The sequence below is a fragment of the Strongylocentrotus purpuratus genome, unplaced genomic scaffold, assembly GCF_000002235.5.
Source record: "Strongylocentrotus purpuratus isolate Spur 01 unplaced genomic scaffold, Spur_5.0 spur5_scaffold_17, whole genome shotgun sequence".
Taxonomy (NCBI): Eukaryota; Metazoa; Echinodermata; class Echinoidea; order Camarodonta; family Strongylocentrotidae; genus Strongylocentrotus; species Strongylocentrotus purpuratus.
In genome coordinates this window covers 13,032,583-13,104,671 of record NW_022145602.1, presented here as the reverse complement: position 1 = coordinate 13,104,671, position 72,089 = coordinate 13,032,583, and the positions used below count along the sequence as shown (strand labels likewise).

The 72,089-nt window shown below is 39.9% G+C and overlaps 6 protein-coding genes across 6 annotated transcripts in view; 2 read left to right on the top strand and 4 right to left on the bottom strand.

Moving 5' to 3' along the window:
• The window catches only part of LOC115925053 (E3 ubiquitin-protein ligase Midline-1-like), a 3,585-nt gene extending 1,022 nt beyond the window's left edge, over window positions 1–2,563 (bottom strand). The window contains exons 1-2 of the mRNA XM_030988207.1: window positions 1,683–2,563; window positions 1–209 (exon numbers count right to left, since the gene is read on the bottom strand). The exon at window positions 1–209 is cut by the window's left edge and continues 1,022 nt beyond it. Of these exons, the coding sequence (XP_030844067.1) occupies window positions 1–209; window positions 1,683–2,318 (845 nt within the window). The 5' untranslated portion in view covers window positions 2,319–2,563. The remainder of the gene's footprint in view (window positions 210–1,682) is intronic.
• Window positions 2,564–10,375: 7,812 nt separating this feature from the next.
• LOC115925069 (arp2/3 complex-activating protein rickA-like) lies at window positions 10,376–18,969 on the bottom strand. The gene is made up of 7 exons (XM_030988220.1): window positions 18,334–18,969; window positions 12,673–13,146; window positions 12,055–12,184; window positions 11,374–11,567; window positions 11,047–11,109; window positions 10,591–10,650; window positions 10,376–10,510 (listed from the first exon to the last, which is right to left on the bottom strand). The coding sequence occupies exons 1-7, from the start codon at window positions 18,967–18,969 to the stop codon at window positions 10,376–10,378; spliced, it is 1,692 nt and encodes a 563-aa protein (XP_030844080.1).
• Window positions 18,970–28,539: 9,570 nt separating this feature from the next.
• Window positions 28,540–35,314, bottom strand: LOC115925052 (E3 ubiquitin-protein ligase Midline-1-like). The gene is made up of 2 exons (XM_030988206.1): window positions 34,453–35,314; window positions 28,540–29,646 (listed from the first exon to the last, which is right to left on the bottom strand). The coding sequence occupies exons 1-2, from the start codon at window positions 35,083–35,085 to the stop codon at window positions 29,092–29,094; spliced, it is 1,188 nt and encodes a 395-aa protein (XP_030844066.1). The 5' UTR covers window positions 35,086–35,314; the 3' UTR covers window positions 28,540–29,091.
• Window positions 35,315–39,574: 4,260 nt separating this feature from the next.
• On the top strand, window positions 39,575–47,931 carry LOC586050 (E3 ubiquitin-protein ligase Midline-1-like). Its single transcript, XM_030988219.1, has 2 exons — window positions 39,575–40,210; window positions 47,428–47,931. The coding sequence occupies exons 1-2, from the start codon at window positions 39,575–39,577 to the stop codon at window positions 47,929–47,931; spliced, it is 1,140 nt and encodes a 379-aa protein (XP_030844079.1).
• Window positions 47,932–53,637: 5,706 nt separating this feature from the next.
• On the top strand, window positions 53,638–56,958 carry LOC115925037 (E3 ubiquitin-protein ligase Midline-1-like). The gene is made up of 3 exons (XM_030988188.1): window positions 53,638–54,273; window positions 55,255–55,850; window positions 56,850–56,958. Exons 1-3 carry the CDS (start codon window positions 53,638–53,640, stop codon window positions 56,956–56,958), a joined length of 1,341 nt encoding a protein of 446 aa, XP_030844048.1.
• Window positions 56,959–64,850: 7,892 nt separating this feature from the next.
• LOC115925036 (E3 ubiquitin-protein ligase Midline-1-like) lies at window positions 64,851–71,834 on the bottom strand. The gene is made up of 2 exons (XM_030988187.1): window positions 70,954–71,834; window positions 64,851–65,480 (listed from the first exon to the last, which is right to left on the bottom strand). The coding sequence occupies exons 1-2, from the start codon at window positions 71,587–71,589 to the stop codon at window positions 64,851–64,853; spliced, it is 1,266 nt and encodes a 421-aa protein (XP_030844047.1). The 5' UTR covers window positions 71,590–71,834.
• Window positions 71,835–72,089: the final 255 nt, after the last annotated feature.

The window sequence follows — 72,089 nt, the reverse complement described above, 5'->3', positions numbered from 1 at the left end:
TCAAAACTACGCTCCAGAACATCGATCTTCTCAACGAGTACACCTCTGTTGTCTTCTAGTTGTTTGACTTTGGTACGACAGGCTTGACTGACATCATCACGTAATAGCTGAAGAACACTGTGTGCTTCATGACGATGTGTCTCCACAGTCTGAATGTTCTTCTCCAGTTCTGATTTCTTGGCTTTACAACGATGGAGAAGATCGCTCACCTGAAGAACGGAAGTTGAAGGGAAGCAAAAAGAATGATTCTCACTTGAATGTGAAATTCTGATCACATTCTTTAATCACCATAGTAAATTAAGGATCGTTAAGATATGGCGTGCAAAACCTCGGCGTATTTTTTTTTGTTAATGATGAAGTAAAGTGTAATAAGCTACACGTTTCTGTTTCTTATAACACAGTACTTGGTGATTACGCGCAAGTCCATTGTCGCGCGCATTTGCCATTCATTTACATGTTAAAGGAACCCCGTAGCAGCATGTTTGCGGCAAATCTGACAAGGCCTTTAATATTCCCGATTGGAGGTTTTCCGGATCACAATTTGGTAGCCCTACTGCAAAAATCTGTCAAATAATTAAAATGCTTCTGTCAAAAATGTGGCTTAAAATTGTTTAAAGGAATTTATGAAAGATGTACAGAAAAAAGAAAAAAGAAAGAAAGTGGTAATAGTTGAATTAAGTTGTTTTTTAATCAAGTGAAATGGCATGACTTTCATTCATTTACCGAAAACCTGCAAGTAACATAATCAACCATCTACGATTTATTAATATATTGCTTTATTGGATTATTTCATCTATTTCTTTAAACTGAACATGCTTGATCCGTCAGCAATGAAACTAGCACTTGGTATGCTTGGTGAATTACAAAATAGAGGGAGACAAATCAACAAAGATGACGATTAGGATCCCAACAGAATAAACCTACTTATATATCTGTATAATAATGTGTGTTAATAAATTCACAGGATTATGTTCAATGTGCTAAGGATTAAAGAAGTGTACGAGCGTGTATATTACATCTAAAGATACTTTTTTTTTATATTAAAAAATATATCCAAAAAAAATCCTACAAAAATACATATATCCAAAAAGATATGTATATATTCTTTGGCAAGGCATTAATAAACATTTATTAAACCCGTCCCAGGTGTATAGTTAATAAGTACCTGGTAGGATTTATTCCGTGAAGGCACTGGCCGCTACGGTTGCTGGAGCTAAAGCCAGGGTAATGATATCCAAAATCCGTTGGAAGCGCAAAGAGACGTCATATCATATTTGTGAGATGCGCGCTTTACAAGTACAGATTATTTTCATTATTATTAAGGTTGGATACATTAGGGATCATGTTTTTTTAGACAGCATTCACTGTTGCCCATATAGTTGGAGTATTTATTCTAATCCTTTCCATATTATGATTGAGATGATATGATTAAAAAAAAATTATAGATAAATTTCATATCCCCCTAGACCCTTTTAAATCCATCTCTATGATCAAATACAGTTCTGAAAATATATAATATCTATCAAGAATATATCATATTGTCACGAAAAGAGGTAAGAAAAAAATATTATTTATTTATCTGGCAACGGTGTACATTTGGGTAATGTGCAAATGATAATTCATATTCGAGTGAACAAGATATTTTAGACCGTTCATGAATGACCTGCCATTGGACTACGTACCTTAACCTGCATTTCCTTTTCGAAGTCCTTGTGTGATTTTATCTTGTGATCTCGATGATCGATGACGACGCACTTGAAACAGACGCGCATCTTACAATCCTGACAGAACATATCTTTGTTCTCTAGTCTGTGGACGGAGCATTTCTCGGAGGGGCGACTAGGTGTAACATTTCCCTCAATGATATCCTGGATAGATACGATCTCATGACCTTCGAAGAACATCTGCAGCCGTTTGTGGCCAACGTGGCATTGGTCACACATGGATACATTGCATGTAGTGCAAAAAGCGATGGGCTCTACCTGGAGATTGCAGACAGTGCACTTTTGCCGCATCTTCAGGATGGCATTTGCCCCTCCAGAACTGGCATCATGGTAGTCGTCTACGAGTCCGTTGACCGTCACATTGGTGAGGAGATCGTCGACCCGGTTTGCGGACAACTTTGTCACTGTCCTGCAGAGAGGGCAGACCATGTGATCAAGATCCTGGTGGGATAGGTCGTATTTCCTGAGACAGGTTCGACAGAAGGTATGTCCGCAGGTCAAGAGGGTTGCATCGTCGAAGATATCAAGACACAGTGGACATGTCAAGCCTTGTGAAGAGACCGGAACGTCCTCTCCCTCCTGCTTCTCGGCCATGGATGTGATGTGCGAATCGAGTACAAATTAGAGAAAGCAATTAAGCCTGCACAGAATCCCGTTTAAATGATTTCAACAAGATCCACTTTCATGAAAAGTTTGCTGTAAACTTAAAATATATTATGTATATCTACGATGCTGAATAAACATGACATCTGCAGGCCAACTCAATATCTGCACTCATTAATAGAGAATACATGTACGTCACAATAACGAGTTCTCTTCCCAATGAAGCCTAAAGTATACACCGGTTATGATACCAACACTGCAAATAAGCGCCGCGTCCTGAATTTTTACTAGTACTGGTGGGTTTTCCCAGAGGTCAACACTTTCACCTTTGACGTCGATCGTATCCCGTTGAATTTCCGCTATAATGTGCATCTCATTAGTATACAGGAAACCAACTTTGGCTCTTAATTCTATGCATGTTATTGACAATGTGTTATTGATGAGCTGAGCTCTTCAATAGGTTCCTCACATTTCACCCTGTATAACCTACTATTCGATACAATTAATTTGGACGTCTTTCCCAAGAATTGATTATATAATGTGATACTTTTAGTATATTTCATATTGTGTTCTAATTTTGTCAATAATGTGAATTCTTTTTTGTGAAATGTGAAACAAAATAAACTTGGAATTTGAAATAGCGTACGTATCTGACCAACAGAGACACGATAAGCAACGCGTAATATTCAGATTATTCAGATATCCTTGCCTTATATAGGCTTATAGGAATGGGGATATCTGCAGGCTTAAAGATATTATTTCCCTTTTGCAGCCAACATCAAATTCTGTAGAACTAGGCAGGAATTATGAATATGCCATTTATGTCATATCTGTGAAGTTTAAACGTTAGCAGTGTCCTAATATTCAAATTATGCAAGGAAACCCGTTTACTTGCTACACTTCACTGTCAGACACTATTGAGTGACTGACTGGCCTTTTTTCTTCTTTGGTAATTAACATACATAAAAAGTGTGAAAAGGGTATATGAGTATATATCTACATCATTAACCCACTTCTTGTAATGGCCTAAAAATAAACTGATTTAATCTTTGCACAGCATAAAACGTACGACCGTTTGGTACAATGGTCTGAAAATTAGACTATTAGTTATATAAAGGGCAGAAAATGAACTTTCTAGAAATGTGATTTTTTTTCTTTCTTTGAAATTCAGATACCGCCCTAAAAATTACTTTTTAGTTTCCTCTCTACGAAATGTTTTAAATCACTCATGCATGAAATATGCATCATATGAGTTGCATCACATGAAAGAGGGGGATCTAAGCTTTACAAATGTGTGTCATTTATTAATTATGTGATTAAGTTATGATAAAACATCGATAATTCTCGGTTTCGTTTTTTTCTGGGACGCACTGTATAAAGACCAGGATAATCAGAGCCATCAATATTTAGAACTTGTTGAAATATAGCGAACATTGTTTTGTGATACACGTACCTCAGTCTCACCGCCAAATCGACTCCAAATCGACTGACTTTTTAAAAAATAAGCGGTAATGTGTTTGTTGTTCATCTGGGGTTTGTTGCTTCCATATGACTTGGGTATGCATGCAGGGGCGGATCCAGCCGGCGGCAGGGGAGGGGCCCAATCCGTAAGAGGACATTTTTTTTGTTTTGGTCCCAACAATTTCGCAACGACTCAGCCAGCCGATGAATAAGCGGGGGGGGGGGGGGGGGGGGGGGGGGGGGGGGGGGGGAGGGGACATATTTTTTTTGTTTTGGTCCCGAAATTTGAAAAATTTGACCGATCGACATTTCGTTCCGTTGGGTGGGGGGGGGGGGGGAGGTAAGGTCATCTTTTTTAGGTCATCTATTGGTTTTTTATTTATTTTTTTTATTTATTAATATTAAAAATCAAATCAAAATCAAAAATCAAAAGGGGGGGGGGGGGGTTCACCTGAAAATCATACACATAACAAAAACTCAAGGGGGGTTAACCCCACCCCCCCCCTCCCCTGCGTACGCGCCTGCATGGGCCTCATTATGATATTATATCATATCTATCGACAGAATTACTTCGTGTTAATTAGAAAATACTTGTGCCTCCAGTTAGCAAAACAAATTTTTAGTCTGAAATGCAGCACCGGAAAACGGTTAATGGCGAATGAAATGAGAAGGGACATTCGTTTTGTTCATGGACAGAAATGCATATATACCATCAATTTCTTTATCTATACCATTTTGTACTCATGTATATTGTGTGTTGTATTTATTCCTGATTTTGTATTTTGTATAAATTGATAGTGTATGTTAGTTGATGTTATATAGATTGAAGAAACAGCCGGAAAACGAATTTTATGCCTTGTAACTATGCATGATCAATAACATTGAACTTGAACTTGAACTTGAACTAAGTGAATGTTTGTTTCGATGTAGTTAAAATAAATTGGTTAATCCAGGATCGCAGCGTGTTTGTCCTTAAGACTCTTGTCTTCTGCCCGATATATCTTTATTGTGCTGTTTCTCTCTCTCTCTCTCTGTTTTATCTTCGATGTATTGGTAATGACGTACATGTGTCTCTTTCTCCTTGTATATTAACAATGTGTTTGGACCAAGTTTCCATCTCTCTCTTCTTTCTCCCTCGATCCCACCCCCCTCTCTCTCTCTCTCTCTCTCTCTCTCTCTCTCTCTCTCTCTCTCTCTCTTTATCTTTACAAATATCCTCTACAGAAAATAATTACCAAACGAGTTTCGTGCAGTGTCATAAAATCAATAACGTCCCATGATCAGGAATAGTATGATAAATCATCAAATAAAAATTAGTGTATACTCCTCCCCATGAAAAGAGGCGCTGATACTTCCCTACTTCTATTTTCCTCCGTCTTCCAGTATCTCTCCCCCTCCCGCCCGCGCATATTTTTTTTACACAACTGTTTAGCCATTTTCGCGAAAAAATTCCAAGAAGTGCTCTGGTGAAAGAGTCTAAGTCGTCAGCGCACTATATTATGTGCAAGCACTACACCCAGGGAAGGGAAGATGACAGAAAGGGGGAAAACAAGGATAGTGGAGACGATATGGAGAAGGAAAAACAAGGAAATACATAAGGAAAGAGAAGAGGATAAGTCAAAGGAAGAACATATAGAAATATATAATTGAAGAGCTAAGAGGATCATAGATCTAGACCAGGGATATGTGACTCACATATCCCTGTCTAGACTAAGGAAAAACAGGGAAATACATAAAGTATATATAGGAGAAAGGGAATCTATCAGATTAAAACAAAGAAATAGATGACGAAGGAGAAAAGGATAGATTGAAGGAGAAACAAAGAAATACATAAAACAAAAGAGAAGAGGTTAGAATAAATGAGAACAAAAGAAATACATAACGAAACTGGGGGATAGAAGGAAAAACAAAGAAATATATAACGAAGGAGAAATAGATTGAAGAAAAAAAGAAAGAAATACATGACAAAAGAGAAGAGGATAGATTGAAGGAGAACAAAAGAAATACACAATGAAAGAGAAGAGGGGATATATTTAACCCGAAACAAATAACGAGTATGTACATGTACAGCTCCAGCAATGCAACAAAACTGCTAAGGGTAATGCTAGACTCTGTCTCTAGTCGTTTGCACAGTATATTTGACTGAAGTGGCTAAACAGTTGTGTGTAAAAAAAAATGCGCCTCCCGCCCACCCTCATGCTCCTGTCTTTCTTCCAACTCCAAATCTCCTCCACTCTATCTCTTTATTTCTTTCTCCATCCCCTTTACCAGTATATCTCCTTTTATTTCTCTCTTCCCTCGTCTTCTTTATATATTTGTTCCCTTTCTCTTCATCTCCCTCCTTCTCACCCTCTCTTTTCAACATTTCTATCTCCCCTGTCTCTCTCTCTCTTCACTTTTTATTAAAGGGAAAACAAAGTTCTGGTATGGGGTCATGAATTTGGTTCAAATGAACATACTAGAAGCATATACGATCCTACAATATTCAGTGATCGTTTTCGCGGTTGAAATCGAGTCTAAAGTTATGAAATTGTAAATAATACACTCTTTATGTTGTATAGCTCCCTCTCAAGGTCAATATATTAATTAAGACAATTAAAACAATATTTCTTGACTAAAATCGACCGATTGACTACTCCCATTTTCTGAGATTTTCATGGTTGCAGTTACCATTGTATGGCCGTAAGTGCTATTTGAAATTTATCAAAATTTACCGGGAGCACCGATAATTTTTATATTCAATTTTTCTCGAAAGCAGAAGTGTTTTAGGGGGTAAATTTTCTAGTGCTTATAACACATCCACAGGGGCATCCAAATATATCAAAATTGTAAAGAATCATTATCCAGCCAATTCTCAAAATTTCCCAAAACTTTGTATCACCTTTAATCTCCCTCCTTCATTCTGCTCTATTTTCTTCTCTTCCAATCTCTCCCCTCTTTCCCTATTTCTCTCTCTCTGCATCCCCTTACCAATTTCCTCTTCATCTGTCTTCTCTATCTCTGTGCACCCTTTCTCTTCATTATTCTTTCCCCCTTCCCTTCTCCCTCTTGTCTACTTGTTTATCACGCTCTCTCTCTGTGTCTTTCATTTCTCTTCCCCTCACTCCCCCTACCCTTCCTCGCTCTCCTCTCTCTCTCTCTCTCCCAAATCACAATCTCTTCCTCCCTCTCTCTAATCTTTCTCTCCCCCTTTTTTCTCTCTTCATTCCCTTTTCCGAACAAACACGTACTCATCATCATCTTTACTATTTGAAGGATAGAGGCAAACAAACTAATCATGATTTTTGTGCAGTGTCATATCTATATAACTTCACATGAATTAGGCACAGTGTAATAGGTCACTTTGAACATACATTCATGTATACATATATCATTATATACCCCTCCCCTGAATGGATTTCTTGAGAGTCTTCGCTGCTATTTATCTGATTAGATGTAATGGTAATTAACTATTCAGGTAGACAAAGGAACATCCCTTCACTGCTATTATGTAACAAGTGAATATGCATGTGACACCTGTTCTACATATTTTTACATAATAGCAGTATATGTATATTGTATATTTTGTCCGCTTTCTTTGTCAGTCATGTTCATAGTGACTAGAGATCCAATTTCTTCAAGTGACTTCGCAAGGGTCTTAACGTTTTTAATCGTTTATATAACTTAATTTAAGATGACTAGTTCATGATCAAAACGAATCGAACACTTACTTTACCTGCACACACCTGGCATGCACACACTACCCCCCTCTCTCTCTCTCTCTCTCTCTCTCTCTCTCCTTCTCTCTCTCCAACTCCCTCTCTCTCTCTCTTGCTGCTATAATGCTTATGATAGTGGGTCTCTTCATTTATCTTGATTCTTTGATTTACTGCCATACTTTCAAGTTTTCATTTATATACATGCAGTTGTGTGTGTGCGTGTGTGTGTGTGTGTATTCCAGTTATCACGTTTATATAACTCAAGTATAATTTAATTATACTATCATTGTTATTTGAATATTTTTGTATTTGATTTTTCGATAAATGCAGAATCATCTGTTCAAAAAAGATTATCACTTTGCATTATTTTCCCTCAGCAATTAAATTCAATATGTACATCGCAACCAGATGCATAGCATATTTCCTGTTCAGTATGAGTGCTGGTCCTATTATCTTACTTTTCTTTGCATTTTTTTTTGTGTTCCTCTGATCTTTTTGAAATGTTGCTTATCAAGAGGGAAGAGGAATATTCCCCATTCCACCGCATCTATGCCAGTGGTTACAAAGATAAAATAATCATCCTCCAAATCATTCTGCAATGTACACACTATGGATTAGCCAATTTATTTGGAGAAAATCAAAAACCATACAAAATTACAAAGTACCTTAATTCCAATACATATGCAACTACAGTTCAATATACAATCCACAATGGCGTAGCATTACATGTACATGCGAAATGGAAGGGCTCATGCAAATATACCCCTCCTCTTCCTTACCCATATTGAAAAGCTAAAAATGTGAGAAAAACGTGAGAAAATTAACAGTGAAAGATAGTAAAAGATAGAAAATAGAAGAGGGTCAGGCAACAGCATGCACATAATATGACACCCTCCCCTCGCTCCATTGTCTTGTAATTCTCCAACAGTTTATCTATATTGTAACACCAGTTCCAATCAACGGCTGGACCCAACCTATGCCACTTTACATGCACACTCATTTCTAAATAAAAAAACAAACAGAAGTTTTTATTATTCATCAATATCAAAGCCAAAGCCAAAGATGCATTTCACCAGTGTCATTTGGGGATTTCTTCCAAAGTACATGGAAGAACGAAATAAACATTTTGACCCATGATTTTGGTTCGTTCATCTTTTTTTTAACCTCTAATGATGCACATGTACTTCATGATAGTACATCAAATGTAAACAGGTACATCGCAATTTTTTATTCATGGGTTTTTATGACTCCAATATGAAAATTCTTTACTTGATAAAATTGAGAATTTTCTATAGAAGAAAAAATTAAAACAAAACAAAGTGCTTGTTTTATGATTGATGATCATAATTTAAAGAAAAATCTCCATGTTAATACATGAACTTTAATTTCAGGAAAAGAAAACCTACTATGACTATTATGATGGTTATAAAATACTGAGATGCACACATATTGAGTTCTTCGAAACAACAACATCTCACATTATATTTGGTCTTTTGAATGATCTTATAATCAAGTTCCGAAATGCTTCCTTTCTTTGTAAAGTGGAAGATAAGAGCATACTGAGACAATGTTTGCATGGTATATCCAAGCTTGTCACATTATGCAGGTAGTAAGTTAGCAAAACATCATAGTGATCGACACAGGATAACGTTTCTAAATGGTTTTCAAAGTGCTTTATGATATATTTATATAATCAGAACTACTTAAAAATGAAAGTTCATATGCCAATGAAAACTACATATAGCAGCAGATTTTATATATAACAGCTTCTTTTAAATTTTAGCATATTCAAATCATTTTTTTGAAGAATAATATATATAATAAAGTCCATTATAATAATAAGAATGACACTACATTATGATCCAAACTTTACATTTAAATTATATCATTCCAAAAAATTGTTACTCCTTTTCTTATTTAAAGTGCATTTAAAGAAAATTACGATGTCGTTTTCGTTGTCGGAACCCGATTATGTCGATTAATCCATGCTTTCCATTATGGATTCTGCACGTGTGCAATGCAGTGCAAAAAAAATAATAGCGAACGAGGCTGTGCAGCCCGAATGCTATCGCACACTATTGCGCGCGAAGTGAAATCTTTAACACACGCTGTAAATTGCAGACTTGTCAGTGAATCGATTGTACAATTTCGTAAGTTTCTTTTTAATTTTGAGTTCGGGAACAAGTGTGAATGTCGGCAATATGTCAAATTTGATTCTGTATATTATTTTACATGTAATTATTAGCATGCCAATGAAACGTGGTTGCATTTGCCGCCCCACGAAAATGTACAATTTCAGTAGTCTTCCCGTTGTCTATCGCGGGTAATAACCTCGGGGGTAACCTACTAGGAGGCGGAGGTGGGGAAGGTACGTCGGTAGCCCGTTCGGGCTTTTTTGTTCCAGCAAAACGTATTAGCAAAAGGAAGATATATTTGCAAACTAATTTGAGAACATAATAAATCAGGTTAATAACTTCTCTAAGAATAGTTTTGGGTACATGGAACATAGAAACATTGTCGTTCTTACCCCTTGAAGTAGATGTTAAAACTTCAAAAGCGTTTTTCTCGGTTCCCCCTTTTTTTAACCAGCGCCCACGCTACGCGACCTTTATCGGGCAACCAACGGTTGTCCTCGGGGGTAACCTACTAGGAGGGGAGGTGGGGGAGGATACTTGTCCTCGGGGGTAACCTACTGCAAGGGGGGGGGGGTGGGGGAGGGTACTTGTCCTCGGGGGTAACCTACTAGGAGCAGACTAGGAGGGAAGGTGGGGAGGGTACTTGTCCTCGAGGGTATGCTAATAGGAGGGGAGGTGGGGAGGATACTTGCATTCGGGGGTAACCTACTAGGAGGAGGGGTGGGGAAGGGTACTTGTCCTCGGGGGTAACCTACTAGGAGGGGAGGTGGGGGAGGATACTTGTCCTCGGGGGTAACCTACTAGGAGGGGAGTTGGGGTAGGGTACTTGTCCTCGGCGGTAACCTACTAGGAGGAGAGGTGGGGAAGGGTACTTGTCCTCGGGGGTAACCTACAAGGAGGGGTAGGTGGGGGAGGGTACTTGCCCTCGGGGGTAACCTACTAGGAGGGGAGGTGGGGGAGGGTACTTGCATTCGGGGGTAACCTGTTAGGAGGAAGTGGTGGGGGAGGGTACTTGTCCTCGGGGGTAACCTACAAGGAGGGGAGGTGGGGGAGGGTACTTGTCCTCGGGGGTAACCTACTAGGAGGGGAGGTGGGGGAGGGTACTTGTCCTCGGGGGTAACCTACTAGGAGGGGAGTTGGGGTAGGGTACTTGTCCTCGGGGGTAACCTGTTAGGAGGGGAGGTGGGGGAGGGTACTTGTCCTTGGGGGTAACCTATAAGGAGGGGAGGTGGGGGAGGGTACTTGTCCTCGGGGGTAAGCTACTAGGAGGAGGGGTGGGGAGGATACATGCCCTCGGGGATAAGCTACTAGGAGGGGAGGTGGGGGGGGGTACATGTCCTCGAGAGTAACCCACTAGGAGGGGAGGTGGGGGAGGGTTCTTGAATTCGGGGGTAACCTACTAGGAGGGGTAGGTGGGGAGGATACTTGCCCTCGGAGGTAACCTACTAGGAGGGGAGGTGGGGGAGGGTACTTGAATTCGGGGGTAACCTGTTAGGAGGAAGAGGTGGGGGAGGGTAATTGTCCACTGAGGTAACCTACTAGGAGGGGAGGTGGGGAGGATACTTGTCCTCGGGGGTAACCTACTAGGAGGGGAGTTGGGGTAGGGTACTTGTCCTCGACGGTAACCTATTAGGAGGGAAGGTGGGGAAGGGTACTTGTCCTCGGGTGTAACCTACAAGGAGGGGTAGGTGGAGAAGGGTACTTGTCCTCGGTGGTAACCTACTAGGAGGGGAGGTGGGGGAGGGTACTTGCATTCGGGGGTAACCTGTTAGGAGGGGGAGGACGGGGAGGGTACTTGTCCTCGGGGTAACCTACTGGGAGGGAGTTGGGGAGGGTGCTTGTCCCCGAGGGTAACCTGCTAGGAGGGGAGTTGGGGTAGGTTAATTGTCCCCAGGGGTAAGCTACTAGGAGGAGGGGTGGGTAGGGTACTTGTCCTCGGGGGTAACCTACTATGAGGGAGAGGCTGGGAAAATACTTGCCCTCGGGTGTAACCTACTAGGAGGGGAGGTGGGGGAGGGTACTTGTCCTCGGGGGTAACCTACTAGGAGGGGGAGGTGGGGGAGGGTACTTGTCCTCGGGGGTAACCTACTAGGAGGGGGAGGTGGGGAGGCTACTTGTCCTCGGGTGTAACGTACTAGGAAGGGGAGGTGGGGGAGGGTACTTGTCCTCGGGGTAACCTATTAGGAGGGGAGGTGGGGGATGGTACTTGTCCTCGGGGTGGGGAGGGTACTTGTCCTCGGGTGTAACGTACTAGGAGGGGAGGTGGGGGAGGGTACTTGTCCTCGGGGGTAACCTACTAGGAGGGGAGGTGGGGAGGGTACTTGTCCTCGGGGTAACCTACTAGGAGGGGAGGTGGGGAGGCTACTTGTCCTCGGGGGTAACCTACTAGGAGGGGGAGGTGGGGGAGGGTACTTGTCCTCGGGGGTAACCTACTAGGAGGGGGAGGTGGGAAGGGTACTTGTCCTCGGGTGTAACGTACTAGGAAGGGGAGGTGGGGGAGGGTCCTTGTCCTCGGGTGTAACCTACTGGGAGGTGGAGGAGGGTACTTGTCTTCGGGGGTTACCTACTAGGAGGGGGAGGTGGGGGAGGGTACTTGTCCTCGGTGGTAACCTACTATGAGGGGGAGGTGGGGGAGGGTACTTGTCTTCGGGGGTAACCTACTAGGAGGGAGGTGGGTGAGGGTACTTGTCCTCGGGGGTTACCTACTTGGAGGGGGAGGTGGGGGAGGGTACTTGTCCTCGGGGGTTACCTTATAGGAGGGGAGGTTTTTTTTTTGGTTGTAAGCCCCCCGTGCTCTTCCTGGATCCGTCACTGGGGAAGGGTATTCGGTAATTGTCCATATTCATGACATTTGTTGATCAGACTGGAAAGGGAGCTGAGGGGGGGTTTTCCAAGGGGGTATACCGGGAGAGAGACTTGGAGGGAGACTGGGAAGAGGGTACCTGTCCTCGGGGAGGTGGGTAATTGTCCTCCGGGACGGGGGCGGTTTACAAAACGTCCCGTTGGTAATTGGCCGGGGGGTGATTGTCCAGGAGGTAATTGTCCTAGAACTGTTTCTGAGATATTCCCGAGGTCAAGACTGGTGTCATCTGCAGGCTTGAACTTCTGCTTTTTTGCCTTCTCCTTTATGTTTGCTGCAGAGGTTTGATCAATAGCCTCCTTTAGCAAGCCATCGATCTCTTCGCAAAGGAATGTGTGAGCAGATAGACTGTCCGTCTCAAGGCAACCTAGTCTGTCATTATCCACCAAATCTACCGAACTACAAATGCTCTTGATCATCTGTCGGTCGTTCGACTTTAGAACGTTGAGGGCTTCATTAAAACTACGTTCCAGAGCATCGATCTTCTCAATGAGTACACGTCGGTTGTCTTCTAGTTGCTTGACCTTGGTACGACAGGCTAGGCCCACATTTTCACGTAGTAGCTGTAGCGCAGTATGTGCTTCATCACGATGTGTCTCCACATTCTGAATGTTCTTCTCCAGGTCTGACTTCTTTGCATTACAACGATGGAGAAGATCACTCACCTAAAGAACGGAAGTTGAAGGAAAGCAAAAAGAATGATTCTCACTTGAATGTGAAATTCTGATCACATTCTGAAATCAAGGCCCGGTTCAAGGGGGGGGGGGAGCGGGCCTTGTCCCCCTCCCTCTGACAAAACAATTTTTATTTTTTTTTTATTTTTATTGTGACCAGAAATGTATCTCTTTTTTTTTGCTGAAAGGGGGGGAGGGGGGAGGGTTGAGCGAAATATCGGCTGGCGCGATTTTCAAATTTCCGGGGACGCTACCCATCCTTTCGGCATAAGCCTTTGATATTCACAATTTTAGGCTTTCCGAAACACAACCTGGTAGCCTAACTGAAAAATCTGTAATAATAAATATTCCGTCAACAGGACCTGCTTAGTACTCATTTAGAGGAATTAACGAAGGGAACAGAAATGGAAAAAAAATGGAAAGTAATGATAATGGTATGAAGTTTTTTTAAATAAAGTTCAATGGAATAAATTGCATTCATTTACCGGATAACCGGAAAACCCCAATCGTAAATAGTGCACTCACCATGGCAGCTGACAAGAGAACCTCGCCCCCCCCCCCCCCACTCCGGGAACGGAGGGACCGCTTTCATGTTCCCCAAATCTCCGGTAATTTTCACGCAGCAAAGTCCGGCTCGTAATACACAAAAAATCGGCCCTTATTGACTTTACACACCGGACTAAGATGGGTTGCTTTCAAAGGGAGGGAACATGCATACGCGCAGGTGCAGATCCAGGATTTCTTGGGGGGGGGGGGAATTTAAAATTATGCGAGCCAAATATTGATACGTAATGGGCCAAATGAGCCAAAAACAAAACAAAAATCCGCATAACCCCCACAGAGCGGGCCTCCCTTGGGGAGGTCCCCTTTTACTTAGGAAAAGTGCCCCATAATTTTTTTTAAAGTGCCCCTTTTAACATTTTTACTTTGACAAGTACCCCTATTAATTTGTAAAAGTGCCTCTTCCCCTTTTCATCTCTGATAAGTGCCACTTTTATTTGGACACGTGCCCCTTTCCTTCGACAAGTACCCCTTTTTTCTTTGCAATAAGGGTCTATTTCCCATTCTCATTAGTGCCCTTTGCAATCTCTAGTAAGTGCCCCTAGTTAGGTACGAGAAGTGCCTATTTTCACTTTTGATAAGTGCCCCCTTCACCTCTGATAATTGTCTTATTGAAATCTGAGAGGTACGTGCCTCTTTTACTTTGACAAGGGCCCCTTTTCTTTGTAAGAAGTGCCCCTTCCCCTTTTATGACTACCCCCATTTTAACTCGGATAAGCGCACCTTATATTTTCACATGTGCCTTTTCCTTTCTAATAAGTGCTCCTTTTCTTAATGATAAGTTTCCCATTGAAAAGAGCCCCTTTATCTTCTCATAAGTGCCCCTTCTCTGTTCATTGCCTCTTTTCAGATGCGAGAAGTGCCTCTTTTCACCTCTGATAAGGATATCTTAAAAAAGCCCCTACCAAAATCTGATGGGGGCCCCTTTTCCGTCGACAAATACCCATTTCCTATTCTCATGACTGACTTTTTTCATCTCTGGTGAGTGCCTCTTTTTAAGGGTGTAAGAAGTAATGATGATAATTACTTTTTTTACTTTGGCGCATGCTTCTTTTCTTTCCTGATAAGTGTCCCCTTTTCATCTCATCATTAAAGGTATAGACCAGTTCTGGTCATGCGAGGCATTGTGAAAGAAACGTTGTGGAATCGATCAGAAAAGGTTGATCCTCTAGCATATAATGGTATATTTTCGCTTTGAGATTTCCTTTGTAGGTGCACTTCTGTATTGGTGCCCCCTCCCCCCCCCCCCCCCCCCCCCCCCCACTTCGGAAGTCGCTCGGCCGCCCATACTCTTATATGCAGGCCCTGCTGAACGTTTTACAAGGTGAGTGGGGGAGGCTAAGGTATTTACGATCAGGTAGAGCGTAGCGTAAATTGGCGTGGGGTCTAGGGCAAAGCCCCAGCGGGGGTCGAGGGACGGAGCCCCCTGAAGCTCAGGGGGTATAGGCATTTAGTTATGGTAAGATGAGAATATTTTGATACCTTATTCGTGACACTGGCAAGTCACAACTTGGCCTGGGGTCGAGAGGCGGAGCCCCCGGAAGCTCAGGGGTTGTGGGCATTTAATTACGGTCAGATGAGCATATTCTTGATACCTTATTTGTGGCATTGGCATTGGCGTGGGGTCCATGGGGTGGAGCCCCGAGAATCTCAGGGTTTCATGCCTTAAATTATCGTCAGATAAGCATCTAGGGGCTCGCCTTAGGGCCCTTCATAGAAGATCTTTTCCCTCCCCCTTCTCTTTTCTTCTTCCTCTTCTTTCTTTCCCTTTCTCTCCTCTTTCCCTCTCCTTCTTTTCTTCTCTCTCTCTCTCTTTTTTCTTTTGTTTGCGGGGGGGGGGGGCAAGGCCCGCTCGGTCCCCTGGATCCGCGCCTGCATACGCGTACCCTTAATAACATTGAGTGGGGTGGAGGGGGGGGGGGGTGCGCAGAGAACATTATCAATATGTCAAACTACACTTTAAGAAGTACAGGTAGCATAATTAATATCTGCAAGTTATGGATTTATTTCATTTTTCTGAACAGGGTTTCTCTGGAGAAAGAGACGACGACGAGGATCCAAACTGAATAAACCAACTTATATCTGTTTGTAAAATAACACTGAACAGTGAAAGTTCCAACAAAAAACTTTATTTTCGAATGTCCTCATATCATTTATAAGATAGTATTATGCCAACTACATGTGTTCAGGAATCAGGAGTAATTATACTAATGGTACATACGAACGTGTTCATTTTACGATCTATTCGCATTCGAGTTGAGGCTGTATGCACAGACTCATAGATTCCGCAAGGAGCAATGAAACGTGCATCATTTGTTTTATACAACGAAACTTCTAGATCCTCGTTATTTAATGTAAAGAGAAATCCCAAACTTAATGAGCTTAGTTCCGTTAATTAGCGTGCACAAGGCGCGTACGCAGCGGGGGTCGAACCCCCCTCAATGTTGTGTTTGTGTGTGATTTTTGATGACCCCCCCCCCCCTCAATTTAAAAAAGGGGGGAATTGTGCCAAAGGGTGACCCCACAAAGTGACCTTACCCCCCCCTGAGTCATTTTGAGTCGTTGCGAAATTTTTGGGGCCAAAACAAAAGTGCTCTCACCCTCCCCCCCCCCCCCCTCGCTCAGCGGCTGGCTGAGGCTTTGCTAAATTTTCTGCCCGATTAAAAAATGTTAACCCCCCTTCAAAATAATCCTTCGTACGCCACTGGCGTGCACGCGCCAATTTTCTTTGGCAAGGCAGTAATCAACATGTGTTACCAGAGGCGGAGATCCCGGTGGATGGGGGTTATCTCCCCCCCCCCCCAAAAACCTAAAAAGGCTTTCATTTAATTTTGCCTAAAGAATTAACCAAATCGCACGAATCCAGTTTCAAAAATCAAAAACAAAAAAAAATCAGCTTCAGAGGGGGGGGGGGGGGGGGCACATCCCCCTTGTTGAAAGAAAAGGGGGACTTTTAATAGGAGCATTTATGAGAGGTGAAAAGGGTCATTAAGAAAAGGTGAAGGTGCACTTCTAAGAAGGAAAAAGAGCATTTATTTTATAAAAAAGAAAAAGGGGAACGTGTCAAAATAAAAGGGGCAGTTAAAAGAGGTGGAAAGGGAGACTCGACAGAGATGAAAAGAGCACTTATTATGAGGGGAAGGGGCACTTGTCAAAGTAAAACGAGCATCTCTCAGATTTGATTAGGGGCAATTATCGGAGGTGATGAGCGCACTTACCTGATGTGAAAAGGATTAACTTCTCGTACCTGAAAAGGGTGATTTACCAAAGATGAAAAGGGGCACTTCTCATAGGTGGAAATGGGTATTTATGAGAAGGGGAAGGGGCTCTTAAAAAAGGCATTTATCATGAGGAAAAGGGGCACTTGTCAAAGTACATTTATTTGTTTATTTATTTATTTATTCAAACATATTTATACAGGTACACAAGATGAGAAGTAAATCTGCTTAGCATCTTAGGCCTGGTTTTAAAAACATCATATAAAAATTAGTTAAATAACAAAGTATAACAAAGTAAAATACACAATACATCATAGTAATACAAAATATGGTAGTATAATAATTCAAGGTCTATAAATGAATGGTACATATAATATTGTCAACATAAAATAGTCAAATAAGAGTATGCAAATGTAAGGTCTTAGATTAGAGGTTTTAGATGTAAAAAGGGCACCTCCCAGATTTTAATAGGGCAATTATCAGAGGCGACACGGTCACTTATCAAAAATGAATAGGGGCACATCTGGCACCTGATTAAAAAGGGCACTTATGAGAAATGGAAACCTATTGCAAAGGCATATATGAGGGGCATGTGTCAAAATAAAAGGGGCACAATATTTAAAGTAATAGGGGCACTCTTCCTACGTAAAAAGGGGCACTTTAAAGTGGGGGCATATCTAAATATATTTCAAAGGTTTTTAAACATTTTTAAATAATATTTTCAGACCTGCTAAGCTCCACCCTACAAAAATGCTCCAGATCTCATTCATCTTGTGACATCATCTGTCAATTATTAGTCAAGAGACAGTGGTATATGTAGGTTCACCAGAGCTGATAACCTGTTTACAATACCAACATATGAGTTGCTATGTCAGACGTCACCAGGAAAAGAAAGGTTAATTTGAATGTATTGTAAGATAGAATGCAATTCTTTGTGAGAATGTGCAATGATGGGGGTAGTTACATACGACTGTCTCTTGTTAGCTCAATAATGATTAACAGGTGATGTCACAAGATGAATGAGATCTGAAACATTTTCAAGGGTGGAGCTTAGCAGGTCTGAGAACATAATGTTTTAAAATATTTTGAAATCTATGAAATATATTTAGGTGTTTGGAAAACAAAATATGCATTGTATGTAGCCCTGCACATCAACAGGAATCAACTTAATATAATTAGATGTCACCCAACCTTTAAGCCAGGGTAAAAATCTAAATGATATAATCTTTATATCTATCAAGAATATATCATATTGTCACGAAAAGAGATAAGCGAAAAAAAAAGTTATAAATTAATGTGGCAACGGTGTACATTTGGGTAATATGTAAATAATAATTCATATTCGAGTGAACAAGATATTTTAGACCGTTCATGAATGACCTGCCATTGGACTACGTACCTTAACCTGCATTTCCTTTTCGAAGTCCTTGTGTGATTTTATCTTGTGATCTCGATGATCGATGACGACGCACTTGAAACAGACGCGCATCTTACAATCCTGACAGAACATATCTTTGTTCTCTAGTCTGTGGACGGAGCATTTCTCGGAGGGGCGACTAGGTGTAACATTTCCCTCAATGATATCCTGGATAGATACGATCTCATGACCTTCGAAGAACATCTGCTGTCGTTTGTGGCCAACGCGGCATTGGTCACACATGGATAGATTGCATGTTATGCAGAAAGCGATGGTTTCTATCTGAAGGTTGCAGACAGTGCATTTTTGCCGCATCTCCTGGATGGCACTGGCCCCTCCAGACCTGGCACGGTAGTCGTCTACGAGTCCGTTGACCGTCACATTGGAGAGGAGATCGTCGACCCGGTTGGCGGAAAACTTCGTCACTGTCCTGCAGAGAGGGCAGACCATGTGATCAAGATCCTGGTGGGATAGGTCATATTTCTTGAGACAGGCTCGACAGAAGGTATGTCCGCAAGAGGTCAAGAGGGTTGCATCGTCGAAGATATCAAGACACAGTGGACATGTCAAACCTTGTGAAGAGACCGGAACGTCCTCTTCTTCCTGCTTCTCGGCCATATATGTGCGAATCGGGTACAACTTAGAGAAAGCAATTCAGCCTGCACAGAATCCCGTTTAAATTATTTCAACGAGATCCACTTTCATGAAAAGTTTGCTGGAAACTTAAACTATATCATGTATATCTACGATGCTGAATAAACATGACATCTGCAGGCCAACTCAATATCTGCACTCATTAATAGAGAATACATGTACGTCTCAATAACGAATTCTCTTCCCAATGAAGCCTAAAGTATACACCGGTTATGGTACCAACACTGCAAATAAGCGCAGCGCCTGAATTTGTACTAGTACTGGTGGGTTTTCCCAGAGGTCAACACTTTCACTTTTGACGTCGATCGTATCACGTTGAATTTCCGGTATAATGTGCATATCTCATTAGTATTAAGGAAAACAACTTTGGCTCTCAATTCTATGTATGTTATTGACAATGTGTATTAGCTATAGCCAAAAATAAACTGATTGAATCTTTGCGCAGCATAAAAACGTACGACCGTTCGGTACAATGGTCTCAAAATCAGACTATTAGTTACTGGCTATATAGCTCTTAAGTCGATTTGACAACTAATAGTCGTTGTTTTCCCATTTAAAGACATTTTCAAGCCCCCCCCCCTTTTTTTTTTAGGGAAGTTTTAAATTAGTATTTACTTGCAAATGCCGTTGGAATTTAACCTTTTCATTTTTGGCCTGCAAATGGGACATAGTGCCTTTAAGTGCATGAGCATAATGCATAGCATAAACACATATAACACACAAAAACAACTACAAAACAACCAAAAAAGTCATTTTGGTTGTTATAAGAAAGGGCAGAAAATGAACTTTCGAGAAATGTGAAGAAAACAAAATTAAGATACCGCCCTAAAAATGACTTTTTAGTTTCCTCTCTACGAAATGTTTTAAATCACTCATGCGTAAAAAATATGCATCTTTATTGTGCTGTTTCTCTCTCTCTCTCTCTCTCTCTCTCTCTCTCTCTGTTTTATCTTCGATGTATTGGTAATGACGTACATGTGTCTCTTTCTCCTTGTATATTAAAAATGTGTTTGGACCAAGTTTCCTCCTCTCACTCTTTCATCTCTCTCTTCTTTCTCCCTCGATCCCACCCCCCTCTCTCTCTCTCTCTCTCTTTATCTTTACAAATATCCTCTACAGAAAATAATTACCAAACGAGTTTCGTGCAGTGTCATAAAATCAATAACGTCCCATGATCAGGAATAGTATGATAAATCATCAAATAAAAATTAGTGTATACTCCTCCCCATGAAAAGAGGCGCTGATACTTCCCTACTTCTATTTTCCTCCGTCTTCCAGTATCTCTCCCCCTCCCGCCCGCGCATATTTTTTTTACACAACTGTTTAGCCATTTTCGCGAAAAAATTCCAAGAAGTGCTCTGGTGAAAGAGTCTAAGTCGTCAGCGCACTATATTATGTGCAAGCACTACACCCAGGGAAGGAAGATGACAGAAAGGGGAAAACAAGGATAGTGGAGACGATATGGAGAAGGAAAAACAAGGAAATACATAAGGAAAGAGAAGAGGATAAGTCAAAGGAAGAACATATAGAAATATATAATTGAAGAGCTAAGAGGATCATAGATCTAGACCAGGGATATGTGACTCACATATCCCTGTCTAGACTAAGGAAAAACAGGGAAATACATAAAGTATATATAGGAGAAAGGGAATCTATCAGATTAAAACAAAGAAATAGATGACGAAGGAGAAAAGGATAGATTGAAGGAGAAACAAAGAAATACATAAAACAAAAGAGAAGAGGTTAGAATAAATGAGAACAAAAGAAATACATAACGAAACTGGGGGATAGAAGGAAAAACAAAGAAATATATAACGAAGGAGAAATAGATTGAAGAAAAAAGAAAGAAATACATGACAAAAGAGAAGAGGATAGATTGAAGGAGAACAAAAGAAATACACAATGAAAGAGAAGAGGGGATATATTTAACCCGAAACAAATAACGAGTATGTACATGTACAGCTCCAGCAATGCAACAAAACTGCTAAGGGTAATGCTAGACTCTGTCTCTAGTCGTTTGCACAGTATATTTGACTGAAGTGGCTAAACAGTTGTGTGTAAAAAAAAAAGACGCCTCCCGCCCACCCTCATGCTCCTGTCTTTCTTCCAACTCCAAATCTCCTCCACTCTATCTCTTTATTCTTTCTCCATCCCTTTACCAGTATATCTCCTTTTATTTCTCTCTTCCCTCGTCTTCTTTATATATTTGTTCCCTTTTCTCATCTCCCTCCTTCTCACCCTCTCTTTTCAACATTTCTATCTCCCCTGTCTCTCTCTCTCTTCACTTTTTATTAAAGGGAAAACAAAGTTCTGGTATGGGGTCATGAATTTGGTTCAAATGAACATACTAGAAGCATATACGATCCTACAATATTCAGTGATCGTTTTCGCGGTTGAAATCGAGTCTAAAGTTATGAAATTGTAAATAATACACTCTTTATGTTGTATAGCTCCCTCTCAAGGTCAATATATTAATTAAGACAATTAAAACAATATTTCTTGACTAAAATCGACCGATTGACTACTCCCATTTTCTGAGATTTTCATGGTTGCAGTTACCATTGTATGGCCGTAAGTGCTATTTGAAATTTATCAAAATTTACCGGGAGCACCGATAATTTTATATTCAATTTTTCTCGAAAGCAGAAGTGTTTTAGGGGGTAAATTTTCTAGTGCTTATAACACATCCACAGGGGCATCCAAATATATCAAAATTGTAAAGAATCATTATCCAGCCAATTCTCAAAATTTCCCAAACTTTGTATCACCTTTAATCTCCCTCCTTCATTCTGCTCTATTTTCTTCTCTTCCAATCTCTCCCCTCTTTCCCTATTTCTCTCTCTCTGCATCCCCTTACCAATTTCCTCTTCATCTGTCTTCTCTATCTCTGTGCACCCTCTCTTCATTATTCTTTCCCCCTTCCCTTCTCCCTCTTGTCTACTTGTTTATCACGCTCTCTCTCTCTCTGTCTTTCATTTCTCTTTCCCTCACTCCCCTACCCTTCCCTGCTCCCCTCTCTCTCCAAAATCACATTCTCTTCCTCCCTCTCTCTAAACTTCTCTTCCCCCTATTTTTCCGAACAAACACATACTCATCAACATCATTACAAATATTTGAAGGAAAGAGGCAAACAAACTGATCATAATTTTTGTGCAGTGTCATATCTACATAACTTTACATGAATTAGGCACAGTATAATAGGTCACTTCGAAACATAACATACATGTATACAATTATCATTATATACCCCTCCCCCCCCCCCGAAAAAAAGAGATGTAAATTTCTTGAGATTTATGCTAGCATGGCTTTATCCAATGCCGGTGCAATGTATTAGAAGAAACGAGTTGGAAATATTCATGCATTCTCTCATTTACCCAGGATTCCACACGTATTTTTTTGTAGGGATGTCCGGATTGAACTAATGTATATTACTGTCTGTATGCATAAACCCTATGTAACAACTTCAACATTTTTGGTGCCCATGCATTATCCCACACACCCGTTAGTGCCTAGTGTCGAGACCTGGTTAATCCTTTCGGTGAAGTATTTAACCACCCAAATTATCATCTTAATATATCAAATCTATTTCAATTAGAAAAATTGTATTTCCTCATCCTAGAAATTCAAATGGTGTGACATTGGATACTATATCGTACACCATATTTTCTTCCACGATACAGAATATGATAATATGAACCACAAGTAGAGACTTTTTTCATGAAAACACGTTTTGCAATGCTACGGTCAAAGGTTCATGCAAAGCCGATACCCGTAAGAGGCAAGTTTGGCCATTTTCCTTTGTGAAATAGGGTGTGAAATAGGATATAAAATAATGATCATCATCATCTGGAATCATATATATATAGCACTTAATATAAAATGCTGTATCCTCTACCTGGGAAGTATTCCTACCATAATTATGGTCACCGTGAGGGCATGGCAATTACTAAGAACAATGGCTTTTGTCATCCTACCAGGTCCCCTATTCTCTCCTGGGTATGGAGTGGCAAATGTAGATTAAAGCCATGTTCAGAGAGGCAGCAGTAAACTGGGTTTAAAACATAGTTTTTAGTTAACCCGCTGCATGTTTTTTTCTATGATGATTTTAACTGTAAGACACCTCACATGCTAAATTTTGAAGCATTTGACATTCTTTTAGTAGAAACTGTCCCATATCAGGATATTAGGAATTATTCAGGTAACAATTTCGTTATTAATTGTAGATTAGGTATTGATCAAAATAGATAGAAAATAATAAAATATGGTCAAAAAGACTTTCAGAAGTCAACCCGAGGGCAAATTTTTTTTTAACAGCCTCTAGCATCACCTTTTGAAATTTGCAAGCATTACAATAATTTGAAACGATTTTTGTAGGCAAATAGGATATTTTATTGAGATTGCCGTTGAATGGATTTCTTGAGAGTCTTCGTTGATATTTATCTGATTAGATATAATGGTAATTAACTATTCATTGAGTGCATAATAAACATGTAAGGACGTTGCTCAGTAATGTTTGTGTGTACCTTAGCTGCACATGGCCACTGAACAGGTATTTACTATGCAAAATACCAGGAACTCCAGGCATTGTGCATGGTACATCATAGTCCAGAATCTGGCCGATACCGTCCCACACAAGAGACTAGTAAAAAAAGATCAAGGCCCATGGAATAGGTAACATATATTACAGTGGATAACAGCCTGCCTCAACAGTCGCAAGCAGAAAGTTGTTACCCAGGGAGCCAAATTTAGCTGGAGACCTATTACCAGCTCTGTAGTACAAGGATCAGTCCTGGGACCACTGTGCTTCTTGATATACATGAATGACCTCGAAATCGGGCTAACCGACAAATCAACAGTTAGCAAATTTGATGATGACACTAAGCTTATCCATCCAATGCAAATAGACAATGATAGAACAGACATGCAAAACTCCATCAACCACCTTCACAGATGGGCAAATACATGCAGATGAGGTACAATGCAGACAAATGTGGAGTGATGCATTTTGGAACCCACAACCCACACTACACATACACGATGGGCAACTCCCAGCTGAAAGAAAGTACAGAAGAACAAGATCTAGGGGTTCTAGTACACAAATCCCAGAAAGTTGCCTCCCAGTGTGCTGCAGCAGCAAATAAAGGAAACAGGACACTAGGAATGATCAAACGCAACTTTACATTCAGGAGTAAGGAAGTGATCTTAAAACTGTACAAATCACTCGTCAGACCCCACCTAGATTACGCCATTCAGGCCTGGTGTCCCTACCTGAAAAAGACAAAAAGAAGTTGGAAAAAGTTCAAGCAAGAGCCACAAAACTCATTCCAAGTGTTCAACATCTACCATATGAAGAGAGACTAGCAAAACTGAAACTAACTACTTTTGAGAAAAGAAGAGAGAGAGAGGAGACCTACTGCAAACTTACAGGATAATGACGCAAATCGACAAATCCAAACCCGAAAATTATTTTCAGTTTGCTGACTATGAAAGAACAAGAGGCCATTCCATGAAGCTAGCCAAAACAAGAAGCCGCCTTGACATCAGGAAAAAATTCTATAGCAAGAGAGTTTGGTTCTGTGATTGTAATTTTTTGAACCAAATTTATTAGATCCAATTCATGCACTTTTACTGCCTGAGTGTGCATTATCTGTGTACTTGATTTGAATCCTTTGATTGCTATAAGTTGTGACTAAGCTACTAGTTTATCATAATGGCAAGTCGCAGAGGAAGTGGTGTAGAAAAGGGTACTTTAACAAAAGACATACCAGAGGAAGTGTTACTAGTGTAAATGAGGATTCTAAACGTCGCCATGGATCACCCAGGCTAGTAAGGAGTACTCACTATGAACATGACTGACAAAGAGAGCGGACAAAATATACAGTTCCTCAGGTAGACAAAGGAACATCCCTTCACTGCTATTATGTGACAAATGAATATGCATGTGACACCTGTTCTACATATTTTACATAATAGCAGTGAAGGGATGTTCCTTTATCTACCTGAGGAACTGTATATTTTGTCCGCTTTCTTTGTCAGTCATGTTCATAGTGACTAGAGATCCAATTTCTTCAAGTGACTTCGCAAGGGTCTTAACGATTTTAATCGTTTATATAACTTAATTTTAGATGACTAGTTCATGATCAAAACGAATCGAACACTTACTTTACCTGCACACACCTGGCATGCACACACTACCCCCCCTCTTTCTTTCTCTCTCTCTCTCTCTCTCTCTCTCCTTCTCTCTCTCCAACTCTCTCTCTCTCTCTCTCTTGCTGCTATAATGCTTATGATAGTGGGTCTCTTCATTTATCTTGATTCTTTGATTTACTGCCATACTTTCAAGTTTTCATTTATATACATGCAATTGTGTGTGTGCGTGTATGTGTGTGTGTATTCAAGTTATCACGTTTATATAACTCAAGTATATTTTAATTATACTATCATTGTTCTTTGAATATTTTTGTATTTGATTTTTCGATAAATGCAGAATCATCTGTTCAAAAAATATTATCACTATGTATTATTTTCCCTCGAGCAATTAAATTAAATATGTACATCGCAACCAGATGCATAGCATATTTCCTGTTCAGTATGAGTGTTGGTCCTATTATTCTTTCTTTTCTTTACATTTTTTGTTGTTCCTCTGATCTTTTTAAAATTTTGCTTATCAAGAGGGAAGAGGAATATTCCCCATTCCACCGAATCTATGCCAGTGGTTACATAGATAAAATAATCATTCTCCAAATCATTCTGCAACATACACACTATGTATTAGCCTATTTATTCGGAGATCATCAAAAACCATACAAAAGTACATAGTACATTAATTCCAATACATATGCAACTACAGTTTAATATACAATCCGCAGTGGCGTAGCATTACATGTACACGCGAAATGGAAGGGCTCGTGCAAATATACCCCTCCTTTTCCTTACCCATATTGAAAAGCAAAAACTTGAGAAAAACGTGAGAAAATTAACAGTGAAAGAAAGTAAAAGATAGAAAATAGAAGAGGGCCAGGCAACAGCTTGCACATAATATGACACCCTCCCCTCGCTCCATTGTCTTGTAATTCTCCAACAGTTTATCTACATTGTAACACCAGTTCCAATCAACGGCTGGACCCAACCTCTGCAACTTTACATGCACACTCATATCTTAATCCAAAAACAAACAAAAGTTTTTATTATTCATCAATATCAAAGCCAAAGACATGCATTTCACTAGTGTCGTTTGGGAATTTCTTCCAAAGTACATTGAAAAACGAAATAAACATTTTGACCCATGATTTTGGTTTGTTCATCTTTTCTTTGACTTTTAATGATGCACATGTACTTCATGATAGTCCATCAAATGTAAACAAATACATCGCAATTCTTTAATCATGGGTGTTTATGACTCCAATATGAAAATTGTTTACTTAATAAAATTGAGCATTTTATATAGAAGAAAAACTTAAAACTTACTTGTTTTATGATTGATGATCATAATTTAAAGAAAAATCTCCATGTCAATACATGAACTTTAATTTCAGAAAAAGAAAACCTACTATGACTATATGATGGTTATAAAATACTGAGATGCACACATTTTGAGTTCTTCGAAACGACAACATCTCACATTATATTTGGTCTTTTAAATGATCTGATAATCAAGTTCCGAAATGCTTCCTTTCTTTGTAAAGTGGAAGAAAAGAGCATACCGGTACTGAGACAATGTTTGCATGGTATATCCAAGCTTCTCACATTATGCAGGTAGTAAGCAAGCAAAACATTATAGTGATCGACACAGGATAACGTTTTTAAATGGTTTTCAAAGTGCTTTATGATATATTTATATAATCAGAACTACTTAAAAATGAAAGTTCATATGCCAATGAAATACTACGTATAGCAGCAGATTTTATATAAAACTGCTTCTTTTTAAATGTTAGCATATTCAAATCAGTTTTTTGAAGAATAATGTATATATTAAAGTCCATTATAATGCTAAGAATGACACTACATTTGATCCAAACTATACATTTAAATTATATCATTCTAAAAAATAGTTACACCTTTTCTTATTTAAAGTGCCATTTAAAGAAAATTACGATGTCGTTTTCGTTGTCGGAACCCGATGATGTCGACGACTTATCCATGCTTACCATTATGGATTCTGCACGTGTGCAATGCAGTGCAAAAAAATAACAGCGAACGAGGTCGTGCAGCCCGAATGCTATCGCACACTATTGCGCGCGTAATGATATCTTTAACACACGCTGTAAATAGCAGACTTGTCAGTGAATCGATTGTACAATTTCGCAAGTTTTTTTAAATTTTGAGTTCGGGAGCAAGTGTGAATGTCGGCAATATGTCAAATTTGATTCTGTATATTATTTTACATGTAATTATTATTATGCCAACGAAACGGGGTTGTATTTGCCGCCCCGCGAAAATGTACAATTTCAGTAGTCTTCCCGTTGTCTATCACGGGTACTAGGGACTTTTAGATTTGCGTGGACTGATACGTGTGACGTCCATTCAAGGCAGTGTATTAGAAGCACGTCGCTCGTAGCAATCCACATTGTCTTCGTGCGAATCTAAAAGTCCCTAATAACCTCGGGGGTAACCTACTAGGAGGCGGAGCTGGGGGAGGTACGTCGGTTGCACGTTCGGGCTTTTTTGTTTCCAGCAAAACGTATTAGCAAAAGGAAGATATATTTACAAACTTTGAGAACATAATAAACCAGGTTAATATCTTCTCTATGAATAGTTTTGGGTACTTGGAACATAGAAACATTATCATTTTTAGCCCTCGAAGTAGATGCTCAAACTTCAAACGCGTTTTTCTCGGTTCCCCCTTTTTTACCAGCACCCACGCATAGCGACCTTTTACCGGGCAACCGACGGTTGTCCTCGGGGGTAACCTACTAGGAGGGGTGGTGGGGCGGGTACATGTCCTCGGGGGTAACCTACTAGGAGGGGGAGGTGGGGGAGGTTTGCCCTCGGGGTAACCTACTAGGAGGGGGAGGTGGGGAGGATACTTGTCCTCGGGGGTAACCTACTGGGATGGGAAGGTGGGGTGGGTACTTGTCCTCGGGGATAACCTACTAGGAGGGGGAGGTGGGGAGGATACTTGTCCTCGGGGGTAAACTACTGGAAGGGGAGGTGGGGGAGGGTACTTGTCCTCGGGGGTAACCTACTGGGAGGGGGAGGTGGGGGAGGGTACTTGATATCGAGGTAACCTACTCGGAGGGGGAGGTGGGGGAGGGGGTACTGGTCCTCGGGGGTAACCTACTAGGAGGGGAGGGTGGGGGAGGGTACTTGTCCTCGGGGGTAACCTACTTGGAGGGGAGGTGGGGGAGGGTACTTGTCCTCGGGGGTAACCTACTAGGAGGGGGAGGTGGGGAGGGTACTTGTCCTCGGGGGTAACCTACTAGGAGGGGGAGGTGGGGAGGGTACTTGTTATCGGGGTAACCTACTAGGAGGGAGAGTAGGGGGAGGGTACTTGTCCTCGGGTGTAACCTATTTGGGAAGGAAGTGGGGGAGGTTACTTGTCCTTGGGGGTAAGCTACTAGGAGAGGGAGGTGGGGAGGATACTTGCCCTCGGGGTAACCTTCAAGGAGGGGGAGGTGGGGGAGGGTACTTGTCCTCGGGGGTAAGCTACTAGGATGGGGAGGTGGCGTAATTGTCCATATTCATGACATTTTGTTGATTAGGCTGGAAGGGGAGCTGAGGGGGAATGTTCCAAGGGGTTACCAACCGGGATGGGGAAGCGAGAAATTGTCCATATTCATGGCATTTTGTTGATCAGGCTGGAAGGGGAGCTGAGGGGGGATGTCCCAAGGGGCTACCCTAGTGGGAGGGGGAGGCGGGTTATGGTCCATATTCATGACATTTTGTTGATCAGGCTGGAAGGGAAGCTGTGGTGGGATGTCCCAAGGGGCTACCCTAGCGGGAGGGGAGGCGGGTTATGGTCCATATTCATGACATTTTGTTGATCAGGCTGGAAGGGGAGCTGAGGGGGGATGTTTGAAAAGGCTTCCCAACCGGGAGGTAGAGTTAGTGGGAGGGTACCTGTCCTCGGGGAGGCGAGTAATTCTCCTAGGGACGGGTGCGGTTTAAAAAACGTGCCGTTGGTAATTGGCAGGAGGGTGATTGTCCAGGAGGTAATTGTCCTAGAACTGTTTCTGAGATATTCCCGAGGTCAAGACTGGTGTCATCTGCAGGCTTGAACTTCTGCTTGTTTGCCTTCTCCTTTATGGTTGCTGCAGAGGTTTGATCAATAACCTCCTTTAGCAACCCATCGATCTCTTCGCACAGGAATGTGTGAGCAGACAGACTGTCCGTCTCGAGACATCCCAGTCTGTCATTATCCACCAGATCTACCGAACTACAAATACTCTTGATCATCTGCCGGTCGTTCGACTTTAGACCGTTGAGGGCTTCATTAAAACTACGTTCCAGAGCATCGATCTTCTCAATGAGTACACGTTGGTTGTCTTCTAGTCGCTTGACCTTGGTACGACAGGCTAGGCCCACATTTTGACGTAGTAGCTGAAACGCAGTATGTGCTTCATCACGATGTGTCTCCACATTCTGAATGTTCTTCTCCAGGTCTGACTTCTTTGCTTTACAACGATGGAGAAGATCACTCACCTAAAGAACGGAAGTTGAAGGAAAGCAAAAAGAATGATTCTCCCTTGAATGTGAAATTCTGATCACATTCTGAAATCCAGGCCCGGTTCAAGGGAGGGGGGGGGGGGGGAGCGGGCCTTGTCCGCCTCCCCCTGACAAAACATTTTTTTTAAATTTTTTATTGTGACCAGAAATTTATCTCTTTTTTTGCTGAAAGGGGGGGGGGGGAGGGTTGAGCGAAATATCGGCTGGCGCGATTTTCAAATTTCCGGGGACGCTACCCATCCTTTTGGCATAATCCTTTGATATTCACAATTTTAGGCTTTCCGAAACACAACCTGGTATCCTAACTGAAAAATCTGTTAATTATAATTATTCCGTCAACAGGACCTGCTTAGTACTCATTTAGAGGAATTAACGAAGGGAACAGAAATGGAAAAAAATGGAAGGTAATGATAATGGTTTGAAGTTTTTTTAAATAAAGTTCAATGGAATAAATTGCATTCATTTACCGGAAAACCCCAATCGTAAATAGTGCACTCACCATGGCAGCTGACAAGAGAACCTGCCCCCCCCCCCCCACTCCGGGAACGGAGGGACCGCTTTCATGTTCCCCAAATCTCCGGTAATTTTCACGCAGCAAAGTCCGGCTCGTAATACACAAAAAATCGACCCGTATTGACTTTACACACCGGACTAAGATGGGTTGCTTTGAAAGGGAGGGAACATGCATACGCGCAGGTCCAGATCCAGGATTTTTTTTTTTTTTTTTTTTGGGGGGGGGAGGAATTTAAAATTATGCGAGCCAAATATTGATACGTAATGGGCCAAATGAGCCAAAAACAAAACAAAAATCCGCATAACCCCCACAGAGCGGGCCTCCCTTGGGGTAGGGGGCACAGTGCCCCCCACACTTTTTTTAAGCACCCGATTGTCCCCTTTTACTTAGGAAAAGTGCCCCATAATTTGTTTAAGAAGTGCTCCTTTAAACATTTTTACTTTGACAAGTACCCCTATTAATTTGTAAAAGTGCCTCTTCCCCTTTTCATCTCTGATAAGTGTCACTTTTATTTGGACACGTGCCCCTTTTCCTTCGACAAGTACCCCTTTTTTCTTTGCAATAAGGGTCTTTTTCCCATTCTCATTAGTGCCCTTTTTAATCTCTAGTAAGTGCCCCTAGTTAGGTACGAGAAGTGCCTATTTTCACTTTTGATAAGTGCCCCCTTCACCTCTGATAATTGTCTTATTGAAATCTGAGAGGTACGTGCCTCTTTTACTTTGACAAGGGCCCCTTTTTCTTTGTAAGAAGTGCCCCTTCCCCTTTTATGACTACCCCCATTTTAACTCGGATAAGCGCACCTTATATTTTCACATGTGCCTTTTTCGTTTCTAATAAGTGCTCCTTTTCTTAATGATAAGTTTCCCATTAAAAAGAGCCCCTTTATCTTCTCATAAGTGCCCCTTCTCTGTTCTATGCCTCTTTTCAGATGCGAGAAGTGCATCTTTTCACCTCTGATAAGGATATCTTAGAAAATCCCCTACCAAAATCTGGTGGGGGGCCCCTTTTCCGTCGACAAATACCCATTTCCTATTCTCATGACTGACTTTTTTCATCCCAGGTGAGTGCCTCTTTTGGAGGGTGTAAGAAGTAATGATGATAATTACTTTTTGTACTTTGGCGCATGCTTCTTTTCTTTCCTGATAAGTGTCCCCTTTTCCTCTCATCATTAAAGGTATAGACCAGTTCTAGTCATGCGAGGCATTGTGAAAGAAACGTTGATCCTCTAGCATATAATGGTATATTTTCGCTTTGAGATTTCCCTTTGTAGGTGCACTTTTGTATTGGTGCCCCCCTCCCCCCCCCCCCCCCCCCCCCCACTTCGGAAGTCGCTCGGCCGCCCATACTCTTATATGCAGGCCCTGTTGAACGTTTTACAAGGTGAGTGGGGGAGGCTAAGGTATTTACGATCAGGTAGAGCGTAGCGTAAATTGGCGTGGGGTCTAGGGCAAAGCCCCAGCGGGGGGCGAGGGACGGAGCCCCCTGAAGCTCAGGGGGTATAGGCATTTAATTACGGTCAGATGAGCATATTCTTGATACCTTATTTGTGACATTGGCATTGGCGTGGGGTCCATGGGGCGGAGCCCCGAGAATCTCAGGGTTTCATGCCTTAAATTATCGTCAGATAAGCATCTAGGGGCCCGCCTTAGGGCCCTTCATAGAAGATATTTTCCCTCCCCCTTCTCTTCTTCTTCTTCCTCTTCTTTCTTTCCCTTTCTCTCCTCTTTCCCTCTCCCTACTTTTCCTTCTCTCTCTCTCTCTCTTTTTTTCTTTTGTTTGCGGGGGGGGGGGGGGGGCAAGGCCCGCTCGGTCCCCCTGGATCCGCGCCTGCATACGCGTACCCTTAATAACATTGAGTGGGGGTGGGGGGCGGGGGTGTGCGCAGAGAACATTATCAATATGTCAAACTACACTTTAAGAAGTACAGGTAACATAATTAATATCTGCAAGTTATGGATTTATTTCATTTTTCTGAACAAGGTTTCTCCGGAGAAAGAGACGCCGACGAGGATCCAAACTGAATAAACCTACTTATATCTGTTTGTAAAATAACACTGAACAGTGAAAGTTCCAACAATGCACTTTATTTTCGAATGTCCTCATATCATTTATAAGATAGTATTTTGCCAGCAACATGTGTTCAGGAATTAGGAGTAATTATATTAATGGTACATACGAACGTTTTCGTTATACGATCTATCCGCATTCGAGTTGAGGCAATGAAACGTGCATCATTTGTTTTATACAACGAAACTTCTAGATCCTCGTTATTTAATGTAAAAAGAAACCACTTCAAGATAAATCCCAAACTTGAGCTAAGTTCAAATAATTAGCGTGCACCAGGCGCGTACGCAGCGGGGGGGGGGGGGGGGTGGGTGCACCCCCTCAGTTTTGTGTTTGTGTGTGATTTTTGATGACCCCCCCCCCCTCTCAATTTAAAAAAAAAAAAAAGAAGAAAGAATTGTGCCAAAGGGTGACCACCAAAAAGTGACCTTACCCACCCCCCCCCTGAGTCATTTTGAGTCGTTGCGAAATTTTTGGGGCCAAAAAAATATGTGCCCTCTCCCCCCCCCCCCCCTCGCTCAGCGGCTGGCTGAGGCTTTGCTAAATTGTCGGCCCGCTTTAAAAATGTTAACCCCCCCCCCTTAAAAATAATCCTGCGTACGCAACTGGCGTGCACGCACCAATTTTCTTTGGCAAGGCATTAATCAACATTCGTTATCAAAGGCGGAGATCCCGGTGGGTGGGGGATATATCCCCCCCCCCACCACATTATGCATTGGGTTATGATAAAATGCTTACCGTAGGCTTTCATTTAATTTTGCCTAAAGTAATAACCAACTCGCACGAATCCAGTTTCAAAAATCAAAAAAGAAAATCAGCTTCAGAGGGGGGGGGGCACCTCCCCCTTGTTGAAAGAAAAGGGTGACTGATCAGATTTTAATAGGAGCATTTATGAGAGGCGAAAGGGGTCTTTAGGAAAAGGTGAAGGTGTACTTCTAAGAAGGAAAAGGAGCATTTATTTTATAAAAAAGAAAAAGGGGAACGTGCCAAAATAAAAGGGGCAGTTAAAAGAGGTGAAAAGGGGAACTCGACAGAGATGAAAAGAGCACTTATTAAAAGGTGAAGGGGCACTTGTCAAAGTAAAACGAGCATCTCTCAGATTTGAATAGGGGCAATTATTGGAGGTGATGAGCGCACTTACCTGAAGTGAAAAGGATAACTTTTCGTACCTGAAAAGGGTGATTTACCAAAGATGATGAAAAGGGGCACTTATGAGAATGGAAAGGGACACTTTTCATAGGTGGAAATGGGAATTTATGAGAAGTGGGAAGGGGCTCTTCGAAAGGGCACTTGTCAAAGTAAATTTATTTATTTATTTATTTATTTATTCAAACATATTTATTCAGGTACACAAGATCAGAAGTAAATCTATTTTGCATCTTAGACCTGGTATTAAAAACAGCATATTAAGTAGTTAAATAACAAAGTATAACCAAGTAGAATACACAATACATCATAGTAATACACAATATGGAAGTATAATAATTCAAGGTCTTAACAACAATGATTCTAAATATAAATGAATGCTACATAATTGTCAACATAAAATAGTCAAATAAGAGTATGCAAATGTAAGGTCTTAGATTAGAGGTTTTAGATGTAAAAAGGGCACCTCTCATATTTTAATAGGGCAATTATCAGAGGTGACAGGGGCACTTATCGAAAATGAAAAGGGGCACATGTGGCACCTGATTAAAAAAGGCACTTATGAGAAATGGACACTTACTGCAAAAGCATATATGAGGGGCACGTATCAAAACAAAATGGGCACGTTTATAAAGTAATAGGGGCACTCTTCCTACGTAAAAAGGGGCACTTTAAAGTGGGGAGCATATCTAAATATATTTCAAAGGTTTTTAAACATTTTTTAAAATAATTTTCTCAGACCTGCTAAGCTCCACCCTACAAAAATGCTCCAGATCTCATTCATCTTGTGACATCATCTGTCAATCTTTAGTCAAGAGACAATGGTATGTAGGTTCACCAGAGCTGATAACCTGTTTACAATACCAACATATGAGATGCTATGTCAGACGTCACCAGGAAAAGAAAGGTTAATGTGAATGTAATGTAAGAAAGAATGCAGTTCTTTTGTGAGAATGTGCAATGATGGGGGTGGTTACATACCACGGTCTCTTGTTAGCTCCCTAATGATGTGATATCACAAGATGAATGAGATCTGAAGCATCTTTAAGGGTACGTACCTTATCCTGCATTTCCTTTTCAAAGTCTTGATGTGATTGTATCTTGTGATCTCGATGATCGATGACGACGCACTTGAAACAGACGCGCATCTTACAATCCTGACAGAACATATCTTTGTTCTCTCGTCTGTGGGCGGAACATTTCTCGGAAGGGCGACCAGGTTTAACTTTTCCCTCAATTATGTCCTGGAAAGATACGATCTCATGACCTTCGAAGAACAGCTTCAATCGTTTGTGGCCAACGTGGCATTGGTCACACATGGATACATTGCATGTAATGCAAAAAGCGATCGGCTCTACCTGGATCTTGCAGACAGTGCACTTTTGCCGCATCTTCAGGATGGCATTTGCCCCTCCAGAACTGGCATGGTAGTCGTCTACGAGTCCGTTGACCGTCACATTGGGAAAGAGATCGTCGACCCGGTTTGCGGACAACTTTGTCACTGTCCTGCAGAGAGGGCAGACCATGTGATCAAGATCCTGGTGGGATAGGTCGTATTTCCTGAGACAGGTTCGACAGAAGGTATGTCCGCAGGTCAAGAGGGTTGCATCGTCGAAGATACCAAGACACAGTGGACATGTCAGGCCTTGTGAAGAGATCGGAACGTCCTCTTCTTCCTGTTTCTCGGCCATGGATGTGATGTGCGAATCGAGTACAAATTAGAGATAGCAATTAAGCCTGCACAGAATCCCGTTTAAATGATTTCAACGAGATCCACTTTTATGAAAAGTTTGCTGTAAACTTAGTGTATATTATGTAGCTCTACGATGCTGAAATAAACACAATGTCTGCACTCATTAATAGAGAATACATGTACGTCACAATAACGAGTTCTCTTCCCAATGAAGCCTAAAGTATACACCGGTTATGATACCAACTATGCAAATAAGCGCAGCGCCCTGAATTTGTACTAGTACTGGTGGGTTTTCCCAGAGGTCAACACTTTGACCTTTGACGTCGATCGTATCACGTTGAATTTCCACTATAATGTGCTTCTCATTAGTATTCAGGAAACCAACTTTCGCTCTTAATTCTATGCATGTTATTGACAATGTGTATTAGATGAGCTGAGCTCTTCAATAGGTTCCTCACATTTCACCCTGTATATTCGATACAATTATTTTGGACGTCTTTACCAAGAATTGATCATATAATGTGATACTTTTAGTATATTTCGTATTGTGTTCTAATTTTGTCACTAATGTGAATTCTCTTTTGTGAAATGTGAAAAAAAATAAACTTGGAATTTGAAGTAGCGTACGTATCTGACTAACAGAGACACGATAAGCAACGCGTAATATTCAGATTATTCAGATATCCTTGCCTTATATAGGCTTATAGGAATGGGGATATCAGCAGGCTTAAAGATACTATTTCCCTTTTGCAGCCAACATCAAATTATGTAGAATTAGGCAGGATTTATGAATATGTCATGTATGTCCTATCCGTGAAGTTTAAACGTTAGCAGTGTCCTAATATTCAAATTATGCAAGGAAACCCCTTTACTTGCTACACTTCACTGTCAGACACTATTGAGTGACTGACTGGCCTCTTTTCTTCTTTGGTAATTAACTTACATAAAAAGTGTGAAAAGGGTACATGAGCATTTGTCTATATCATTAACCCACTTCTTGTAATGGCCAAAACATAAACTGATTGAATCTTTGCGCAGCATAAAACGTCCGACCATTTGATACAATGGTCTGAAAATTAGACTATTAGTTATATGAAAGGGTAGAAAATGAACTTTCTAGAAATGTGATTTTTTTTTTTCTCTGAAATTCAGATACCGCCCTAAAAATTACTTTATAGTTTCCTCTCCACGAAATGTTTTAAATCACTCATGCGTGAAATATGCATCATATGAGTTGCATCACATGAAAGAGGAGGATCTAAGCTTTACAAATATGTGTCATTTATCAATTCTGTGATTAAGTTATGATAAAACATCGATAATTCTCGGTTTCGTTTTCTGGGACGCACTGTATAAAGACCAGGATAATCAGAGCCATCAATATTTAGAACTTGTTGAAATATAGCGAAAATTGTTTTTGTGATACGTGTACCTCAGTCATTACCGCCAAACAGACTCTAAATCGACTCACTCTAAACAAAAAATTAGCGGTAATGTGATTGTTTGATCAATCTGTAGTTCATCTGGGGTTTGTTGCTTCCATTTGACTTGGGTATGCATGCAGGGGCGGATCCAGCCGGCGGCATGGGAAGGGGCCCAATTCGTGAGAAATATTTAGCGGTGACACAGCGACACAGCTGGCCGATAATTCGCTCAGTCGGGGGGGGGGGGGGTAGTGAGCACTAATTTTTTTTTTTTTTTTGGGGGGGGGGGGGGCCTCGAAAATTTGAAAAATTGAACCCCCTTCTCCCCCCCCCCCTTGAGCGTCAGGCGAGGGGGCCATCTAAATAAAATTAAAAAAGGTAATTTAACGTCCCAGTGGAGGGGGCCCGCCCCCCCCCCCTGGATCCGGCCACTGTATGCATGTTACCAAAGCGTTTTGATAGAGATAGTTGTGACACGCGCATCTACGCGTACTGAATGAAGATGACTATGGCGCTGATAAACGTTGGAGAACCGGGAGCGTCCGGGCTTTCACAGAGAATGGGCGCTATACCACTATACCAGAACTAAAATCCGCCATTATTATTATTATCGTCTGTCCCACTGGGTAGCCAGACACGGAGTTGGATACAGACTAGTAAATGTCAACAAACAAATTTTCATAGTCAGGAAAATCAAAAGAACTTCATTGTTACACAGGGCATTGTATTCGATGACGGACTTTGGACCTCCAATTATTTAATGCTCGATCGAGGAACTTCAGAACGAGCCTGTAGTTGCTTTTCAAAAGAACGAAGGATCATTTAATGAAAGTTTATACATGGGGCTGATTGTGATACTATATCATTTCTATCTACAGAATTACTTCGTGTTAATTAGAAAATACCTGTGCCTCCAGTTAGCAAAACAAATGTTCAAATCTGCAATGCAGAACCGCAGAATGGTTAATAGTGATTCATTTATGCCAATGAATGAAATGAGAAGGAACATTCGTTTTTTTCATGGACAAAAATGCATATATACCATCAATTTCTTTATTTTTACCATTAATTTCTTCATCTATACCATTTTGTACTCATGTATATTGTGTGTTGTATTTATTCCTGATTTTGTATTTTGTATAAAATTGATAGTGTATGTTAACTGATGTTATATAGATTGAAGAAACAGCCGGATAACGAATGTTATGCCTTGTAACTTTAATAACATTGAACTTGAAGTAGGTGAATGTTTGTTTCGATGTAGTTAAAATAAATTGGTTAACCCAGGCTCGTAGCTTGCTTGTCCTTAACACTTTTGTCATCTGCCTGATATTTCTTTATCGTGCTCTCTCCCTCTCCCTCTACTTTATCTGTATGTATTTGTAATGAAGTACACGTTTACGTCTCTTTATCCATGTATATTAAAGATTTGTTAATATCAAATATTCCCCTCTCACTCTGTCATCTCTCTCTTGTTTCTCCCTCGATCCCCACCCTCTCTCTTCTTATCCTTGTAAATATACTAAAGAAAATATCCTCTACTGAAAATCATTACCTTATGAGTTTCATGCAGTGTCATAAAATCAATAACGTCCCATGATGAGGAACATTATGATACATCAAATAAAATTAGTGTATACTTCCTCCCTATGAAAAGAGAAGCTGATACTTCCTCCGTCTTCTCTATTTCTTTGTACCCTATGTCTTCAACTTCCTTCCTCCTTCCTTCCTCCTACCCCTTTCTCTATCCCTCTTTTCTACAATTGTTTATCTCTCTCTCTCTCTCTCTCTCTCTTTCTCTCTTCCCTAGCTCCCGCCCCTTTCATTCTCCTGTCTTTTTTCCAATTCCAAATCTCTCTCCTTATTCCTTTCTCCCGATCCCCTTTACCAATATATCTCCTTTTATTTCTCTCTTCCCCGTCTTCTTTATCTCTTTGTTGAATCTCTTTCAATGATTTGATATGTCTGTATAAATTAGAATATAATAGTAAACAAATGTTAAGGGTTTATCCCCACAGTAACCAAAAGCTGTTATATAGGTACTTCCCTTACATTTATGGGGTACCACAAGGATCCGTCATGTAAAATATCAAAAGAAAGACACATAATAAATGTAAAATTTACACATGATTTAAATGAATATACGTTTAAGAAAAAAATACCCTTTGCTTTGGTGAAACTACTATATTGAGTTATCCCGATTTTCACGAAGCATAATATGTTTGGACATAAAAACTCTGTTACTCCCGAAATATCCTCCGTCTCACCATCTATATGCTATATTTTCGTTTTTAACAAAATAATAATGAACCTCAAGCTTTTAACTATATCGGAGAATCACGATAATGACAATTACTTTAATTTATTTTATTAAAAAATGATAATGATTATGATATATATATATATATATATATATATATATATATATATTATGTGTTTTAGGGGTAAATGCTTATACATTATCCCTATACATTGAGGTCTGCAGATACCCCCATGTATACACCAGACACTATTGCCTTTCCAAAGGCAAGCAAAAGCAAGCTAGGATACCTTACGCATTGCTTATTGTGTCCCAGTTAGTTATCAATGTATATACGTACGCCACTGTTGAAGGATGTAATGCACATATATTGTATGTAGAAAGGACAATTTTTGTTTATTAAAAACGAATGAGATGAATACAATAGCACGCAATCTAATAGACGTGACGAGTCAAAGGTTAAAATGGCGCTCTCTGGGAAAACCCACCAGTACTACTACAAATATAGCATCAATTCAGGGCGCAGCGCCTATATTTGCAGAGTATATAGGCAGCATTGACGTTGTGTACGTTCACATTTGGGTAGAGAGCTCATGTTTATATTGTGACGTACACGTATTCCCTAATAATCAGAACGTATATCGAATTGGGCCTGCATATATCATGTTTATATCACTATTAAGATCGCAGATATTCATATATTTTTCAGGTATACAACAAACTCTTCATAAAACATTTAATTATGATTTAGTGCAGGCTTAATTGCTTTCTCTAATTTGTCACCGATTCGCAAATCCAGATCCATGGCCGAGAAGCAGGAAGAAGGGGACGTTCCGAACTCTTCACAAGGCTTGACATGTCCACTGTGTCTTGTTATCTTCGAAGATGCAACCCTCTTGACCTCTTGCGGACATACCTTCTGTCGACCCTGTCTCAGGAAATATGACCTATCCCACCAGGATCTTGATCACATGGTCTGCCCTCTCTGCAGGACTGTGACGAAGTTGTCTTCAAACCGGGTCGACGATCTCCTCCCCAATGTGACGGTCAACGGACTAGTGGACGACCACCGTGCCAGGTCTGGAGGGGGCAGTGTCATCCTGGAGATGCGGCAAAGGTGCACTGTCTGCAACCTCCAGGTAGAGGCCATCGCTTTCTGCAGTACGTGCGATGCATACATGTGTGACCAATGCTGCGTTGGCCACGAACAACAGAAGCTGTTCTTCGAAGGTCATGAGATCGTATCTATCCATGATATCGTTGAGGGAAATTGTAAACCTGGTAGTCGCTACGAGAAATGTTCCGTCCACAGACAAGAGAACAAATATATTTTCTGTCAGGATTGTAAGATACGCGTCTGTTTCAAGTGCGTCATCATTGATCATCGAGATCACAAAATAAAATCACATCAGGACTTCGAAAAAGAAATGCAGGTTAAGGTACGTAGTCCAGTGGCAGGTCATTCATGAACCGTCTTAAATATCTCGTTCGAATTTACATATTACCCAAATGTACACCGTTGCTAAATGAAGTTATAATAATTGTGTCTTACCTCTTATCGTGACAATACGATTTATTTATGAAAATAATCAGAACAAAATATTCCACCTACATGGGCAATGGTCTATGTTGTCTAAAACCATGCTCCATAATGTATCCATCCTTAATAATAATGATAATAATCCGTACTAGTAAAGCGCGCATTTCACAAATAGGATATGACGTATTTTTGCGCTTCCAAAGGATTTTGATATTTTTACCCTCATTGGCTATAGCCCCGGCCCCTCCACTCAGTGTTATTTAGGTTACGCATATGCATGTTCCCTCCTTTTGAAAACACCTCCTAAGTCCGGTGTAAATTCTTTTTTGTGTACGAGCCGGACTTTGGTGCGTGAAAAGTACCCCTTAACCGGACATTTTGGTAACACGCATGGTATCCCTCCGTTCACGGAGTTGGGGGGGGGGGGCGGGGCTATAGCTTCAGCAACCGTAAAGCCAAGTGCCTTCACGGAATAAATCCTACCAGTTACCACACCTGGAATGGGTGCAACAAATGTTGATTAATGTCTTGCTAAACTAAGAATATGAGTGCCGTTGCAGGGATTCGAAACCTGTACCTTCTAGAAGTTCTAGTACCTATACCACAGTACCTTTAATCTTTCTGTCATATTTGTGAAAATCTGTTGACCGTAAATAGGGTTAAGATAGCAATCTATAGGTAGGTATAGCACACCAAAAATAATTACAACAAACACATGTTATTTGATGGTTGCAAAGGGTCAAGCTTCATGAAAGCTTCAACAAACAAAAAAACAGAATTGAAATTGGTCAATGCGTTGTGATTTTATACCATTTTTTTATATCGCAAAATTACCGAAAAACCTGCCAGAAATTGTCAAATTGTCAAAAATTGCCTAATTCGACAAAGTTGACAACTTAATTCATCACTTTCTTGGACACAAATAATAAATTAAATTATCAGACACTAAAAAATCATCTTTGTGGTAAATAATACAAAAAAGAAAATTCATATATCTATTACCGTTTTGAAAACAGAAGCCAACAAAATAAGTCATTTTTGCCATTTTTGCGAATCTGCAGATATAAAAAAGTTGTGAAAATAACTAAGTCCGCGTAATTAATATGCGCATATGTAATCAAATCAAAACCGAACATGATACATCAGTGAAACTTATGTATATCAGACAGGTATGGAGAAATATTTCATTTGAAATACAATAAAGTCATAAATATTCATCAAATATGCAAATTAGGTCATTTCAGCTAATTATATATAAGCGCACTCATTATGCAAATTAGGAAAGTCAAACTGTTCATTTTTGGGGCATTTTTAAAATCATATATTCATAGATCATATTGACACCAAATATTTACCTTTTTTTTTGCAATGCCAATACAATATGGCGATGGAAATTACTTGGATCACCGTCACAGCTATTTCCTCATGTTTTTCACAAATTATTCAAAAAAACCGATCATATGATAAGAATTTGTAAACTTTCAGCTACATCACAGTATATTTTTCTTTTTAAAAAAATGTCAGATTTGAGGATTTATGACGATTTTCAGAGAAACCATTCAACAGACCACAACATTCCACAAACACTGAATTTTAGAGAAAAACAAAGTTTGGTAATCCCAGTATAGTTGTGGCTACCCTATGTGTAAATAACAAATTGATTTGATGAGTGAAACACATGAGGATATTGCATTTTTGTAGGGGAGTTTAATACATTGAGGTGCATTTTTTTAACCACGCAGAATAGCAGCGCGAGTCAATGGGCGATCAGCGGGCCATGTCACACAATGGCTGAAAAGACAATATTCTAATTCAATAATTAACATATTTCCCACATGTCTATAACAATGAAACTACATAGAATTGTAGTTAAAGGTATGCTTGAAATATATGTGAAATAAAATTTTAAAAATATTGTTTAGTTTTTTTTAAATACATTTACAAAAATTGCTATTTCTACCAACTGACTGCTGTTGTGTGTGTGTGTTCGCGGGGCAGACTGTTTGCACAGGCAGTATGATCACCCTACTATAGGCCTGTTCTATCGGGACATCGATATTTATTATCCATTAAAAGGCTAATTATAATTATCAATTACAACGTTATTATCAACTGAGTCCAGGATTCTCTAGCGGTGGGTTGGGGGGGGGGTCGCATAAACCCTTATAATTACTACAACATTCTCTGACAAGCACAATAACATAATAGGTTGTCACGTAATGCCTCTCCAGCCCCCCCCCCCCCCCCCCCCATATGGAAACGTTGTATCATCCGCTCAATCTGACTTGCGTGCATAGAACAAATAAGCATTTTTCCATGAAAAAGTGAAGTTTTCTAAAATGTGCGTTTCTTTCCAGCATTAGGGCGCCCGGGAGTCACTCGGGTAACATTTCTTAAAGTATAATATAAAAAGACCATATGCAAATTTTCTGTACTTTTGTCGGAAAAAAATACATTTATCCAGCACAATGTCGTATCTTTTTGCGTTGGAGAAGAGCAAATAGCGAGTTTCAATCACACTTTGGCCGCTCTCGCCAGCTCTCACTCGTTTCACTGTGGTCAAGCGACTTCGGGGCAAGCGGTTAATGAAAATAATAATCGTTAGCTTTCTTCTGGTATTAAACTTGTTTTGATTGATTGTATAATTTTGTCGGAATAAAGGAAACAAAAAGGCTCGACCAATAACTTATCAGCGTCTGAATTGACCTTTTGACCTTGAATTTCCTGATGAAAGCGCACTAATGACGTCATCTTCGCTAAATCGGTGTCTTTTATCGTAAAATGCGACACTTTTACAATGTTTATACATCTTTTTTAATTATTAGTAAGATATAACATATTTTTTCTGATATCACTGAAGTTTTGGGTTTTATTTAATGAGTCATTTTAAAATAAGAGCCATTTTACTGTTTTAATTTACTGGATCGTACCATTAAAGTCGCAGGGTAGAAAGATGCATTTTCCAACCGCGCCAAATTTAATTTACGTTCCGACTTTAATTTTTGTTAAATGGGTTCGTGTTGTTAATAATCCACTGCTTTTTGCTCCAACAAACGTCCGCATGCGGAGTCGTTTATCAACTAAATTATTCAAATTTATGGATGCTTCCTAGCTTCCCAGGTGTTTGTGTTGTTGAAGCATTTCATTCACCTGCTATCATTTTTTGTACTTCAATTGCCAGAACGCAAATTTCATTTTGGTTTTATAATTTCATCGGAGTCGTTTATCAACTTTGTATTCAAATTTATGAATGCTTCGTCCCCAGGTGTTTGTGGTGTTTATGCATTTCATTCACCTGTTATTATTCTCTGTACTCCAATTGTTAGAATACAAAATGCATTTTGGTTTTATAGTTTCATGCAATAAGTAAGTCAATAAAAGAGTATGTTCTGCACAATAAAAACAATGTGTGTCCCTATTGTACAATGTAATGTGTCCCCTCATTTTGTAATAGTTAATTTACCCATTCACATAATGGAACTACCTGCCCGATGAAGCCAGTGGCCTGTCACTGTGAACATGACGACAAAGAAAGCGGACAAAATATACAGTTCCTCGGGTAGACAAAGGAACATCCCTTCACTGCTATTATGTAAAAAGGTGAATATGCATGTGACACCTGTTCTACACATTTTTACATAATAGCAGTGAAGGGATGTTCCTTTGTCTACCTGAGGAACTGTATATTTTGTCCGCTTTCTTTGTATGTCATATTCATAGTGTGTGACCCCTGAGCACTCAACACCGTGTGGTAGTCAGTTTGGAATAACTTCTTTTATGAGACAAATACAAGCAAACGTTTCCATATGCCCCTCCTTGGCTTAGCGATAACATACCCCATGCAGTCACACCAACGAGACCAAACTCAGACCGACAAAAGACCGAACAATCTCCCCCAAATGGCTAAGAACCTATTTTGGGAGTCGGTATAGAGACGGTTTGGTGGTGTAACTGGGGTATATTAAAAAAATCAATATATCAAGGTTTGCGCAAACTTTGCAGATGTCTGTGCAGTAAATTTTCAATATATATTATGAGGCGGTGTCAGACAGAGGACAATTATCTAGAAAAAAGCTATCTAGATAATAATTATCTAGATAATTGGCTGTCTGTCATCAATTATCCCGCAAAAAATCCAACCACGAACCAAGAAGATTCTCTGTTATCGAGATTTTTCACGGGATTTTTCGCTGGACTTTTTTGTCTGTTACCAATGTTGAAATTTCTTCCGAAAAATCCCGTTAAAGATCAGTGTAAGATCAGCTTTTAATTTTAATTTGCATGTTTTTCATGCTTGTGTACTTGTTATACTTTTACTTTTGTACATACTCTGTGACTGTGTTCAAACGGGGAAATTAATTCAATTCAAATCAATTTGAGGACATCGAAGATGACGTGTATTGTTGGAACTTTACACGCTCGTTCACCTGTGGATTTATTAACACACATACACAAATATAAGTAGGTTTATTCGGTTAGGACCCTCGTCTCTGTCTCCCTCTATTTTGTAATTCACCAATAATACCAAGTGCTAGTTTCGTTACTGACGGATCAACCCTGTTCAGATAAAATAAATAGATGAACTAATCTAATAAAGCAATAAATTGGTTCTAGGAAAATTACCCCCCTGGGCAATCACCCCCCGGAAAATTACCCCCCGGAAAACTACCCCCAAAGGACAATTACCCCCCGGAATATTACCCCCCGGAGAATCACCCCCCGAGGACAACTACCCCCCAAGGACAATTACCCCCCGGAAAATTACCCCCGGAGAATTACCCCCCGAGGACAATTACCCCCTGAGGACAATTACCCCCCGAGGACAGTTACCCCCCGAGGACAATTACCCCCCGGGGACAACTACCCCCCGATGATAATTACCCCCCGAGGACAATTCCTCCGATGACAATTACTCCCCGTGGACAATCAGGATTCAATAGCAAAAGACGATCTGACACATTGAGAGATGGCTACGCGCCCATAAGAACCCCTGCATGAACCCATATTCTTTCAAATACTATATCATGTTGTCTTCCTCATTACTACACATTTCCCTTTTATTATAATTTATGCAACCCCAGTGCGGTGGCTAATTTCCACGAAGGATGTAAGTTTTAGGTAATTGTCCAGCGCTTTTCAAAATGCATATAAATACATTTCTCTGAAGCAGCGTTATTGTAACTCTTTGTTAGTCACGGTACCTTCTTAAGAAATGAAAAGTTTCTCCCAAATCCCAAAGTCTTTACAGATTATTAATTTTGCATGACTCTGGCTCTCGTCAAGTGCTATGCACACACGTATGGTTACATTTAAGAATAAAAAGGAGAAGACATTTTAAAACTGGGAACAAATTAGTTTGTAATACACACACTAGAAACTATTTAAAGTACTGTATGCGGGCACCTTGCCGCCAAATGTACATAAATAAAAAGTGATATATTCGGTCATGATCTTGATACACGAATTTGAGGATATTCGGGCCTCTCGTTGCCCTTATTTGCGTTGATGTCAACAAATATTGTCAGCGAGCGAGGAAGGAAGACACTTAGTATCTTCACAATTTTATTTTCTCATGTAATTACATATTTTAACCGTTTCTGGTATTTGATTTTTTTTTACAAAATCAACGTTTTCCAAATCATTCTCTTGCGGCACCCCGGTTGAAAAACACTGTGCTGGCGTTACAAAATCAAGTGAGAGGAATTACCAGAGAGTGGATATTTATTTTCTTTTGACATGGCACCGTACATATAACTTGAATGCAATTTCTATTTCAAAATAATTTTAAGTACACGAAAACATATTATACAACATAAATAATAGATAACGTGAAGAAAACCTTAATTATGGATCATGGCATGGATACATACAAAGACAAATACACGATCAGCTGATTAAAAAAGTTACAGAGGATGCATAAAGGAAATCTTGCATCCTAATTTCTTTGTTGTGCCATTGATGGTGAGAGAAGCTGTAACGCGTACTCATCTGCGCGCAATGTATTGTTCAATTTCTAAGAAATGTAATTTCTGTTCTTTACTCGGTAGCAAAACTACAGGGGAATTGGGCAACCTCCCCCCCCCCCCCCCCCCCCCCATATCGAATTGAATAATTTGAAAAGACTGAAATGAACCTCATAAATAACAAAGAAAATGAAGGTTTATGCAATTTTCTGTAAATAGCAATTTGAAGAGAAGCTTGCGTTATACGTCACAGTGTTATAAATTCCTCGGGGGTGATTGTCATTGGGGGTTATTGTACTCGGAGGGAGGGGGGGGGGGGGGAAGAAGTTGTCCTCGAAGGGGGAGGGGTAGTTGTCCTCGGGGGTAATTGTCTTCGGGGTAGTTTTCCTGAGGGATAGTTGTCCTCGAGGGTAATAATAATAATAAAAACAATAGGTGGTCTGTCGTTGACAGACAACCTAATAATAATAATTACGTTTTATTTACCCAGGGTAGCCACTTCAGTTATGAAACTGCTCTTCCAGCGGGCCCTGCATAACATAATATGTTATTACTACCCTTCTCGAATCTAATATGCTGAGGGCCTAGCTAGAAGGCAGAAGGTCCCATTGTTATAAGTCTTTGGTATGACTCAGCCGGGGTACGTACTCACGACCTCCCGTTCATGAGGCGGGCGCTCTAACCACTGAGCCACCATGCCCAGTAGTGTCCATGGGGGGTAGTTGTGCTCGGGGGGTAATTTTCGGGGGGGTAATTTTACGGGGGGTAATTGTCCTTTGGGGGTAATTGTCCTCCGGGGGTAGTTGTCTTCTTGGGTAGTTGTCCTCGGGGGGTAATTGTCCGCGGGGGGTAGTTGTCCTCGGGGGGTAATTTTCCGGGGGGTAATTTTCCGGGGGGTAATTGTCCTTTGGGGGTAATTGTCCTCGGGGGTAATTCTCCGGGGGGTAATTTTCCGGGGGTAATCGTCCTACGGGGGTAGTTTTCCGGGGGTAATTGGCCGGGGGGTGATTGCCCAGGGGGTAATTGTCCTGATACGATAAATTAATAACGTCATATCTGAACGAGCCTTTACAGTGATGATTAAATATGTGATCAGAAATTCACCTTCAAGTGAGAATCATTTGTTTTCCTTCCCTATACTTTCGTTCTTCAGGTGAGTGATCTTCTCCATCGATGTGAAACAAAGAAATCAGAACTGGAGAAGAACATCCAGACTGTGGAGACACATCGTAATGAGGCACATACTGCACTTCAGCTACTACGTGAACATGTCGGCCAAGCCTGTCGTACCAAGGTCAAACAACTAGAAGACAACCGATGTGCACTCGTTGAGAAGATCGATGTTCTGGAGCGTAGTTTTGATGAAGCCCTCAATGGTCTGAAATCGAATGACGAATATATGATCGAGACAATTTGTAGATCGGTAGATCTGGTGGCTAATGACAGACTCGGATGTCTTGAGGCGGACAGTCTGGTTGCTCACACATTCTTTTGCGAAGAGATCGATGGCTTGCTGAAAGAGGTTATTGATCAAACATCAGCAGCAACCATAAGGGAGAAGACACAGAAGCAGAGATTCAAGCCTGCAGATGACACCAGTTTTGACCTTGGAACATCTCAGAAACAGATGGTGAGGCTGCACTGGATGGCATACTGAAGGGCGCTTCCGATGACACTTCTGCAGCAACCATAGGAGAGGAAGCCCAAGAGAAGAGGTCCCAGTTCGCAGATGAGGACTTCACGACAGGGTTATTCGTTGCCGAACAACAGTCCAAAAGTCAACCGAAACTCTGTATCATTAAGTGTGTAGATCTACGCGAAGATTTTGAAGCGATGACAAAATACACTAATAACTCAGTGGCAATCACATATTTTTATCCACATTACATTAATATCTTTAATTCAGATGAAGATGCACCTAGGAAATATTCCAACATTCCACACGATATGAAATGTTTTGATCTTGTCTTTCAAAGTGACATGACTCTATGCGTATCTACAAGTAATACAAAGGTACACAGGTATTCCCCCAATGGCGATCGGAAATCTACCACCCATGTGACAAGCAATGGATATTATTTGCGGTTGAGTAGGAGTCAATCAGATGAAATTCTCATGACCCAATCTTCAAATAATGTCTCCATCTACGACCCCTCGGGAAACACACTCAAACACGTGGTGCCAATTACAACAGACAAAATCGCTTACCAGGTATGTGCAACCAAGTCGGGTTTGATAGTCACAAGTTCTTTTTATCGCAATCAAGATGACAGTCCAACGATGGTGGCGGTCTATGACAGGGATGGGAATACCGGAAGGTATCTACGAGCTCCACCTGGTTTCAACCTGTATTCCGCCTTGGACGAGCAGGACAGAGTGTATGTAGCGAGTGTTGGTAAAAATACCGGAAACGTAGTAATCAGGCTCTATGACATTGTTGGTCTGAGGCTTAAGGAGAGAGGCCAGTTTAATACACTGCGCTTGACAGTAGATCGTACATTTTGTCAAATGGTTTCTCTCACTCCACACATGCTTGCGTTTGCTTCTATTAATAAGCTCTATTTCCTTAAAGTTATATTGTAATTGGTTCTGTTTGCTTCCTTGGCATCTTTCAGTACACACGTTCAATGTCAAGAGTGTCGAACATAATCATGCCAACAGCAACTTTCTTCACCTAATTCTTGAGATATACAGTTAGTAATATTGTGGTTGGATGACCTAAACTCACGAAGATTATATCAATATGATAAATGATAATAATGAAATATTGATAGCAAAAGGTTGATTCTTGTACTGCGCTCATGTCTGCCAAACCTGACCGTCCTGGTGCTCAACCCTAAATACCCCGGCTTTAGCATGGCTGCCATCATGGCGCTCTAGCATTTCAAGTAATCATTTCCTACCATGTACTCATTTACCACACCTGGGTCGAGAGAGGCAAATTTTGATATAAGTCTTAACAAATGTCATTGGTGTCGTGGCGGGACTTGAACCTAGAGATGCACAGACTGATAACTTATCCACTAGACCACGACACCTCGAAGTGCAATAGAAGTACAATAGTTGACACTCACACGTGGAGAGTTGTGAAATACTTTTGCCATATAATGATTGAGAATCAAGATTTGAATATATTTTTTAAAAATGTTCTGAAGTACATGTGTGCCAGGAGGCATACGGATATGCCCGGAGGAACACGCATGGCATATTTTTGATGGGCACCTGCCCCTTTGTACCCCCCCCCCCCGTGGATCTAGCACTTCCATTGCAAACAAGACAATATGATATTTAAAATAAAATAAATACAATATTATGTAAACGTATGTGTGTAAATACATGAGGTAGAAAATCAAATATGATAATGTAAATGTTTGTGTGTAAATAAATGAGGTCGAAAATGAAACAAATTCACACCAAGAATATATATTTGTGTTTGTATTGAATGTTCCCGGTAAGAATGTTACCGTCACCGTCTGACAGTCATGCCATGATGGTGTATGCAAGTGTAAGCAAACAGATACAAATATGACCTTTGTATAGGCAGCTGAAGGAGATGTATACATGTAAAAATATCTTACAATAAACCGAGTGTTTGATTGAAATTATATGCATATCTGTATAAATATCTATCTCATATATATATATATGCGTGAAGAAAATGGTCTAGGAACGTGGGACGTAGCTGTACTTTACAATTTTATTACGAGCTGTCGGCTTGTGAGGCCTTCTTCAGGTTCTGAAGTGCAAACACATACAAAAACAAATACATTGTCTGAACAAATATACATGGCATACACACTAAGAAATAGGGGTACATTTGGGGTGCAGATCGCTGCTACAATAGCAGCCACCTATAGGGTGCAAGTCTGCAATACATGGCTGCTATTGTAGCAGCGGTCTGCACCCATTAGGGTGCTCGTTTGCACCCCTAAAGGTGCTCTTTTGCACTTCTAAGGGTGCAAATCTGCAAAATTGCACCATATAGGTGGCTGCTATTGTAGCAGCGATCTGCACCCTATAGGGTGCAAATTTGTACCATTATTTTTTAGTGTGTACAAACTTAATATCACTCAATCATAGTCAAGCATCATGAACATAGCAAAGATTAGTACGAGAAATACTTTCGGAATAAACTTAGAAATGATTATGCAAATTCAAAGTGTTTTACCTTGCTTTTGAGTTGTGCTGTCAGTGTGTTTACTCAGTTGATGTGATATATGTGAACGTGTAATAAGGAATGTGCGGTCAAGCTACTGACCTGTGACACGGATATTACTGACCTATGACACAGCCTTATATATATATATATATATATATATATTTACATACATTTCACATAATGTATATATATTTCATGTAATAATTTAATTAAATTAGGAATGACCCACAAATAAAGCAATGTGAGCTGTATTGAAGATTGTTACGTTTCACGAACTCATTATATTTTCTTACTTTTTAAGCCCCTAAATTGATATGTGTTTAATTTGTAAATAAGTGCCCTTCTTTGTACGAATTTTTTTTTTTTATATACAACGCACAAATTAACAAAATGTCTGAATTCAGTTATCAGTTATAGCAACCCGAGCTTCATTACTTGATTGTCACAAAAACGACATTTTTGCCCATATTATGTGTATTAACTGTTTGATATAAGTACATTGCGTGTAGGTGGCTACCATTGATAAATAAAACCCATATATTTTATACATCTCCCCAATATGCCCATTGCACAAAATGCTTCATGTGGACTCTGCTAAATCCTGGAGCTCCTTTATCCTCTTTTCCTTTATCTATACCCCCTTTCCATTCTCTTTCACACACACACAAACATACAGGTAAATCGTGCCAAATGGGGATATTTATCTTTAACTATAATTAACTATGCAATTGGGTATATTGGGATTTGAGGTGTTTTTATAACATTACATTTTATTACATTTTGTCAAAGAATAACAAGAATTTAGCTTCCTGCTTTTATGTGAGAGTTTACTAGGTGCTGTTCATTTTTCCAGAATCTTAAAATTTCAGATAATACACAAAGTAGCGCCTTACTATGAAAATGTGGATATCTTGGAACTCTTCCAGGAAATGGGTAGTAGTCTCCTCTCGGGTTACTTTTAGCAAAATTAACAAACAATTAGAAAGTTATCAACTGGGGATATCCACAGTTGCCAGTGTATCTCCACTATGAATTTATGTTTACATATGATTATCCCCGTTTCACACGTCTTACAAACCCACACACACACATACACACACACACACAATCTCCCTCTCTCCCCTCCATCCCCTACTTTCTTTTCCCTCCTTCTCTCCCTCACTCTTTCCCTTCCTCTCTCTCTCTCTGCCTTTTTCTCTCCCCCTCTCGCTCTCTCCCTCATTTTCTCCCTTTCTCTCCCCCTCTCTCATAACCCGTCTCTCTCCCTCCGTCACTTCCTTCCCTTTTTTCTCTCTCCCTACCCCTTCTCTCACTTTCTCTCTCTCTCTCTCTCTCCTCCTCCCTCTCTCTTCCTCCCTCCCTTTTCTCTCTCTAAATATATGTATATATCCCTCTCTCTCTCACTCTCTCTCCTTCTCTTTTTCTCTCTGTCTCTCTCTATCCCTCTCTCCCCGCTCTCTTGATATATTTCTCTCACTCCCCCACTCCCATCTCTTTTCCTCCCCCTTCCATAATGAAAAGAGGAAGGAACTTAAATAATTATGGTTGCTTGGCTGATATCAACATTACACATTAGTGTCCTCCGTTTTGATTTTTTGTTGTTGTAAAGGTAGGGAAAATGTCGCTACTGGCGACACCAGATTTAATAGACCATATTCGCAATATAACCTGGTGTAATTGCACACATCTCCGCTATGAAGTTCCTCAATACAAATCGTTCATTCATATGAAATTAATATGTGTATTCTAATAGTCAGAGTGCATGAAAATGCATACATTATGCGTTTTTAGGGAAGGCAATCAATAATGTTTGTCCTACATGGCAACTATTGATGTATGCAGTTCGCATTCTGACTTTTGAAATACAATTATTCGTAAAATGAATCAAATAATTTGTTTCGAAGAATTTTACAAAGACTTATGAATTAGATTTGGTTACATTATGAGAATATTTTATTGAATGACAGTGTAATAAATTTTCAACCCTCATTAATTCATTCATAAGTCGGGGGCAGATGAGTCTTGTACCATAACAATCAGCCTGCTTCAGCTAGATCCAAGTGAAAGATTTGATATGCTTGTATAAGTAAGAATATGATAGTAAACAAATGTTAAGAGACGAGCACGAGAGTAGGCAAAAGCTGTTATATAGGTAATTTCCTTACATTTGTGGGGTATACCACAAGGATCCGTCATATAAAATATCAAAAGAAAGACACATAATAAATGTAAATTTTACACATGATTTAAATGAATATACGTTTAAGAAAAAACACCCTTTGCTTTGGTGAAACTACTATATTGAGTTATCCCGATTTTCACAAAGCACAATATGTATGGACATAAAAACGTGATACAAATCGCTGGATTTTTCAAAGTTACTCTAAATTATGTTACTCCCGAAATATCCTCCCTCTCGCCGTCTATATGTTGTATTTTTCTCTTTTAACAAAATAATAATGGACTTCAAGCTTTTAACTATACCAGAGAATCACGATGACAATAAATTTTAATTTATTTTATTAAAAAATGATAATGATTATGATTTATATATATATATATATTGTGTTTAAGGGGTAAATGCTTATACATTATCCCTCTACATTGAGGTCTGCAGATACCCCCATGTATACACCAGACACCATTGCCTTTCCAAAGGCAAGCAATTAAAAGCAAGCTAGGATACCTTAGGCATTGCTTATTGTGTCCCAGTTAGTTAGCAATTTATATAAAGATACGTACGCCACTGTTGAAGGTTGTGATGCACATTTACTGTATGTAGAAAGGACAATTTTGGTTTATTACATACAAATGAGATGACTTCAATAGCACGCAGTATAATCGACGTGGTGAGATCGAAGTCAAAGGTTAAAATGGCGCTCTCTGGGAAAACCCACCAGTACTACTACAAATAAAGCATCAATTCAGGGCGCAGCGCCTATTTGCAGCGTAGGCACCATTGACGTTGTGTACGTTAACATTTGGGTAGATAACTTGTGTTTATAATGTGACGTACACGTATTCCGTAATAATCAGAACATATATCGAGTAAGGCCTGCAGATATCATTTTTATATCACCATCAAGATCGCAGATATAGATATATTCTTCAGGTAAACAATAAACTCTTCAAACATACATGATTTAGTGCAGCTATATGCTTAATTGCTTTCTCTAATTTGTCACCGGTGCGCACATCACATCCATGGCCGAGAAGCAGGAAGAAGAGGACGTTCCGATCTCTTCACAAGGCTTGACATGTCCACTGTGTTTTGGTATCTTCGACGATGCAACCCTCTTGACCTCTTGCGGACATACCTTCTGTCGACCCTGTCTCAGGAAATATGACCTATCCCACCAGGATCTTGATCACATGGTCTGCCCTCTCTGCAGGACAGTGACGAAGTTGTCCTCAAACCGGGTCGACGATCTCCTCCCCAATGTAACGGTCAACGGACTCGTGGACGACCACCGTGCCAGGTCTGGAGGGGGCAGTGCGATACTGGAGATGCGGCAAAAGTGCACTGTCTGCAACCTCCAGGTAGAGGCCATCGCTTTCTGCAGTACATGCGATGCATACATGTGTGATCAATGCTGCGTTGGCCACAAACAACTGAAGCTGTTCTTCGAAGGTCATGAGATCGTATCTATCCAGGATATCGTTGAGGGAAATTCTAAACCTGGTTACCCCTCCGAGAAATGTTCCGTCCACAGACAAGAGAACAAACATATTTTCTGTCAGAATTGTAAGATACGCGTCTGTTTCAAGTGCGTCATCATCGATCATCGAGATCACAAGATACAATCACATGAGGACTTCGAAAAGGAAATGCAGGTTAAGGTACGTAGCCCAACGGCAGATCATTCATGAACCGTCTTAAATATCTTGTTCGAATATGTATTATTATTATTTACAGATTACCCAAATGTACACCGTTGCCAAATGAAGTTATAATAATTTTTCCTTACCTCTTATCGTGACAATTTGATTTATTCTTGATAGACTGTAGTGTATTGATCATAGAGATAAATCTGTAAGAGGTCTGGGGAGATATAAACTTTATCAAAATAAATCATACCCTTTCAATCATTTCATGAAAAGGATTATAATAATATTCTATTGGAGCATCGATATTTATTATACATTGAAAGGCTCATTATAATTATGAATTATAACACTGATCTCAACTGTGTAGGATCCAGGATTTTCTATCGGGTGAGGAGTTCACAAGTCCGAAAATTCTGTGACAAAACCCTGATAAAAGGTACAAAATTATCTGACAAGCACAATAACATAGGTTTTATGGAACGACTTTTCTTTCGTGAGACACCAATATCACTCCCTAAGAGAATAGTTCACTTGTGATGCCGTCTTGTGAAATATGCTAATTGGCAGTCAGCTCGTGTGATATTATACAAATAATACACGTCAATGAGGGCATTTTAATAGTAAGAATTACCCAAACAAGGTACCTGTGGAACAGTCTAACACGTCCGATGCGATAGTCGAGGATGTTTGGACTGTTTCGAAGGTACCGAGTGTGGGTAATTTTTGCTAATGCCCGAACAAAATGATGTGTATTATTTGTTAAATAATGACCGGCCATAAGTATGTACTAATGACCGGTTATTAGTAAAATTACGTGTTAGGCAAAATAAATGCATGTTATTAAAAAGTACTCTGATTATTGGTTCAGTAAAACCCAATTCAATATATCATGGTCTGAACGAGCCTTAACAGTGGTGATTAAAGAATGTGATCAGAAATTCACCTTCAAGTGAGAATCATTCGTTTTGCTGTCCTACTACTTTCGTTATTCAGGTGAGTGGTCTTCTCCATCGTTGTACAGCAAAGCAATCAGAACTGGAGAAGAACATTCAGACTGTGGAGACACATCGTCATGAAGCACATAGTGCTCTTCAGCTACTACGTGAAGATGTCAGCCAAGCCTGTCATACCAAGGTCAAGCAACTAGAAGATAACCGAGGTGCACTCGTTGAGAAAATCGATGCTCTGGAGCGTAGTTTTGATGAAGCCCTCAACGTTGTCAAATCGAATGATGAACAGATGATCAAGAGCATTTGTAGTTCGGTAGATCTTGTGGGTAAACCTAGACTGGGATGTCTTGAGGCGGACAGTCTTGTTGCTCACACATTCCTTTGCGAAGGGATCGATGAATTGCTAAAGGAGGTTATTGATCAAACATCTGCAGCAACCATACGGGAGAAGGCACATAAGCAGAGATTCAAGCCTGCAGATGACACCAGTCTTGACCTTGGGGATATCTCAGAAACAGATGCTGAGGCTGCACTGGATGACATGCTGAAGGGTGCTTCCGATGACACTTCTGCAGCAACCATAGGGGAGGAAGCCCAGATTGCAGAAGAGGATATCACAACAGGGCTATCCGTTCCACAGTCTAAAAGTCAACCGAAAGTCTGTGTCATTAAGTGTGTAGATCTACCTGAAGATTTTGAGGCGATGACAAAATACACTAATAACTCAGTGGCAATCACATATTATTATGCACATTACATTAATATCTTTAATTCAGATGAAGATGTACCTAGGAAATATTCCAACATTCCACACGATATGAAATGTTTTGATCTTGTCTTTCAAAGTGACATGACTCTATGCGTATCTACAAGTTATACAAAGGTACACAGGTATTCTCCCCATGGCGTTTGGGAATCTACTACTAAAGTGACAAGCAATGGAAATTATTTGCGATTGAGTAGGAGTCAATCAGATGAAATTCTCATGACCCAACATTCAAATAATGTCTCCATCTACGACCCCTCGGGAAAAACACTCAAACACGTTGTGCCAACAACAAACAAAATCGCTCACCAGGTATGTGCAACCAAGTCGGGTTTGATCGTCACAAATTGTTCTTTCAGGAAAACTAAATACCCAAGGATGGTGGCGGTCTATGACAGGAATGGGAATTCCGGGAGGTATCTACAATCTCCACACGGTGTCAACCTGTATCACGCCGTGGACGAGCAGGACAGGGTGTATGTAGCGAGTGTTGATCAAAATACCGGACACGTAGTGATAAGGCTCTATGACATTGTTGGTCTGAGGCTTAAGGAGAGAGGCCAGTTTAATACACTGCGCTTGACAGTAGATCGTACATGTTGTCGAATGGTTTCTCTCACTCCACACATGCTTGCGTTTGCTTCTATCAATAAGCTCTATTTCCTTAAAGTTATATTGTAATTGGCTCTGTTTGCTTCCTTGGCATCTTTCATTACACACGTTCAATGTCAAGAGTGTCGAACATAATCATGCCAATAACGGCTTTCTTCACGTAATTCTGGAGATTTACAGTTAGCAATAGTGCGGTTGGATGACCCAAAGTTACGAAGATTATATTAATATGATAAATAATGATAATGAAATATTGATAGCAAACGGTTTGGTTCTTGTACTGCGCTCATGTCTGCCAAGAACCTGACCGTCCTGGTGCTCAACCATTATTACCCCGGCTTTAGCATGACTGCCATCATGGCGATTTAGCATTTCAATGAATTATTTCCTACCAGTTACTCATTTACCACACCTGGGTCGAGTGTGGCAAATGTAGATAAATGTCTTACCAAATGTCATTAGTGACGTGGCGGGACTCGAACCTCGAGATGCACAGACTGGTAACTTATTTACTAGACCACGACACCTCGAAGTGCAATAGAAGTACAATAGTTGACAGTCGATAATTAAACATTTACGACACTCACATGTGGAGAGTTGTGAAATATTTTTGCCATATAATGATTGAGAATCAAGATTTGAATATATTTTTAAAAAGATGCTCTGAAGTACAATGTGCAATGCATATTTTTTGTTGGGCACCTGCCCCTTTGTACCCCCGAGGATCTATCACTTTCATCGCCAAAAAGATAATATGATTTAAAAATGAAATATGAAAATGTAAATGTATATACACTGTCACTCACAACGATGGAATATTTAATTTTTACCCCAATTTATGGAATTATTTTGACAATAGTATACATTCTCAGATTTTATTGAATAATAATTTGCCAGTGTTTGTTTTGCGCGACTGCTAAAGAATGTGTATGCTACTATGCTTATCAATTAGGGGCCCTTAAGTCATAAATGACAGTAATTAGGATTAATGCCCTACAAAAGGGCACTAATATAGCACATCGACACGGTTTTGATTCTGGGGCCTCACAGTTACGAGGCCATTGTTTTGTAACTGAACCATGACTGTACGCAGCGGGGGCTAGGGTAGGGGGCAGTTTCCATAAATAAAAAAACACAGAAAATGCAATACATTTTCAATAAATTATTGCATTCCCCCCGGTCCCCAGCAGAAAAAAAATCTTCTGTGTGCCCATGCCTTGAGCCATAATACATGGCCATACAGAGAATTTGTTTATGATGGGGACCGGGGGGGGGGATGTATTGAAAAAAATATTCCAACGTTATGAGCGACAGTGTATGTAAATATTTCAAGGTAGAAAGTTAAACAAATTCACACTAAGAAAAAAATTATATTTTTCTTTTTTATTGAATTTCCCAATAAGAATTTGAACGTCACCGTCTTACAGTCATTATATGCCATGGTGGTCTATGATAGTTTAAAGGTACTAGGTCACATTTGCAGCCAACTTCAAATTCTGTAGAACTTTGCAGGAATTATAAACATGCTACGTGTGTCCTTTCCGTGAAATCTATACGTTAGGAGTGTCCTAATATTCAAATTATGCAAGGAAACCTGTTTACTTTCTAGACACTATTGAGTGATTGACTGACTCTTGTTTCCTTTGGTAATAACATACATATCAAACATGAGCTGTAAAAGGTACATGAGAGTTCGTTTACGTCAATAACCCAATTCTTGTATTGGCCAAAAATAAACTGATTGAATCTTTGCGCAGCCCAAAACGTACGACCATTCGGTACAAGGGTCTGAAAAAGTTGATTCAACAATTAATGATCGTTATTTTCTCACTTAAAGTCATTTTCGAGCCCCTTTTCGCTTTGAGGGAAGTTCTACATTAGTATTATCTTTCAAATTATGTTGTTGGAATTTAACCTGTTCATTTTTGTTGGCCTGCAAGTGGGACCTTCAAGCAAACATTGTAAGTACGACGTTTGTATTTGCAGCTAAATGATTTATATAAATGTAAAAATATCATACAATAAGCCGAGTGTTTGATTGAAGTTATATGCATATCCAGGGGCGTACGCAGGATTTTTACCTTTTTTAGGTTAGCCGTGGGCATATATATATATATATATATATATTTTAGGGGGGTTTACACACATAAAAAATACCAAAGGAGGGGTTTTGAACCCCCCCCCCCTGCGTACGCCCCTGTGCATATCTATAATATATCTTGCGGGGGGGGTTAGGTTTTTTTTAGGGGGGTTTACACACATAAAAATACCAAAGGGGGGATTGAACCCCCAACCTCCCCCCCCCCCCCCTGCGTACGCCCCTGTGCATATCTATAATATATCTATCGATCTCATATATATTAACATACATTTCCCAGCATTTAGATGTAACTGATCTGAATTTCTAAAGAATCACATGATATTACAAAAGGCCTTTAAAATCATGACAAATGGCTAACAGTGCACCATTGAAACTGTGTACATATGCTGGTTGGTAAATCGTCCATGTACAGATTTATTTTGGGCCACATTGTTTAACAATCGTTTCAAAATTACAGTAAGTTCATTGGCTGCATATGTCTCTTTCAAAAAATTGTTTGAACTAAGCATGACAATCCCATTCTCATTCAAATTGTATTTAAGGCTTTGTGAAACGCCCTCCAGGAGGCATACGAGTATGCCAATATGAACACGCAAGGCAGATTTTTGTCGGGAAATTGCCCCTTTGTACCCCCGTGGATTCAACAATGAGTATATGATATTAATGAAATATGATAATGTAAATGTATATATGTAAATATATAAGGTAGAAAGTGAAACTAATTCACACCAAGAACATATATTTTTCTTTTTATTGATTTTCCCGTTAAAGGGATAGTTGATTTCTTGTTTCAGACTGCAAATGCCTTCAAAGTGCATTGTCACATTTTACTGACTGCAAACTCAATTTTAGATAAATACTTTACCATTAGCAGTTCGAAATATACTCGATATATTCGAAATATATAGTAATATACGTTCTTATCCTACACGACACTCATCCGACTTCCATTTGACTAATCCAAACATTATTATGGTCTATAAATCGTTAAAACACCCTGGTTCAGATATTTGGCATGCTTTACCTGACAATATTAATTGTTTCAAAGAGTCAGTTAAAAACATTTAATATCCAAATATTCATAAACATTATAAGGTCTTAACGATTTTAATCGTTTATATTAATTAATTTAAGATGACTAGTTCATAAACAAAACGAATCGAACACTTACTGCACACACCTGACATGCACACCCTCTCTCTCTCTCTCCAACTCTCTCTCTCTCTCTCTCTCTGCTATAATGCTTATGATAGTGGGCCTCTTCATATATCTTGATTCTTTGATTTACCGCCATACTTTCAAGTTTTCATTTATAAACATGCATTTTTTTGTGTGTGTATTTCAGTTGTCACGTTTATGTAAATCAATTATATTATAATTAGACTATCATTGTTATTTGAATATTTTTGTATTTGATTTTTCGATAAATGCAGAATCATCTGTTCAAAAAATATTATCACTTTGTATTATTTTCCCTCAGCAATTAAATTCAATATGTACATCGCAACCAGATGCATAGCATATTTCCTGTTCAGTTTGAGTGCTGGTCCTATTATCTTTCTTTTCTTTGCATTTTTTGTTGTTCCTCTGATCTGTTTAAAATGTTGCTTATCAAGAGGGAAGAGGAATATTCCCCACTCCATCGCATCTATGCCAGTGGTTACAAAGATAACATAATCATCCTCCAAATCATTCTGCAATATACACACTATGGATTAGCCTATTTATTCGGAGAACATCAGAAACCATACAAAATTACAAAGTACATTCATTCCAATACATATGCAACTACAGTTCAATATACAATACGCAGTGGCGTAACATTACATGTACACGCGAATTGGAAGAGCTCATGCAAATATACCCCTCCTCTTCCTTACCCATATTGAAAAGCAAAAACGTGAGAAAATGAACAGTGAAAGATAGTAAAAGATAGAAAATAGAAGAGGGCCAGGCAACATAGAATGCACATAATATGACACCCTCCCCTCGCTCCATTGTCTTGTAATTCTCCAACAGTTTATCTACATTGTAACACCAGTTCCAATCAACGGCTGGACCCAACCTATGCAACTTTACATGCACACTCATATCTAAATCCAAAAACAAACAAAAGTTTTTATTATTCATCAATATCAAAGCCAAAGACATGCATTTCACTAGTGTCGTTTGGGGATTTCTTCCAAAGTACATTGAAGAACGAAATAAACATTTTGACCCATGATTTTGGTTCGTTCATCTTTTCTTTGACCTCTAATGATGCACATGTACTTCATGATAGTCCATCAAATGTAAACAGGTACATCGCAATTCTTTAATCATGAGTTTTTATGACTCCAATATGAAAATTCTTTACTTGATAAAATTGAGCATTTTTTTCCCTTTTTTCTCTGATCCTCAAGCAAGGTTTTTATTTCCATAATAGTAATACATATGTACATTAATAATTCAATGATTGAGTGAAACATAACATAGGCTAAAGATTAAGTATATTCAACAATTCTTCAAACTTAGTATTATTTTCTCTGCTAACACATTCATATCTTAAAAATAATCTTAGCAACGACTTGAATTTAAAAAACAAGGTATATGGGTAGTAAACAGAACCATTAACAATCTTCTTAATGTAACATTTATAAATTGCATAATATTCGGAAGTGAATATTTCTTGTTTCCAATATCCTTACCTACAACTATTATCTCATGGTATATTTTTATTTCTATTTGGAATAGATTAAATATCAAATTACATATTATTTTCCAAAACAAAGTCACATCCTTGCAATAAAGCATAAAATGAAAAGTTGAGTCAACTTGTCCACAAGATTTGCATAAATTATTATTAACAATTTGCCATTTATATAAGTTTTCTTTTGAGGCAATAAATCTATGAATCATCTTGAAATTAAATTGTTTAACTTTATTATTACGAATTTGCTTTAATTTAAATAAAAAGACATCCTTCCAAACAAGGTCATTATCCAAATCTAAAAAGAAATTCCCAAAGTAAATGATATTTGGTTCTTTTGACTTTTTACGTATTAACAAACGATAGTAATCTTTCACTTTCATAACAAAAACATTCACTTTATCCCCTGTTTCTATTTCTATCATATTCGAAATATCACATTCTTGTTCAAATTCATAGCTTAATCTATCCAACCAACACTGTGGAAATGCTTTCTTTAATGTTGTATATTTAAAATCAAATAAGAGTTGTTGTGCTTTCACTTTTGTATTTAGTATTGTAGAGTCATTCCAAATACCATTTGTAATCAAATTATGAATTTTCAATAAAGCGGCCTCTTGCCATTCTCGATAAAAACAGTATTTTTTCTTAAAGGTAATGTCACTATTTTTCCAAATAATTTCATTTGTAATATTTCTTACTTTAAACATATCAATGAATTTTAGTTTTGACCAAGTACAAAAAAGATCTACATAGAATTCTGGCAAATTATGTTTAGAGCATAATAAATTCATATCCTTTATGTTACAATTGAAATGTAAACATAGTGGCAAACCCCCAATTTTGTCGGACCAGTATCTAAACAAATTTTTCCAATAAGAGCCATTATCATTAAAAAACGAGATAGCCATGCCAAACGAAGTGAAGATATTTTACTAGCAACATCAATCATATTCAATCCACCATTTTCCATATCACTTATAATTACATTACGTTTAATTTTATCTTTTTGGGAGTTCCATAAGAAACAAAATAATAGTCTGTTCAATATCTGTGAACTGGTACGACAGTTGCGGTATATACAATTTGTGACACCGCTAACATTTTCAAAACAATTATTCTGCCATAAAAAGTAAAATCTCTCATTTTCCACATATTTAATACATTTCGAATTTTATCAATTTTTACATTCCAGTTTAAATCTTGTAACAATTTCTTATTTTCGCCTACATATACTCCTAGATATTTTACAGGTTGATCAGTATGTATAATTGCATTATCATGAACAAAATTATCTACAGTATTCAGTATCATAACTTTTGTCTTATTCCAATTTATTTTCGGACCTGCATAGTCTCCAAAATCGTTAATTTCATTCATAATATATTGTATATCATTAACAGATTCCACAAATAATGTTGTGTCATCTGCATATTGGGAAATTTTTGAACTATCAATACCTATATCAACAATGAATATATCAATCCCTTTAATGTTTTTATTTTGTCTAATTTTGCATGCTAATAGCATTTTATATAGAAGAAAAAATTAAAACGAAACAAAGTGCTTGTTTTATGATTGATGATCATAATTTAAAGAAAACTCTACATGTCAATAAATGAACTTTAATTTCAGGAAAAGAAAACCTACTATGACTATATATGATGGTTATAAAATACTGAGATGCACACATATTGAGTTCTTCGAAACAACAACATCCCACATAATGTTTGGTCTTTTGAATGATCTGATAATCAAGTTCCGAAATGCTTCCTTTCTTTGTAAAGTGGAAGAAAAGAGCATACTGAGACAATGTTTGCATGGTATATCCAAAGCTTGTCATATTATGCAGGTAGTAAGCTAGCAAAACATAGTGATCGACACAGAATAACGTTTTTAAATGGTTTTCAAAGTGCTTTATGATATATTTATATAATCAGAACTACTTAAAAATGAAAAACTACATATAGCAGCAGATTTTATATAAAACAGCTTTTTTTTAAATTTTAGCATATTCCAATCATTTTTTTGGAAGAATAATATATATAATAAAGTCCATTATAATGCTTAGAATGACACTACATGTGATCCAAACTATACATTTAAATTATATCATTCCAAAAAATAGTTGCACCTTTTCTTATTCAAAGTGCCTTCAGAGTGCCTAATCCATGCTTGCCATTATGCATTCTGCACGTGTGCAATGCAGCGAACGAGGCCGTGCAGCCCGAATGCTATCGCACACTATTGCGCGCGTAGTGAAATCTTTAACACACGCTGTAAATACAATGTAGCAGACTTGTCAGTGAATCGATTGTACAATTTCGCAAGTTTTTTTTATAATTTTGAGTTCGGGAGCAAGTGTGAATGTCGGCAATATGTCAAATTTGATTCTGTATATTATTTTACATGTAATTATTAGCATGCAAACGAAACGTGGTTGCATTTGCCGCCCCACGAATATGTACAATTTCAGTAGTCTTCCCGTTGTCTATCGCGGGAAATAACCTCGGGGGTAACCTACTAGGAGGCGGTGGTGGGAGGAGGTACGTCAGTTGCCCGTTCGGGATTTTTTGTTTCCAGCAAAACGTATTAGCAAAAGGAAGATATATTTGCAAACTAATTTGAGAACATAATAAACCAGGTTAATATCTTCTCTAAGAATAGTTTTGGGTACTTGGAACATAGAAACATTGTCATTTTTAGCCCTCGAAGTAGATGTTAAAACTTCAAAAGCGTTTTTTCTCGGTTCCCCCTTTTTTACCAGCACCCACGCATAGCGACCTTTTACCGGGCAACTGACGGTTGTCCTCGAGGGGTAACCGACTAGGAGGGGTGGTAGGGGAGGGTACTTGTCCTCGGGGGTAACCTACTTGGAGGGGGAGGTGGGGGAGGGTACTTGTCCTCGGGGGTAACCTACTAGGAGGGGGAGGTGGGGGAGGGTACTTGTCCTCGGGGGTAACCTACTAGGAGGGGGAGGTGGGGGAGGGTACTTGTCCTCGGGGGTAACCTACTAGGAGGGGGAGGTGGGGGAGGGTACTTGTCCTCGGGGGTAACCTATTTGGGAGGGAAGTGGGGGAGGTTACTGGTCCTTGGGGGTAAGCTACTAGGAGAGGGAGGTGGGGAGGATACTTGCCCTCGGGGGTAACCTTCAAGGAGGGGGAGGTGGGGGAGGGTACTTCTCCTCGGGGGTAAGCTACTAGGATGGGGAGCTGGCGTAATTGTCCATATTCATGGCATTTTGTTGATCAGGCTGGAAGGGGAGCTGAGGGGGGATGTCCCAAGGGGCTACCCAAGCGGGAGGGGGAGGCGGGTTATGGTCCATATTCATGACATTTTGTTGATCAGGCTGGAAGGGGAGCTGAGGGGGGATGTCCCAAGGGGCTACCCAAGCGGGAGGGGGAGGCGGGTTATGGTCCATATTCATGACATTTTGTTGATCAGGCTGGAAGGGGAGCTGAGGGGGATGTCCTAAGGCTCGTCCCAGCAAGCGGGAGGGGGAGGTGGTGGGAGGGTACCTGTTCTCGGGGAGGCGAGTAATTCTCCTAGGGGACGGGTGCGGTTTAAAAAACGTGCCGTTGGTAATTGGCCGGAGGGTGATTGTCCAGGAGGTAATTGTCCTAGAACTGTTTCTGAGATATTCCCGAGGTCAAGACTGGTGTCATCTGCAGGCTTGAACTTCTGCTTGTTTGCCTTCTCCTTTATGGTTGCTGCAGAGGTTTGATCAATAACCTCCTTTAGCAAGCCATTGATCTCTTCGCAAAGGAATGTGTGAGCAGATAGACTGTCCGTCTCAAGGCAACCTAGTCTGTCATTATCCACCAAATCTACCGAACTACAAATGCTCTTGATCATCTGTCGGTCGTTCGACTTTAGACCGTTGAGGGCTTCATTAAAACTACGTTCCAGAGCATCGATCTTCTCAATGAGTACACGTCGGTTGTCTTCTAGTCGCTTGACCTTGGTACGACAGGCTAGGCCCACATTTTGACGTAGTAGCTGAAACGCAGTATGTGCTTCATCACGATGTGTCTCCACATTCTGAATGTTCTTCTCCAGGTCTGACTTCTTTGCTTTACAACGATGGAGAAGATCACTCACCTAAAGAACGGAAGTTGAAGGAAAGCAAAAAGAATGATTCTCATTTGAATGTGAAATTCTGATCACATTCTGAAATCAAGGCCCGGTTCAAGGGAAGGGGGGGGGGAGCGGGCCTTGTCCCCCTCCCCCTGACAAAACATTTGTTTTAATTTTTTATTGTGACCAGAAATTTATCTCTTTTTTTTTGCTGAAAGGGGGGGGGGGAGGGGTTGAGCAAAATATCGGCTGGCGCGATTTTCAAATTTCCGAGGACGCTACCCATCCTTTCGGCATAAGCCTTTGATATTCACAATTTTAGGCTTTCCGAAACACAACCTGGTATCCTAATTGAAATATCTATTAATTATAATTATTCCGTCAACAGGACCTGCTTAGTACTCATTTAGAGGAATTAACGAAGGGAACAGAAATGGAAAAAAATGGGAAGTAACGATAATGGTATGAAGTTTTTTAAAATAAAGTTCAATGGAATAAATTGCATTCATTTACCGGAAAACCCCAATCGTAAATAGTGCACTCACCATGGCAGCTGACAAGCTTATGCGAGCCAAATATTGATACGTAATGGGCCAAATGAGCCAAAAACAAAACAAAAATCCGCATAACCCCCACAGAGCGGGCCTCCATTTTTTTAAGCACCCGATTGTCCCCTTTTACTTAGGAAAAGTGCCCCATAATTTGTTTAAGAAGTGCCCCTTTTAACATTTTTACTTTGACAAGTACCCCTATTAATTTGTAAAAGTGCCTCTTCCCCTTTTCATCTCTGATAAGTGCCACTTTTATTTGGACACGTGCCCCTTTTCCTTCGACAAGTACCCCTTTTTTTCTTTGCAATAAGGGTCTATTTCCCATTCTCATTGGTGCCCTTTTTAATCTCTAGTAAGTGCCCCTAGTTAGGTACGAGAAGTGCCTATTTTCACTTTTGATAAGTGCCCCCTTCACCTTTTCATCTCTGATAAGTGCTACTTTTATTTGGACCCGTGCCCCTTTTCCTTCGACAAGTTCCCCCTTTTTCTTTGCAATAAGGGTCTATTTTCCATTCTCATTAGTGCCCTTTTTAATCTCTAGTAAGTGCCCCTAGTTAGGTACGAGAAGTGCCTATTTTCACTTTTGATAAGTGCCCCCTTCACCTCTGATAATTGTCTTATTGAAATCTGAGAGGTACGTGCCTCTTTTACTTTGACAAGGGCCCCCTTTTCTTTGTAAGAAGTGCCCCTTCCCCTTTTATGACTACCCCCATTTTAACTCGGATAAGCGCACCTTATATTTTCACATGTGCCTTTTTCCTTTCTAATAAGTGCTCCTTTTCTTAATGATAAGTTTCCCATTGAAAAGAGCCCTTTTATCTTCTCATAAGTGCACCATTCTCTGTTCATTGCCTCTTTTCAGATGCGAGAAGTGCCTCTTTTCACCTCTGATAAGGATATCTTAGAAAAGCCCCTACCAAAATCTGATGGGGGCCCCTTTTCCGTCGACAAATACCCATTTCCTATTCTCATGACTGACTTTTTTCATCCCTGGTGAGTGCCTCTTTTTGAGGGTGTAAGAAGTAATGATGATAATTACTTTTTGTACTTTGGCGCATGCTTCTTTTCTTTCCTGATAAGTGTCCCCTTTTCCTCTCATCATTAAAGGTACACTGTGAAAAATTTGGGCAATATTATTTCAACACTTTGCCCAACGTTGTGCCAATAGTCAACCCAACCATCTATTGGGCAATATTTTTCCCAGTGGTATTGGTAAACATAAGTACCCTACTTCACGCATGCATAATTGCTTCATATTTTGACCAAAATTTGGGCAAATATATGACCCTTCAACTGCCTGACTACGGTAGCCCACTTGTTGGGAAAATCTTGACCAGCTGTTGGGCAAAATACGAAAATATTGCCCAATAGATGGTTGGGTTGACTATTGGCACAACGTTGGGCAAAGTGTTGAAAAATATTGCCCAAATTTTTCACAGTGATAGACCAGTTTTAGTCATGCGAGGCATTGTGAAAGAAACGTTGTGGAATCGATCAGAAAAGGTTGATCCTCTAGCATATAATGGTATATTTTCGCTTTGAGATTTCCCTTTGTAGGTGCACTTTTGTATTGGTGCCCCCCTCCCCCCCCCCCCCCCCCCCACTTCGGAAGTCGCTCGGCCGCCCATACTCTTATATGCAGGCCCTGCTGAACGTTTTACAAGGTGAGTGGGGGAGGCTAATGTATTTACGATCAGGTAGAGCGTAGCGTAAATTGGCCTGGGGTCTAGGGCAAAGCCCCAGCGGGGGTCGAGGGACAGAGCCCCCTGAAGCTCAGGGGGTATAGGCATTTAATTACGGTCAGATGAGCATATTCTTGATACCTTATTTGTGACATTGGCATTGGCGTGGGGTCTATGGGGCGGAGCCCCGAGAATCTCAGGGTTTCATGCCTTAAATTATCGTCAGATAAGCATCTAGGGGCCCGCCTTAGGGCCCTTCATAGAAGATCTTTTCCCTCCCCCTTATCTTTTTCTTCTTCCTCTTCTTTCTTTCCCTTTCTCTCCTCTTTCCCTCTCCCTTCTTTTCCTTCTCTCTCTCTCTCTTTTTTTTCTTTTGTTTGCGGGGGGGGGGGGCAAGGCCCGCTCGGTCCCCCTGGATCCGCGCCTGCATACGCGTACCCTTAATAACATTGAGTGGGGGTGGGGGGGTGCGCAGAGAACATTATCAATATGTCAAACTACACTTTAAGAAGTACAGGTAGCATAATTAATATCTGCAAGTTATGGATTTATTTCATTTTTCTGAACAAGGTTTCTCTGGAGAAAGAGACGACGACGAGGATCCAAACTCAATAAACCTACTTATATCTGTTTGTAAAATAACACTGAACAGTGAAAGTTCCAACAAAACACTTTATTTTCGAATGTCCTCATATCATTTATAAGATAGTATTATGCCAACTACATGTGTTCAGGAATCAGGAGTAATTATACTAATGGTACATACGAACGTGTTCATTATACGATCTATTCGCATTCGAGTTGAGGCTGTATGTACAGACTCATAGATTCCGCAAGGAGCAATGAAACGTGCATCATTTGTTTTATACAACGAAACTTCTAGATCCTCGTTATTTAATGTAAAGAGAAATCCCAAACTTAATGAGCTTAGTTCCGTTAATTAGCGTGCACAAGGCGCGTACGCAGCGGGGGTTGAACCCCCCTCAATTTTGTGTTTGTGTGTGATTTTTGATGACCCCCCCCCCCCCCCTCAATTTAAAAAAGGGGGGAATTGTGCCAAAGGGTGACCCCCAAAGGCAGTAATCAACATGTATTACCAAAGGCGGAGATCCCGGTGGATGGGGGTTATCTCCCCCCCCCCCCCCCAAAAAAGGCTTTCATTTAATTTTGCCTAAAGAATTAACCAAATCGCACGAATCCAGTTTCAAAAATCAAAAACAAAAAAAATCAGCTTCAGAGGGGGGGGGGGGGGGCACATCCCCCTTGTTGAAAGAAAAGGGGGACTGATCAGATTTTAATAGGAGCATTTATGAGAGGTGAAAGGGGTCATTAAGAAAAGGTGAAGGTGCACTTCTAAGAAGGAAAAAGAGCATTTATTTTATAAAAAAGAAAAAGGGGAACGTGTCAAAATAAAATGGGCAGTTAAAAGAGAAGAGAAATCCCAAACTTAATGAGCTTAGTTCCGTTAATTAGCGTGCACAAGGCGCGTACGCAGCGGGGGTTGAACCCCCTCAATTTTGTGTTTGTGTGTGATTTTTGATGACCCCCCCCCCCCTCAATTTAAAAAAAGGGGGAATTGTGCCAAAGGGTGACCCCCAAAGGCAGTAATCAACATGTATTACCAAAGGCGGAGATCCCGGTGGATGGGGGTTATCTCCCCCCCCCCCCCCCCAAAAAAAGGCTTTCATTTAATTTTGCCTAAAGAATTAACCAAATCGCACGAATCCAGTTTCAAAAATCAAAAACAAAAAAAATCAGCTTCAGAGGGGGGGGGGGGCACATCCCCCTTGTTGAAAGAAAAGGGGGACTGATCAGATTTTAATAGGAGCATTTATGAGAGGTGAAAGGGGTCATTAAGAAAAGGTGAAGGTGCACTTCTAAGAAGGAAAAAGAGCATTTATTTTATAAAAAAGAAAAAGGGGAACGCGTCAAAATAAAATGGGCAGTTAAAAGAGATGGAAAGGGGGACTCGAAAAAAAGGCATTTATCATGAGGAAAAGGGGCACTTGTCAAAGTACATTTATTTGTTTATGTATTTATTTATTCAAACATATTTATACAGGTACACAAGATGAGAAGTAAATCTGCTTAGCATCTTAGGCCTGGTATTAAAAACATCATATAACAATTCGTTGAATAACAAAGTATAACAAAGTAAAATACACAATACATCATAGTAATACAAAATATGGTAGTATAATAATTCAAGGTCTATAAATGAATGGTACATATAATATTGTCAACATAAAATAGTCAAATAAGAGTATGCAAATGTAAGGTCTTAGATTAGAGGTTTTAGATGTAAAAAGGGCACCTCCCAGATTTTAATAGGGCAATTATCAGAGGCGACAGGGGCACTTATCAAAAATGAAAAGGGGCACATCTGGCACCTGATTAAAAAGGGCACTTATGAGAAATGGAAACCTATTGCAAAGGCATATATGAGGGGCATGTGTCAAAATAAAAGGGGCACAATATTTAAAGTAATAGGGGCACTCTTCCTACGTAAAAAGGGGCACTTTAAAGTGGGGGCATATCTAAATATATTTCAAAGGTTTTTAAACATTTTTAAAATAATATTTTCAGACCTGCTAAGCTCCACCCTACAAAAATGCTCCAGATCTCATTCATCTTGTGACATCATCTGTCAATTATTAGTCAAGAGACAGTGGTATATGTAGGTTCACCAGAGCTGATAACCTGTTTACAATACCAACATATGAGTTGCTATGTCAGACGTCACCAGGAAAAGAAAGGTTAATTTGAATGTATTGTAAGATAGAATGCAATTCTTTTGTGAGAATGTGCAATGATGGGGGTAGTTACATACGACTGTCTCTTGTTAGCTCAATAATGATTAACAGGTGATGTCACAAGATGAATGAGATCTGAAACATTTTCAAGGGTGGAGCTTAGCAGGTCTGAGAACATAATGTTTTAAAATATTTTGAAATCTATGAAATATATTTAGGTGTTTGGAAAACAAAATATGCATTGTATGTAGCCCTGCACATCAACAGGAAACAACTTAATATAATTAGATGTCACCCAACCTTTAAGCCAGGGTAAAAATCTAAATGATATAATCTTTATATCTATCAAGAATATATCATATTGTCACGAAAAGAGATAAGCGAAAAAAAAGTTATAAATTAATGTGGCAACGGTGTACATTTGGGTAATATGTAAATAATAATACATATTCGAGTGAACAATATATTTTTGGCCGTTCATGAATGACCTGCCATTTAATAGACTACGTACCTTAACCTGCATTTCCTTTTCGAAGTCCTGATGTGATTTGATCTTGTGATCTCGATGATCGATGATGACGCACTTGAAACAGACGCGCATCTTACAATCCTGACAGAACATATCTTTGTTCTCTTGTCTGTGGGCGGAACATTTCTCGGAAGGGCGACCAGGTTTAACATTTCCCTCAATGATATCCTGGATAGATACGATCTCATGACCTTCGAAGAACAGCTTCAGTTGTTTGTGGCCAACGCAGCATTGATCACACATGTATGCATCGCATGTACTGCAGAAAGCGATGGCCTCTACCTGGAGGTTGCAGACAGTGCACTTTTGCCGCATCTTCAGGATGGCATTTGCCCCTCCAGAACTGGCATCATGGTAGTCGTCTACGAGTCCGTTGACCGTCACATTGGTGAGGAGATCGTCGACCCGGTTTGCCGACAACTTTGTCACTGTCCTGCAGAGAGGGCAGACCATGTGATCAAGATCCTGGTGGGATAGGTCGTATTTCCTGAGACAGGTTCGACAGAAGGTATGTCCGCAGGTCAAGAGGGTTGCATCGTCGAAGATATCAAGACACAGTGGACATGTCAAGCCTTGTGAAGAGACCGGAACGTCCTCTCCCTCCTGCTTCTCGGCCATGGATGTGATGTGCGAATCGAGTACAAATTAGAGAAAGCAATTAAGCCTGCACAGAATCCCGTTTAAATGATTTCAACAAGATCCACTTTCATGAAAAGTTTGCTGTAAACTTAAAATATATTATGTATATCTACGATGCTGAATAAACATGACATCTGCAGGCCAACTCAATATCTGCACTCATTAATAGAGAATACATGTACGTCACAATAACGAGTTCTCTTCCCAATGAAGCCTAAAGTATACACCGGTTATGATACCAACACTGCAAATAAGCGCCGCGTCCTGAATTTTTACTAGTACTGGTGGGTTTTCCCAGAGGTCAACACTTTCACCTTTGACGTCGATCGTATCACGTTGAATTTCCGGTATAATGTGCATATCTCATTAGTATTAAGGAAAACAACTTTGGCTCTGACCTTTACCTATGCATGTTATTGACAATGTGTATTAGATGAGCTGAGCTCTTCAATAGGTTCCTCACATTTCACCCTGTATAA

Coding starts and splice junctions, on each gene's coding strand:
- LOC115925069 (XM_030988220.1), bottom strand. CDS start 18,969: ATGGCCGAGAAGCAGGAAGAAGAGGACGTTCCGGTCTCTTCACAAGGT. Junction 11,110..11,373: donor CTAACAGGTTACCCCCGAAT/GCAAGTACCCTC, acceptor TCCTCCTAACAG/GTTACCCCCGAATTCAAGTA. Junction 10,651..11,046: donor TAGGTTACCTCCGAGGGCAA/GTATCCTCCCCA, acceptor CCCTCCTTGTAG/GTTACCCCCGAGGACAAGTA.
- LOC115925052 (XM_030988206.1), bottom strand. CDS start 35,085: ATGGCCGAGAAACAGGAAGAAGAGGACGTTCCGATCTCTTCACAAGGC. Junction 29,647..34,452: donor AAAAGGAAATGCAGGATAAG/GTACGTACCCTT, acceptor TCCGTTCTTTAG/GTGAGTGATCTTCTCCATCG.
- LOC586050 (XM_030988219.1), top strand. CDS start 39,575: ATGGCCGAGAAGCAGGAAGAAGGGGACGTTCCGAACTCTTCACAAGGC. Junction 40,211..47,427: donor AAAAAGAAATGCAGGTTAAG/GTACGTAGTCCA, acceptor TTCGTTCTTCAG/GTGAGTGATCTTCTCCATCG.
- LOC115925037 (XM_030988188.1), top strand. CDS start 53,638: ATGGCCGAGAAGCAGGAAGAAGAGGACGTTCCGATCTCTTCACAAGGC. Junction 54,274..55,254: donor AAAAGGAAATGCAGGTTAAG/GTACGTAGCCCA, acceptor TTCGTTATTCAG/GTGAGTGGTCTTCTCCATCG. Junction 55,851..56,849: donor ACAGGGCTATCCGTTCCACA/GTCTAAAAGTCA, acceptor AAATATTGATAG/CAAACGGTTTGGTTCTTGTA.
- LOC115925036 (XM_030988187.1), bottom strand. CDS start 71,589: ATGGCCGAGAAGCAGGAGGGAGAGGACGTTCCGGTCTCTTCACAAGGC. Junction 65,481..70,953: donor AAAAGGAAATGCAGGTTAAG/GTACGTAGTCTA, acceptor TCCGTTCTTTAG/GTGAGTGATCTTCTCCATCG.